The sequence below is a fragment of the Cricetulus griseus genome (assembly GCF_003668045.3).
Source record: "Cricetulus griseus strain 17A/GY chromosome 1 unlocalized genomic scaffold, alternate assembly CriGri-PICRH-1.0 chr1_1, whole genome shotgun sequence".
NCBI lineage: Eukaryota > Metazoa > Chordata > Mammalia > Rodentia > Cricetidae > Cricetulus > Cricetulus griseus.
The window spans coordinates 253,314,215-253,375,162 of NW_023276807.1; the positions used below are offsets into that span (position 1 = coordinate 253,314,215).

The 60,948-nt window shown below is 39.6% G+C and overlaps 2 protein-coding genes across 3 annotated transcripts in view; one reads left to right on the plus strand and one right to left on the minus strand.

Annotated features, from left to right (window-relative positions):
* Positions 1–744, minus strand: part of Commd6 (COMM domain containing 6) — a 9,117-nt gene extending 8,373 nt beyond the window's left edge. Inside the window, exons 1-2 of the mRNA XM_027393997.2 lie at positions 599–744; positions 497–508 (exon numbers count right to left, since the gene is read on the minus strand). Of these exons, the coding sequence (XP_027249798.1) occupies positions 497–508; positions 599–646 (60 nt within the window). The 5' untranslated portion in view covers positions 647–744. The remainder of the gene's footprint in view (positions 1–496; positions 509–598) is intronic.
* A 19,935-nt stretch (positions 745–20,679) lies between these two features.
* Positions 20,680–52,819, plus strand: Uchl3 (ubiquitin C-terminal hydrolase L3). Of its 2 annotated transcripts, XM_035452792.1 has the most exons (8): positions 20,680–20,834; positions 22,553–22,709; positions 23,051–23,136; positions 24,627–24,674; positions 42,833–43,024; positions 47,851–47,926; positions 51,608–51,666; positions 52,599–52,819. In XM_035452792.1, the coding sequence occupies exons 1-8, from the start codon at positions 20,760–20,762 to the stop codon at positions 52,680–52,682; spliced, it is 777 nt and encodes a 258-aa protein (XP_035308683.1). In that variant the 5' UTR covers positions 20,680–20,759; the 3' UTR covers positions 52,683–52,819. The 2 variants fall into 2 exon arrangements, with proteins under 2 accessions (XP_035308683.1, XP_027249796.1); XM_027393995.2 differs by lacking the exon at positions 42,833–43,024.
* Positions 52,820–60,948: the final 8,129 nt, after the last annotated feature.

Genomic DNA, 60,948 nt, shown 5'->3' on the forward strand with positions numbered 1-60,948 from the left:
CCTTGGGATAGACAAAGAAGGCTAACTAAGCTGGAGCGAGGCTTGGTCCGCACTCTGGGCGGAGCAGCCTAGGTTACACGACTGCGGCTGTCCCGCTGTCCCCTCGGGTGCCAGAGGAAAGCATCCCCGGGGGAGGACCCACGGAGACGGGAGAGCATCCCCGGGGGAGGACCCACGGAGACGGGAGAGCATCCCGGGGGAGGACCCACGGAGACGGGAGAGCATCCCGGGGGAGGACCCACGGAGACGGGAGAGCATCCCGGGGGAGGACCCACGGAGACGGGAGAGCATCCCGGAGGGAGGACCCACGGAGACGGGAGAGCATCCCGGGGGAGAACCCACGGAGAGGGGAGAGCATCCCGGGGGAGGACCCACGGAGAGGGGAGAGCATCCCCGGGGGAGGACCCACGGAGAGGGGAGAGCATCCCGGGGGAGAACCCACGGAGACGGCCGGGACCGCACGCCGCACAGCCACAGCCACACGGCCGCCACTCACCTGGCAGGTGACCTGCAACAGAAGCAGAAACACAATTCAGAGACAAGAGCCTTCCCGGAGCCGCTGCCCGCCCAGCCCCTTCTCCTCCCAGGCCGAACGTACCTCTGATTTGGCGTCCAGCACCGGTTCCCGGAGCGGAGACTCCGCCATGGCCAGACAGGAACTCGCAGGCGCGGGCCAGCGCTTCCGCTTCCGGCCCGCGGCCCAGCCCACTCGCTCGAGGTACAGCGAGGAAAACACATTTTCAGGCAGTTCTGGATTCGCCTCCGTTAAACGCCGGTTCTAGGATGCACTGGGGAGCGGGAGAGTTCGGTGGGGAGGAGGCCGAGGACGCGGAGGGAACCCAGCGGAGGACTAACGACCTTCAGGGCGTCGGCTCCCCCCGCTGGAGGGAAAGCAGTGGGCTCCTCTCCGCGCAAGCGCAGAGTGGCCGTGCCAGGGCGGGAGCGAGCCCAGAGAAAGTGCTGGCAGAGGTGCGGCCACACCCCCTAGCGTGGATGCTGATGTGGGACCCCAACTGCCGGGGTCTGGGATGGGGTTCACTGGCTAGCCTGACGTTAGGAGGGTAGAGCGGAATGCCTTCAAACAAACAAACAAATTGTCTTTTTTTTTTTTTTTTTTGGTTTTTCAAGACAGGGTTTCTCTGTGTAGCTTTGGACCCTATCCTGGCACTCTCTTTTACTTTCATTCTCTGTTTTTAAGACCTCAAGTAATTCAATCAGAACAGCAGGGCGTTGGTGGCGCACCCCTTTAATCCCAGCACTCGGGAGGCAGAGGCAGGCAGATCTCTGTGAGTTCGAGACCAGCCTGGCCTACAAGAGCTAGTTCCAGGACAGCCTCCAAAGCCACAGCGAAACCCTGTCTCGAAAAACAAAACAATAAAAAGACATGCCCAAATAATCTAGACTAAGTCCCCTAGATTTTAAGGTATATGACTGCAACTATATTTTCTGAGTATGCCTGGGTTACAGCTTTGCTGAATAGAGATGAGACCCTTTGCAGGCTCAACACCGTTAGAGTTCTACCTATCACAAGACAGCTCTACAGGATTGCTGAATTGTAGTAGCTAATGTAAATACAACAAACACCTAGAGCTATGCCCTGCATGCTGTAGTAGAAACCTAAGAACAACAACAACAAAAATGTCTCTGGACAAAATTATTGGGTCTACTTAAATGTACTAATTATCTTGGGAAGAGAGTCCCTGAGTGAACCAAAGCAATGCCCCCACAAGGAAATAGGATGAAAAGATAGAACACTATGTATATCCAGCTGATCAATACATTAGTTCGAATTATCTCACTATGTAACCCTGGCTGGCCTGGGACTCACTATGTAGACCAAGCTGGTCTTTAACTCACAGAGATCTGCCTGCCTCTGCCTCTTGAATGCTAGAGTTAAAGGTGTGCACACACCCTGCCAATTTTCTTTTTCTCTTCAGTTCCCGGCTGCTGGGAACAGAGAGAACACAAATACACATATACCCCAACCTGAGTTTTATAAAAATGTTTCCCAAAGGAGAAAAGACAAACATATTAAGGTTAACTTATGTTAGTTTACTATGTTTTGCATGAATTCTTTTAATTTTATCTTAGTTGTTTTTTGAGGGAGGGTCTCACTTCATAGGCCTGACTGTCCTGGAACTCACTCTGTAGACCAGGCTGCCTCATACACCACCACACCAGGCCTATGAACTTTGATGATTGTTATTCAACGTGAGCGCCTCTTTCTGTGAATGAGACTCTTGAAAAGAAGTCGTGTCTGCAGAAACTGACTGGCTGATTAGAATTTCAGTGGAGAGATTTGTTGTGTGAATTAGGTCCAATAAGGCAATGATATTGGGGTGACTAAGTACTATGAGTATAGTCTTCTCTGAGTATGTGACTGAGGACGATGGTGGCATGCTGTCCCTGAGGGAACTGGCAGGGCTAGGGCTTGGTGTTCCCTTTGGCCCCTTGAGAAAGAAGTTAAGGTGCAGTGGCAAGGAGCTGGTGATGTCGAAACAGCTAGTGATGAAACCTGGACTCCTTCTGTCTTGTAATCGTTGCGCACAGATTTGAGAATTTGATTTAATGAAAGGTAAAACAGTCTTAGGGATTCCCACTTTGGAGATTAGCATGTTGCAGGTCCAGAGGCTAATTACCTTATTATCTTCGGCTAGTTCTAGTCCTCCAAAACAGCCATTCTTGCCCTCTTCTGTGTCAGAACTAACAACTTGTGACTTAATAGATAGAAATCTTTTGGAATCTATTAATTTAGCAAACTACTAGCTTCCACCAACCCAAAAGCTAAGAAATGCCATTAGATAGCATCTTGGACCTATGGAAAAGTTTCTCCCATCTTTATGTACCTGCCTCTCTGATGTGCCCATTGAGGTGTTTATATTTATTTATTATTTACTCGTTTTTTCAAGACAGGGTTTCTCTGTGTAGCCCTGGCTCCTAAAACTTCTTTGTAGACCAGTCTAGCCTCAAACTCACAGAGATCCCCTGCCTCAGGTGCTGAGATTAAAGCCATGTGTCATATCACAGCCACTGTCCATCAATGTATTTTATATTTTTGGTTGTGAACCTAGCCTTTAACGGCTGAGCCATCTCTCCAGCCCCCATCAATGTATTTTAAACTTGCCTTGATTTGTGGCTTGCTCTGTTCTGTAACACTATAAAAACTACTGCCATGTTAGAACATGGAATTTGGGTTAAGCAAATCTGTGTTCCCCAGATATGGTGGCTCAAAATGGTTCCAGAATAAACCATCTGTTATTCCCTTTAAGATGAGAGCTGTGTTTTTTTTGTGTGTGTGTGATCCAGAAACGCTGTTAGATCACAGACCCTCCTCTACCTTGATCTCTCTCTCTCTCTCTCTCTCTCTCTCTCTCTCTCTCTCTCTCTGGGAAATCAGGCCACACGTCCCTACAGGCTCCCTGCTGGCACATAGATCTGATAAAAAATTATCCTGTTTGGCCTTGAAGTTCTCTCCGTCTCCTTGTAGCTGTGCATTTGAGTTACACGTTTACTTTATCTGTTGCCTTACTGCCCTGTGACTCCTGGTACAAAGGTTAGGCCAGGCTTGGTCACACAGCAGGCCGGTTATATTCCCTCTGCCCCCTCCCAACCCACTCTTCTCCTGAAAACCTGTAAGACTCAGACATTCTCTTTGTCCTACTGGAAATGAGGGCCTTCAGGGCCCCATCATCACAGTATGATGACATCCATGTCAATTCTTTCCCATTTCAGGACCCCATCACAGCTGGCTCTGATGAACTTCTAAATCTCCTGACGCAGTCCTCCTGAAGGCCTCCTTTCTACAAATCCACTTTCTTCTCTAAGTCATAACAAACACATGGCAAATTGCTATTTCTCAGGCCTACAACTTTACAAGATAATAGAATTTACATAAGACTCCCACTTATAACATACAAATCTGGGGCCTGTGACATGACTCAGATGGTAAAAGAGCTTGCCACTGAGCCTGTCAACTTGAGTTTGATCTTTGGCACCCACGTAGAAGAAAAAGAGAACTGACTGTCACAAGTTGTCTTCTGACCTCCAAAAGCACACCCTCCTGGTACTATTACACACACACACACACACACACACACACACACACACACACACGTATAAATTAAAAATGTAAAAATACAATATTTGTATGAAGTTACAAAAATTGCCAAAATTATACACACATTGTTATAACTTTTAAAAATTTATTTTAATTCAACAACATCTAAGTAGGATATATAAGTCAGAAACGACTTTGGAAGCCTCCTCAGTCTCAGGAAAAAAGGAAGTTCACAGTGCTAGATACCATGAATTCTTGATGTAATGCAGGTACAGCAGAATGGAGAAAACAGAAAGACATTTCTTTCTATTTAAGCTCTTAGTTTTAGTTTTTTAGAAGCCCAGTGGCACAAATCTGAATCAAACTAGCCTAAGCAAAACAGCGGAAACTATTATCTCCCAGCTGTGGCCTCTGAAGCATAAGGGTGGAACACAGTGAGAGCCAAGAGAATTGTGAGACTTGCATAGCAAAAGAGCCCAGTCTCTTAGTTCTCAGCCCTGGTTGGGCCTCGGCCTGATTTCCCTTGTCTTTTGCGTTTGTTTTGCGGGGAGGAGAATGTATATATAGGTATGGGTGACCAGTGTCTTTGGAGCCACAGCCATATGACTAATAAAGCCCAAGGGGGAAGGGGAAGCTGGCCCTGAATTTCAATTCTGAAAGAAAGACTGATAAACCTACGGAGTCACAGACCCACTCCTTCTACTAGTGCTAGCTGACTTTTCATTACTTTTTGTCTGCTCCGTGACTCCATTGTGTCTATAAAGGGAATATTTATGTGATTGGTACAGTCACTAGTGTGCCAGAGATGAAAGATATCACCAACAGGAGAGATAAGGATGATTCAACCCAACTTAGATTAAAAGATTCTAGAGAAACAAAGACACTAGAGGTCTGTCCACTAAATGGTATTTCCTGTATCATACTGTACTATCCTGCACTATCGGTGTATGTGGTCAAAATCTTCCAAGATGTCTACTACCCAACCCACAGTCTGTGAATAAATTATCTCACACCACACATGGGAATTAAACTGCACATTAGCTGCTAACCAGATGATACTCAGGTGAGAACAATGTGATGACCAAGTGTCCTTCATTGGGGAAGGCGGAGGTGATGAGCTACAGTCACAGGCAATTTGTCAGAGTAAAACAATGTGAGAAAGACTCATCTAATTTGCTGGCTTCGTACACAGAAAAAGGGCTAAGAGGCAAAGAATGCTGATAGCTTCCAGAATCCAGAATAGGAAAGAAAATGGATTCTCCCATACAGATTCCATGTATAGAACTCTCTGGACACCTTGCAGGCCAGTAATATCGATTTCAGAATTCTTACCTTTAGACTGCAGAATAATAAATCCTTGATGTTATAACACTGCAGTTATGGGCTGCAGTGATGGCTCAATTGGTAAAGTCCATACTACAAAAGCAGTTAACCTGAGTCTGGATCCCCACACCTGTGTAAAATAGGCAGGTACCCTGGGACACATCTGTAAACCCAGCACTGGGAGGCAGAGACAAGAGGATCCAGAGGCACACCGCCCTGTGGGACAGTTTACTCAGATCTCTGAGGGCCAGGCCTGAGGATGAGATGCTATTTCAAAGATAGGGACAGTAACTGAGGAAGATATATGATGATCACCTCCGATTGACCTCTGACCTCTACAACACATGCACAGGATTGTACACAAACACAAATTCTTTAAAAAGCCACTCAAATGCTACAAATATTGGTTACCATAACAGTAGAAAACCAATGAAGTGTGATGTATTATTGATGTAATGACTTCTTAGATTTTTTTTGAGTGTTAGCTTTCTTGTCTGTAAATCGGGAGCTATTAATGTTCCTCACAATGTTTCTATTCATGTATGAAAATGAGATCATGTATGTAAGCACATAGCAAAGTTCCTCCATGCCACAGTACTGAATAAACACTTTTGTTTTGTGAGTCAGGGTTTTTCTGTGTAACAGTTTCGGCTGTCCTGGAACTATCTTCATAGACCAGGCTGGCCTCAAGCTCGAAGAGATCTTTCTGCCTCTGTCTCCTGAGTGCTGGGATTAAGGGTGTGTGCCAGCACCATCTAGCAAATACTAGCAATTCTTATCACCATGATATTCAAAGTTCCACAGTATGTCAGATATCTAAAACATACATCCTCTTTAGTTGAAACAGAAGGAAAACTGAAGTCCAGGTGTGTTAAACAGTTGGCTCCCAAGTAAATTTCCCAGTAGTGTATGTGGCTTACTTTACTGTCAACATGCTAATCTCAGAGGCCTCCAGAGAGATTCCAAACTCACAGAGTGTCTCGTGGAATCCTCCAGTGCTTCCTGGGGATTGAATGTTATGCTTCAGGCTATGCAGGAATATGAGTATGTATTGTGTAACCAGTGGGTAACAAGATGGACACCTTTGGCTAGACATGGTTAGTATCCCTAGATTCATAAGGGTTTTTACAGCTTACAGAAAGGCTTCAAATTCTTAGCTTTTGAGCCAAATATGACCAACCCACATATTAAAACAGCAATAAAGAAAACGAAATGAACTGTATTAGAAACAGAGAAGTTTCACCTGGCCAGCTCAACCATTCACCTGAAAATTGTAACATCCAAATGTCTGGTTTCACCTCTGTTGCTGTGGTAACTACTCAGACAAAAGCAGCCTTGGGAGAAAGGGTTTACTTTAGCTCACCATTCCAGGGTGCAGAGACCAACACAGCAGGTCACATTGCATTCATAGCCAAGCAGCAGAGAATAAATTCCAGCATCCATGCTAGTCCAGAAGACGATGTCTAAGGAAAGATGGCCCCCATAGTGGGTGGACCTTCCTGCCTTAATTAAGGTCATCAAAATAATCTCCCACAGACTTGGCTAGCAGTCTGCCTCCTAGGTGATTCTAAATTTTTTGTCATATTGACAATTAAAACTAACCATCACCGGTTTCAACCTTTGACTAAAGGGAACTTAGTTTGTTGCTTTGTTTTGAGTTTGATCTGTGCTTGTGTGTGTGTGTGTGTGTGTGTGTGTGTGTGTGTGTGTGTGTGTAGGTCAGAGGTCAGTGCTGGGTATCTTTCTCTATTTTGCACCAGTGGATTTTTTTTTTTTTGAGACAGGGTCTCTCACTGAGCATGAAGCTCACTGATTTAGTGAGATTATCTTGCCAACAAGCCCCAAGGATTGTCCTATATCTGGGATTACAAGTGCACACCACCACACCCTATTTTTATTTTGTTTTCTTTTGTTTGGAGTCAATGTCTCACTAGGTAGCCCAGGCTAGCCTGGAATTGGCTATGTAGACCAGGCTGGCCTCTTCATCTTATGTGCTAGAATTAAAGATGTGGCCCACCACATCAGGCTCACACCGTTTGTTTGTTTGTTTTGGTTTGGTTTTTTCTTGAGTACTGGGTATTTGAACTCTGATCCTCATGTTTTCACAGCAACGCTGTATGCACTTAGCTGTCTTTGTAGTTTCCTAGCTAGAGGCACTTTTAAAAGTGTGATATAAAGAGGTGAACTGCCTGGTTCACAGAAACACAGCCTTATTAGTGTAGTCATGATCTCTGATCAGGTGTTGAGAATTATTACTTCATATTAAGCACAGGTGTTGTTAGATTGTGTAATACCAACGTGCTTTTACTTGCAAGGCTGTGTTTAAAATTGACAGTTTGGCAGCACAGCACAGGATTAAGTTAGATGACAGGGTACTACAGGTGCATCAGAATGACAGCTGAGACCATTTCTTATTAATAAAAATAATATAAGATAATGAATAGTCAAGGTGGTGTGCCATGAATGGGCTGTAGCTAAATGGAGATGTTGATCCCCTTGGGACAACTGAGTGAGATTGAGTATGGGCTGATTACAACTGTTATGTTAAACTTATATCAGGTGTTGAAAAAGTACTCAATTTCATTCTTTCATTTTTTTTCTTCCCAAGGCAGAATGAATCTTACATGTTGCTGGTTTCAAACTTGTAGTTCTCTTGCTTTAGCCTCTAAGTTGCTGGGTTATAGATGCCACTGTGCCACTGGGCATGCCACTGGGCCCAGATATATTTATCAATTCTTAAAAGTTTTTAATTCTACATTTAAAATCTCAAAAAAATTGTTCTTGCTCATAAGATAAGTTGTGCTGACGGCTACCTACATCACATTGTGAGTCAGTTGTTTTTGCAGAAGCAAGCATGAACTCGCTTGTAGCTCTTCAACCTTACTCTTGAGTTATGGGAATCACAGACTCTGTAGGTATTAGGTTTAATTGCTACTTAAAGTGTCTTTTAAAAGATTATATTGTGACTTGGCATAACACAATGTTGTTGATGGTGGGAAAAGTATGTAGAGTAGGTTTTAGGATAATATAGATTACTAGATCACTCCCTGTCTTTTCTTCCCTTATCACCCCTCTCTTCTGCCTTTCTTTCTCTTTCCCCCTGTTTCTTCTCTCTCTCTCTCTCTCTCTCTCTCTCTCTCTCTCTCTCTCTCTCTCTCTCTCTCTCTCTCTCTCTTTCCTTTCCCTCCCCCTCTCCCTGACAGTATCTCACTACATAACCAGGAGTAACTTGGAACTCACTAAGGAGCCCCAGCTGGTCCTAAGTTCACAGTCCTCACCATGATTCTCCTATCTTGTCTCAAGTGCTGTGGTTGCAGGCATGCATCACCGTGCACAAGTGGGAACTCATTTGGGGAGGAGGAGGCCTGTGCATGTCTGTGACTGACTGCAAAAATACTGCAAGTGTTAATGTTAAATTTGCAAATAAAGTCTTTGGAAGAAGAAAAAAATCAAAACCCAGAATCCATAAATAAGGCATATGAACAGAACTTTGTTCCCTAGGAGAAAAAACAAATTCCAGAGCCATACTGTAACGGATTAGATAATGGGACTTTCAAACATTGGGAGAAATGGTATTAAATCTTGGGGTCCATCTTATCCTCAGTGAATCAAAATCTGTGCTTCAGATTCAGATATTCATATGTTTGGTCAAGTCTGAGGATTAAGGCTCTTGAAACCTGGAGGTACATCCATGCCAACACTGGAAGTTAACCTAATGAGCTGGAAGGTGAGAGATTAGATTACAGATGATATGTCTGTAAGGTTATTGGAGGGTGTCTGAAGTTCTATAGGGTGCTAGGACAACTTCTCTAAGGTGAAAGACAGATTGTTGCCATCATCCATGCTTGGTGAAGACTTTCCTGAGTGGATGCTTGGGGGTCACTATGCTCCTGCCAATAATTCCTCCTCCATTCTCTGTAGCTAAGCCCAGCCATCTCACTGTTTCCTAAGGTAAACGTTGGTGAGATTGTATTTGCTTTGCTGATGGGATCTCATAAGGAGGCAAACATGGTTCATGTCTACCTAGGAAGAAATTCTCATGGTAGGTGGATAAGGATGCTGTGTGGAGTGTTAGCCAAGCAGTAAGAGGAGAGACACAGTGTGGAAATTCAGGAGTCTGGAGCAAGACAGGTTGTCTGGAAATTCCCCTGACATGACAGCCAGCCCCAGCAGAGACTGAGAATATAGCAAGCACCATGAGAGATCACAAAACTGAATCTGCCGATCCTGAGCCAGACTTACCAAGTCACGATGTTGGGCAGACACTGAGCAGCCAGTCTTTGGATAGATAGGAAGGAGTCAAGGGAATGGCAAAGCCATCCAGGTATAAAAATAATAGCCAGAACATGTGTGGGAGAGTTGGATATTCCCCAAGAATCTCAGTATAATAACATTTTCCCCACTTCTTAACTAATCTCTCCCTGAATTCCTTCTCTTGGATACAGAATAGTAATATGTCAGGTCAAGATTCTGGAGTCATGACTTTTGACTCCTACATATCAAAAAGAATTACTCCTTGTAACAAACCTTTGTAATCTTCGTCCTCCTCTCTGTTTCCACGAATGCTACCTTAATTGTGTAAACATTTCTCTTTTGCATTTCCCGCAGAGTGGATAAATGGTATCTCTGCATACTTGATCGTGCTATTCCCTTCACCTTCGTGATACTGAGATGGAACCCAGGGCTTCATGCACACCAGACAAGTGCTCTGCCATTCCGTTACCTCTCCAGCACCATGCTTCAAACAGTCTTTGAGAATCTAGTATGCACTGGCTGTTGAGGTAAATCCTAAAAATGTGAAGAAAATGAAAATCTTATTACATCTGGCATCCTAGAATTTAGTGTGATGCTTAAAGTCTTTCCGTTTGTACCTATACTTAGTGCATTGTCTGGCTCATCTTTTGTAGTGGCTCCGTATTTTTCTTAAGCAAAACTGAGTATCTATCTACCTATCGCTTATAGCGATCACCTGCCTATTACCTGTATCTCCAGCAGTGCAATAGCAGATAAGGCCAACATATCATTTCAGTACCCTCACAAAGAAGCAAGAGGACCATGAATCCAAGGAGTCAACCTCTTGCTTGGCTGCATGCATTCAGAAGGCTAGCAAACCCGTCCCTCCCGCAGAGTGGGAATCCGTGACGCGCCCTCTAGAGTTTCTGGCTGGCATTGCAAGGAGGCGAGAGCGCCTGAGAGCACGCGGCCCAGGCCAGCTTGTGGCGCATGCGTAAAACTCGGGTGCTGCTGGGGCAGGGAGAGTCCAAGTGCGAGGGGGGCCCAGGGTGGGCTCTGGCTTTGTTTTTTTTCTCGTGAAACAAGAAATGGCTCGTATTACTCACGTTTCGTCTGCGTCTTGAGCCAGACTCTGGCATCTGCATGGCGGCTCCGTAGGACGAGGCTAAGAGTCCGGGGCGGTGGAACCGCGTTGGCCGACCTCCCCCCGCGGGGTGGCGCGTGGATGGTTGCTACTTAAAGTGTCTTTTAAAAGATTATATTGTGACTTGGCATAACACAATGTTGTTGATGGTGGGAAAAGTATGTAGAGTAGGTTTTAGGATAATATAGATTACTAGATCACTCCCTGTCTTTTCTTCCCTTATCACCCCTCTCTTCTGCCTTTCTTTCTCTTTCCCCCTGTTTCTTCTCTCTCTCTCTCTCTCTCTCTCTCTCTCTCTCTCTCTCTCTCTCTCTCTCTCTCTCTCTTTCCTTTCCCTCCCCCTCTCCTCTGAGGTTTGGTTGCCTGTCACTCGGGGTCCCCTTCCCTCGTCCCTCTTCGTCTGCCTCCTGGCTGTTGCGTTCCATGTCGTGTTCCCTGCCCCTGCCCCTGCCCCTTCTAGGTGACTAATTTGCCAACACTGCCTGACTCCCGGCTCTGTAAACTTGCCCACCCAGTTCTGGTAATGCCATCCACCAGCCCGCACAATGAAATCACCTCCCAGCAATCTTCTCTTGCCCCATCGAGCTGCTTCTCTTCCCTGCCACGCCCCCTTTCTCTTCCAGTCTTTAAAAAAGTGGACCGTGTGGTAGTTGCCTTTTGTACCTACCGTACAAAAGCGCCCAGTGTAATCGGTGTCAGGCAATTCTTAGTCACCTGCTCCTCTTAAAGTTTGTTCTGGATGCTGAAGATTGGGGCTGCGGATGGCAAGTGGGGATGGATGCCTTTCAGCTCCCGAATTAGGGGAAAAAAAAAAAAAGCTGTTTTTTATTTATTTATTTTGCACAGGTATGTATTGTCTCAGCCTGTTGTTTTTTTTTCTGCTCTCAACATTTAGTTCACCTTTGACCATGCTCTCAGTTTGTTATGTAATTTTCTTTCTTTCCTTCCATCTTCTTTCTAATCTCCAAAGGATAAAGATTTATCATCCACTTTTAAAAATGTTTTTTTGAGGCCAAACATCGTGGCACATGCCTGCAATATTAACGTGTGGGAGGCTGATGTAGGAGAATTTTTAGTTCTAGCCCAGCTTGGACTGAGACTGTGTCTCAAGCCTGCTCCCCACCTACAATTACTGGGCTTGTTTGTTTTGTGTTTTAATGGTTTTTCTTTTTCTTTTTCTTCTTTTTTTTCCTCAAAGCTTTTTAGCAAGCCCTTTATATAAAGCACGCAGATTTTTTTTGGTAATGGTGACATCCTTTGTCTTTTTTGAAAACATTTTTATTGATTTATTTTGTATGTGGATGGGTGACTTGGAGGTGGAGGTTCAGACTCCGTTCACTCCTTCCCTCGGGTGAGTCCTTGGGATTAAACACAAGTCCACAAGCTTGATGGTGGCAAGAGCCTTTACTCACTGGCTCAACTCCTTTTATCTTACTTGAGTTTATTGTATGTTTTTGTTACTGTCTCAGTTCTTACCTCCTTTGTAAGGTGTCTGTGCCCAGTTTAACACCCTGCACTTAACTGTTTGTATCACCACTCACAGTACCTTTTTCTGAGAATGTCAACTTTCTTTTGTTCTCACCCCTTTGCAATTTGTTCATTTCATTTCCTAACACATTTTATTTTCTTGAATTTGGGACTTCTGTGCATAGAAAGAAGTGTTTGTTTCAGCTGTAATCCACAGTTGTTTTTACACTTTCCTGATGGTAAATAACTTTTGTTCCTTTGGTCTGCCTTTTTACCACAGCCATCCTAATTATTGTGGCTTGCTAAGTCCTCAAATAGTATGAATCCAACATTGTACCTTTCAGAATTGTTTAGGCTCTTCTAATTACTTTACCTGTTAGATAAATCTTAGAATCCTTGTCAGTTTCTACAGAAGTTGATGGTGAATGTGGCATGTGCATAGATGTGTTTTGAGGAATTTATCTTTATTGCACTGGCTCTTGTAGTCTCTGAAGGAGGTGTTTGTCTCATTTACTTAGGCCTTGATTTCTTTCATCACTGTTTCAGTGTTTGAGCACATAGCTCTTGGAAACTCTTGTTAGGTACCTACAAATTTGATGGTTTGTGGGTGCTCTTGTAAATGGTATTGCTTTAAGTTTTAATTTTTGAGTTCTTTGCTATGTATAGAAATCTAATGTAAAAATATCCTTTACCTTGCTAAATCCACATGTTAGTTGCAGTGAGCCTCTCCCATTTTTTCTTTTTTCTTTTCTTTTTTTCTTTTTTTTTGGTTCTTTGACGATTTTCTACACAGACAATTGTGTTCTCTGCAGTCAGATGCTTATTCCTGTTTTAAACACCTCTATTTCTTTTTCTTGTCTTATTACACTTGGAAATATCTTACATATGAATCTGAGGCATCTTGTTTCCAATCTTAGTTGAGTAAGCATTTACTCTTTTATTCTAAATGGTGGCAGCTGTAGGTATTTCGTAGAGGCTTTTTCTCAAACTAAAGAAGTTCCCACTTTTTCCAAATTTGTAAAGATTTTTATTAGGAATTAATGTTCAATTTTCCCCAAGTGATTTTGTTTTTTCATTTCTTGAGATGATCATGTAAAGAAGTAATACAATTTATAAAAATAAAGAAACAGATATATGGCCAAACTGGGCAAATCATAAGAAAATTTGTATCTCTTGTGAATATGACTACAAAAGCCTTCAACAATAGATATATAAAAACAAAAGAACGAAACAAAGTGCAGCTTTTTATGTTGAAAAGCGATTTACCATTCAAAATCAATCAGTGTAATTAGCCTTATCATGTGATTAAGAAACTTTAAAGTGATACCATTTATTGTTTTAAGCAACCAGTAAATAAGTCTTATGACTGGACTCTTAAAGTTTACAATTCAGCTGATATAGGACCTCATTCCTAGATGACTTTGATAAATTATAAAATGTATTTACTAATATTAAATAATATTTTGAGGTTACATTTTGCATTACCAGTTGTCTGAACAGGAACTAGTTATGCTTTGATGCTTAAAATATTCTTGATTTTTCTGGGTTTTATTTTTTGTTTTTTTATTCAGTTGGAAGACAGACAGTAAAATGAGGCAAATATTTAGCAATGAAAAAATTAACAAGGCATTGGGGGTGAGAACCTAGTAGGTTACAGAGTGACAGGAGGCCCTTCTGAATTGACTTAACCAGAGATAGAATTGTATGCTGTCTCTGCTGTGCTTTTGGTGTGGCTTCATTTAGATTTTTTGTTTTGTTTTGTTTTTTTCCTTGCCATACTCACATGGTAGCCATGCACCTATAATCCTAGTACTGGGGAGACTGAGGTAGGAGAATCAGGAGCTTGAGACATCCTGGTCTACAGAATGAGATTGTCTCAATTTTTTTCATTATTAGATAATATGTTTTTATTTAGAGAATAGGTAAGTATCTTAGAAGTAGGTAGCTTTAACCAGAATTTTTGTGTTTCATCAGTGTCGGTGTTCTGTTCAGGACTGAGGATAGAAAATGAGTAAATTTGACTACCTGACTTGTGATTTGGAGGATTATCCCAGCAGGCCTTGGATTCATGGTCCTGCCTTGGCCTGCCTTGTTTAGGTTACAAGCACCACACCTGGCCCACACAAGAGTTCCTTATTTCTTTAGCTTAGCGGGATCACAGGAAGAACCTGATCTTGATTTCACTGTGTTACCATCTAGAAGCTACAGGCATTATTAGCTCTTAATTTAAGCAAGTGCTGTTTTATGCCATTTTGATGCCTGGTGCTACATTAGAATAGTCATTGTGTGTCTACAGCATGAAGGTTGGTGTTAACTGCTAGGCGCCATCTAGCATCCCTGTGTTGTACCAGATCTGGCAGACAGTGATTTTTTTTTTTTTTTTTTTCCGTTAGCATCCTGTCAACCCCTTTAAAGATATTTTGCCATGCTACAGATTGACTTAAAATAAAACCATTTAAAAAAAGAATTTAAGCTCTGCATTATTTCCATTTATATATTTAAATGGGTAAAAGTAGCTGTGGAAAGTTGCAGATAACTGAGCATTAAGAATTATAACTTTTAGTATAGTGGATGACCTGGATAACTATTAAACTAGACCTGGCATGTAATTTTTTTGTGTTTTGAGTATGGTCAATCTGTCTATGATCCATCCATCCATCCATCCATCCAAACATCCATGTATATCTATATCTATCTATAAATAGAGTTGTAATTTAGAAAACTTACGATTTTTTAAAACTAAGAAACCTCCCTAGAATTATTCTTAGCTGTGATGCTATTGAGGGAGTAACATTTTCTTGTTGCATATCTAAAGAAAACTTAAGCATACCTTGACATAGTTTTGCTATTTAATGTAAATGCTCAAAGTTAGAAATAGAGTTGGAGGCCATCTGATAGATTATTATCAAAAAATAATATAGCTATTCTCTTATCAGCAGATCCCACATTTGGGAAACAGACAAGCAGGTCTTGATTCCCTGTCTCTTGTAGTTCTGCCTCCCTTCCGTTTCCCTGCTTTGTAAACTTTCACCAAGGAACCATCCATCACTACTGTTGTAACCACCTTGTCTGTTTTCTTGTCTTACTTCCTTCTACACCATTTCATTGTGCCTTAGCTAGGGTTTCTATTGCTCTGAAGAGACACCATGACCACAACTCTTATAAGGAAATTATTTGATTGGGGTGGTGTGCTTACCCTTCAGAGGCTTAGTCCATCACTGTGGTGGGAAGCAAGACAGCATGCAGGCAGACATGGTGCTGGAGCTGAGCGTCCTTACATCTTGATCCAAAGGCAACAGGAAGTAAAGTGTCTCACTAGACATGGCTTCATCATGTATGAGACCCTAGAACCTGCCCCCACAGTGACACAGTGCCTATATGACCACATGTCCTAATAGTGCCACTCCCTTTGGGGGCCGTTTTCTTTCAAACCACCAGATGAAGTAACTACTGTTAATCAGTTTACTGTCGACCACGCTTCTGATGTACCCATGGGCTGCCTTTTTGTCATTGTGTCTCTGGGCCTTTTAGTGGCATTTGAAGAGCAACCTGTTCCATCCTTCTTGAAACATCATGCTTTCATTTTTATTTTCTATTAATTCTGGTTTTTCTACTTTCCCAGTTACTTCTTAGGTCATCTCCCTTCTCCTTTCTATGGAGTTCCTCAGGAATTCCTCTGTGAGGTTAACCGTGATTGTCAACTTGTTGGTCTATCTGTGAGGACTTTCTAGATTAGCTTTACTTTGGTTGTCGGAAGACCCACCCAAAAAGTGGGTACCATTTCATCTAGAGTCTAGGACTAAATGAAAAAGAAGAGTGATGGGTGGTAAGGTGGCTCAGCAGGTAAAGGTGCTTGCCACCAGTGTGATGCCCTGAGACTGACCCCTGGGACCCACAAGATAGAAGGGGAGCACCAACTCTTGCATATGTACACACACAATAATTGCTTTAAATAAAAAACAGAAGAGAAGCTGATGGCCAGTATTGTTCTCTCTCTGCCTCCTGACTGTACATAGTGACCAGGTGCTTCATGTCCTGTTGCCATGCTTTCCCCACCATGGTGGACTAAACTCTTTAACTGTGAGCCAAAGTAAAGTCTTCCTTCTTTAAGTTGTTTTGGACAGGCCTTTGGGCAGAGCATCAAGAAAAGTAATGCGGTTCCTTGTAGATTAGTAATCTTTTCCTTGTGCAGTCTTCCCCAGTGATGTTTCCTGTTAACGCTGCTTTTATACTGTGTGTGTTACATAGTTGGCCTGAAGGGACCAGCTCCCCATTTCGGCAGCCATAACAGCTGAACACGTGCCTGTCTGACTTTGCCTTGATCACTAGGAGTTCCTGCCTTGTGGCAAGGAACTAATCAGAAGTTAGCTGGTGGCGCTATGCTTTATGGCTCTGGGTGTGCTTTACTGACAAGTGCACAGCAATGACGCACAGAGCATAGCAACCACCCTGGGAGGGCCTATGGGCCATAACAACCAGTTGACCAATCAACACAGGGCAAGCCCTCCAAGCCTGGGGGCACACCAATCCTGAACCTGTGTGTACCCCTAGACACTCCCCTTACACTGCCTTATAAGATCTCTTGCAGACGCTTCTAGCTGTCTTTTCTAGCCATCTAGCCATCCGCCATGGTGGGTGGATGAAAGACCCGAGCTAACATGGGGTTAGCTCGTTAAACAACTATAGTAAAGCCTCGTGCAGTTTGCATCAAGCTTTCGACTCCACCTGATGTTTGGGATGACCATGGTCCTGGGCTGAGATTCTAGGGGCCTGAGCTTCCAGGGGTCTTAGAGGCCCAGTGTCCCTCTCAGCCCCTCCTTCACCATATTGAAAACATGTGTATTTTACTTTTTTGATATTTCCATCTGGATGCTTGTAATACCTCAAACTTAATATAATTGAAAGAGAAATGAGACTTTACACCCTCATACTTCTCTAACACAGTTTCCTCCTCTGTCTTCCCTCTATCCTTTGCTCAAGCCAGTGTTAGTGACTCTTCTGCCTGATCATGCCATTTTGAAGATGACATAGTGTATAGCTTTGCTTCTTTTAGTTAACATCTTTAGTTAACTTCTTCTACAGTGTATGTGCTCTGAGACCATGGCTGTCTAGCCCTTTTGTGGCCTTTTTTTTTTATATATAAAGAAACTATCTTATTTTACATATCAATCCCAGTTCCCTCTCCCTCCCATCCTCCTATGCCCCCGATCCCTCATCCCTGCCTCCATCCACTCCCCAGGGAGGGCGAGGCCTTCCAAAGTCTGTCTTTTAATCATGTAGATTGTCTTCACAGTGCAAGCCGCCATCATTGCCTTTGCCTGAGCTCATTTTTCTTCCCTACAATCTCTTCTTTGTGTGCTATCGTCTCTGCTTTTGGTTGGTCTTGGAAGAATGTACACTCAGAATTTTCTGCTTCAGACACTAATGGCCTTCACTGCTTGTTTTTAGAATACAATGCAAGTGCCTCCCTGAGGCCAGATAAGGAGGCCCTGCCCATCTCTGCCCAGGCTGTGCTGCATTCTTACTTCACAGTCTTCGCTTGCTTCTTATCCTTTCCTTGAGTTGCTTGCTTGAGATGTTTTATGGCAGCTTTTTTTTTTTTTTTCTCATTTATGGCTCAATTTCAAGATGAACCAGTTTTTCTTTGGTGACATTCTTTTCCTGTTTTCTTTTCCTCCTTCCCCACCTCTACTCTTTTCTCATTCCTGTTTTTCTTTTTCCATAGGGTTTTGTGATGTAGCTGAGGCTGGCTTTGAACTCAGTCTTCTTGCTTCAGTTAAGATTGTAAGCATGAGCCACCATATTCAGTTAATTTCTTTAAAATTTTTGCTACTTTGTGTAATTATCTTATTTGTTTACATTTCTTTTCTTTGTTGTTTTGTGTTTTTTTTGTTTGTTTTTGAGACAGAGTCTCTCTGTGTAGTTCTAGCTGCCCTGGAGCTCATTATGTAGACCAGGCTGGCCTTGAACTCAGAGACCCTCCTGCTTGTGCCTACTGAGTTCCAGGATTAAAGGTGTGTGACACCATGCCCAGCTCTATGTATATTTTCTTTGCCACTAAAACGTACGTTCTTTGAGAGTAGAGAGCTGGCGGGAATGCCATGAGTGCCCATGGCCTTCGGAAGCTGCCAGCATATGGTTATCAAGTAATGAGCAGAGGTTACAGAGCCACTTGCTTTCCTGCTCTGGGACATTGCCCTCAGAATTTAGTGTGGAAATGCATCCTTTCCCCGAATATGTCAGTGAACCAAAGCCTGTCTTCTAAGGCGCTTTAATTTTATTATATCAATGAGAATAACATTTAATTAGTAAAGTGATACTTATTTTTTATGGAACAAATTTTGCTTTCTTACAGCTTTTAATTGTTCATCAGTCCTTCCATTTAAAGCATCTAGAATAAATCTAATTGTTCTTCCTTGATATTACTAAGATTGAGGCCAAGGTTTAGTCATTTAAGTCCTATCTGAACATGCCCATATGTATTAGTTACCTTTCTGTTGCTATGATAAAATGGCATCACCAGGACAGCTAAGGAAAAGTTATAGTTCCAGAAGGGTAAGTCCATTTCATTGGGGAATGTGAGCTGCAAACGCCAGGCATGCAGGCTGGAGCGGCAAACTGAGAGCTCACATCTTAAACCATAAGCACAAGGTAGAGTACAAACACGTAGGGTCAGACTGTGAACACTCAAAGCCTACCTCCAGGGTACATTTGGACTGCGCTCCAGAATCGCCCCAAATGCCATTACCAGCCGTGGACCCAGTGTTCAGATATGTGAGCCTGTGCAAAACATTCTCATTGAAGCCATCACACCATATCTTCCACATTGATGTTTCTCTAACTCTTACCATCTTTGGGGTCCTCCTCTTGCTGTCAGAATGCTGTTCATAAACCATAATCTGTCTTCCATAATCTTCCACAATCCATGCTGTATCATCTTTGCCTGGTATGGTGGGCTGTTGCTGTATTGTCCTGAATGATGGATGCTTCTGAGGAGACTGGCATTGTGTCTCCTTTGATAATTTGTATTGAGTGCATATTGAGCCTGTAGTGAAGTAAATCTCTTTTTTCACATAAAATATTTTCTTTGACACAGTTTGCTTCATTTACCCCAAACCAGTTCAAACTGGATTGGCCTTTCCATTCTTTGGTGTTAGCTGTGCATGCTAACAGGTTGTTGGGTACATTGTTCAGAGAAAGGTATGTGTCCAATACACATAGTAAGGGTCTCAGGCTGCCAAGTTTGTTATCAGAAGAGGGTGTGGATAGCCCACACCAAGTCGAGTCCCCGGTTTGCTGAGCTCTCCATGCTTTGGCGATGTCAGTCTTATCAGGGTAATATGTGGAGTTGATTTAACGAACGAAAGAATGTAGATAAGGAGCTCAATGTCCCAATTTTCTCTAACTGGCAGGAAAGGATGTATGCAGTGAATGCTCAGCTTAAACAAGCTTAAGTCACATGCAGCAGACATATAGATGGCAAGGTTGTCTAATAAAGTGTACTCATTTCCGTTCAAGCAGTACCTGGTTTAGCCAGGTATAGCCCCTAGCAATGGGGAAAAGATGAGAATTTCTTCCCTTAAAGCTGAGCCTTTAAAAAAAAAAAACTTTGCTTTTTTTCTCTTTTCTTTTTTTTTTTTTTTTCTGTTTCTAAGTAGGATTTAATATTAAGACTGGCCTAGAACAGTAAATTTTGAAGAAATGAAGAAGAGAAAGGGAAATATTTCCAAATATGTCTGAACTTTATTAAACCCAAAGTCATTAGTAGTGTGGTCAAGAATGGGCACAGTGGAGAGGCCCTTGTTTCTGTAGTTGTGGTCATGCAGTTTGATGGAGAGGGGAATGTAATACATGCCATTCACTTTTTCCTGAAAGAGACCATTATCTGCATTTATTTATGTATTCATCTGTTTATTTTACAAGTGCTTTCTGCATGCATGTCTATGCACCATGTTACCTTTTGCTTGTTGATAAAATGCTTAGCTATCTGTCTTTAAACTCTGCTGTCTGTCTTAAAACTCAAGGAGTTATTTTTGGGTGTCAGGATAAACTGTTGTACTAAAATAAGTCATTGTTTAATTGATGTAAAGACTGGAAATAAGTTTTTAAGGTGATATATATTGTGACGTCCTGGCTAACATACTCAATGCCAGAGCAATAGATTTTGAGAACAGAATTGTTCAATATGTTATGATTTTTAACTGTTCTTGGCCTACCCTATTCATGGTAGACTTGCTTTGCGGTATTTTTTCACCTCTCAGACATGGTACACCTGAAAAATAAGGATTATATGTGTTTATGGTCTACATTCTGTGGGTTCACAGTGCTGCCTTCTTCCTTCTTACTGAACACCAGTAATGTTTGATCTCAGTCCTTTCTGTATACTAGATATGTGGCACACGCTCTTGTGGATCGTTTCCCTGTTAGCATTCCACTGGTTTTCCTTTACCACTTAACTTTTGCTGCTTTTTCTTTTACTAGTTTCTCAGACAGTTAGGCCTGCATCCTGACTGGCAGTTTGTTGACGTGTATGGAATGGAGCCTGAACTTCTCAACATGGTACCACGACCAGTGTGCGCAGTGTTACTCCTTTTCCCTATTACAGAAAAGGTAACTGTAAAGCGAGATGCGTAGCTTTCTGATGAATGCAGGGTTTGATACTGAGTGAAAATAGTCTTTGAGAATAGACAATGCCGTTGATGCACATAAACAGCAAACTAAGAAGTAAGGGAATCTTAATGTCCAATTAAAAATAAAAGATTTAGAATATAGATTGACAATAAAGCTCTGTGTTGGCCTGTTACCTTCAACTGTTTTTCTCTTAGAAGATATTGGTTAGATTGCCTCAGCTTTAGTTTAATGTAGCATTTAATAATGTTTGCATGAATATTCTTTAATTTTTTTTTTCCAAGATGGGGTTTCTCTGTGTAACAACTCTAGCTGTCCTGGAACACGCTTTGTAGACCAGGCTGTCCTCGAACTCACAGAGATCCATCTGCCATTGCCTCCCAAGTGCTGGGATTAAAGGTGTGTGCCACCACTGCCCAGCCTTAAAATTATTTTTAAGCATAGATACATTTGTTCTTATTTATCACTTCTAGCCTGTTTTTATTTTGTGTGTGCGCCACAACTGCCCAGCCTTAAAATTATTTTTAAGCATAGATACATTTGTTCTTATTTATCATTTCTAGGCCTGTTTTTATTTTGTGTGTATAAGTGTTTTGTCTGTATGCATGCATGTGCAGTGCACCAGGAAACCAGAAGAGGGCACTGGAACTTCTGGAACTGGAGTTACAAAACACTTGTGAGCCACCATGTGGACTTTCTGAATCAAACCCAGAACAGGAAGTGCTCTTAACTTCTGAGTCATCTCTCCAGAGCCTAAAATCACTTTGTAAACTCTGGGTTTTCTGCAGATATCATCAGTATCTTTTATTATTCAGATCAGAAAAAGACGCTGTAAAAGACTCCTGTAAAGACCCAATGTTAAAATTTTTGCCTGTACTGTAGACATCAGAGTGTCTCACTTCTCACTTGTAGACAGACAGCCATATCACTGCATTAATCAATTTTATTTAATGGAAACCGGAGAGGGCAGGTTTTGTGGTGTGGCCTGCAGTTTGCTTACCTCTACTCTCTTGGGCTCTCAGAATTGTAGAAGCTCAGTTAACAGAAGCACTGCTCTTTCTGCCTCCTTTCTCCTTCTCACTCAGTTTTTAACATAAAATATGTAGATAGTTTTCTGTTTTATTCAGTGTGTGTGTCTGTGTCTGTATTGCTGGGGTTTCATGCATGCCAGGCCAGCACTACTGTGGAATTACACTCCCATTGCTATTGTACATTTTAAGATTATATTTTAAACCAAGATATTGCAAAGGTAATCATAAGTGTTGTGAACACTGGAAGTGTTAATAGAGATGGCTGTGTGCCTTCTAGTGTGCCCAATGACTACTTTTTTAACAATGACACATGAAGCGAAGTGCCATGGAATATGCCTTCAGTCCATGCTCCTTGAAAGGCTGCAGCAGGAGAATCATTTGAGCGCAGAAGTTCCAGATCAACCTGGACAACACAGGGAGACTCTTGTCTCAAAGCAAGCAATGAGTAAAATAAATCACGCAAGGCTGTCCATTTTCTCATTGCTTTACCGGCACAGTTACTATTGTCAGTTTTTTGTCAGGCTGGTAGATGATAATGTGATGATCTTACTTTAAATCTTGTCTTATTTTAATCTAAGTCTCCTCATTTCATAGCCTTTCCTTTACAAACTTGAGTGCTCTTTTTAGTGTGTAGTTTTGCATGTGGACTGTTGACTTTTTTCCCAATAGTATGAAGTGTTCAGGACAGAAGAGGAAGAAAAAATAAAATCTCAAGGACAAGATGTTACATCGTCAGTGTATTTCATTAAGCAAACCATCAGCAATGCCTGTGGAACAATTGGACTGATCCACGCCATTGCAAACAACAGAGAGAAGATGCACTTTGGTAAGTCAGTCTCTGTTCCCGTGTTTCCTCCCAGTGTATTCAACAGTAGGGGGTGCTCTCACTCTCTCAAACTATAAAGTCCTGTATCTCTTCTTTTGTTATGGGATGTATGTGGAGCCAGTAGAGATGTTTATCCTTCCCTTTTTTTCATATTGTTGATGAACAGGCTCAGCAAAAAACATTTGACTTAGTTATTTATGCCAGGAGTCTTAGATTCTTAACTCTCTTATCAGTTAAAGGATTTTTACCTAAGAAGATACTGTACTGCTTGTGTTAGCTTTTTTTTTTTTTTTTTTTTCCTGTAATAAACTTAAATTTTTAATCATTTTTGACATTTTCAGAATCTGGATCAACACTGAAAAAATTCCTGGAGGAGTCTGTGTCAATGAGCCCTGAAGAAAGAGCCAAGTACTTGGAGAACTATGACGTCAGTACCTTGTTTCTGTCTTGACCTCATCCATGGGATGTGTTATAGGATTGTGGGTTCTGTTTAGTGGGTTGTCTTGAAACTGTAGTTTGGGGAAACATCATTTGTTAGATCCATTACAAGGGCTTTGTTTTTTCAGGTAACTGTACATGAAGTATCTATAATTTTGTTCAGTTGACAGTTCTGTGTCCAGGGCAAAATGAACAAATAGAGTTTGCAAATTAATAGCTGTACTCTCTAATCCAGTTTGAAATGATTGTCCTTAACATTTATTAGTTTTGAAATTTTTATTTTTATGAGGGCTTTTTGTCTTTTGTAATATCAATAGATGGTGTTCTTTGAAATTAGAAAAACAATATGATATACATGTATTATAGTGTTTATTGTTCCAAAATACTTTAGTAGCTTTAAGTTTTACAAACCTGGACATTTCATAAGAAATCTTTGTTTTTCATAAAAGTAAGATAACATGACAGTTGCCAGTGAAAGATAACTATCATTGATATTTTTATAGGGAACATGTATATATATATACACAATATTTTTTAAAATTTGATCACACTGTAATACTGTTTTATAACTTGCTTTTTTCACTTATCACAAACGTATTAACACCAGTAAGTATATATTTAACATTATTATTCTAATGGCTGAGTAGCTTTCTGTTGTATATTATATTTACCAGCAAAATGATGATAGAAATCTGTTTTCCCTCTTTTTTTCATGACTTAAAATGATTGAAATGTATATTACTGTGTCTGAGGTTTTAGAACCATCTTTAATTTCATATAACCACATACATTAAATATATCAACATAGTAATTCCTAGAGGAGAAATTGCTGATCAGTTTGCATGTCTTTACAGCTTTAATAATACTTAACCACCAAATTGCTGTACATAACAGTAACACTTTCATCCCTGATTTTCCATTGTGGCCATTTCTCTCTATCTTTGATAATGACGGATATGATTGGAGCATTTTGAAGTTCAGATAACTGAATTCTCTAGCTTCTCATAGCGCATGCCTTTTGCACCAAGTTTCTAAATTGCCTACTGAAATGCATGACTAAGCATAAATTGAGCCAGAACTGCAGGAGCATGCACCCCAGAGAGAGAGATGAGATGAGCTTCCTCAGCTTCTGTCTGTGAGCTGCTCACTTTATTCCAGTCTCAAGGGAATAAAGTGTTAAGTGTGGCCTCTAACAGTTAAGGAAGCTAAATGACCCTCTACTTGCACTGTGCAAATTAGAAACTGTCAGCTAGTCTGTTTCCTAAAGCTTAAGTGATTGTGGGTAGAGAGGACAGAGTCTCATTTGCTTACCTAGATACACTTTGGAAAGGTTCAGTGCTAAACTGCTCCTAAGTTCTTCCAGTTCCCACCTCATTACAGGATTTTAGATGGTAAAAACTGAGCTTTGTTGCTGCTTTCATTTAAAAGTTGGATATAGTTGTCTCTTTTTTTTGTAAATAGTATATGTTCTTATTACAGGCTATTCGAGTTACGCATGAGACCAGTGCACATGAAGGTCAGACTGAGGTATTTCACATTTCTTTTAAAAACATTGCTGTGTGTAAATTTGACCTTATATTGTAGGACAGGTGGCTTTGGAAAAGGTTTTGACTGTTTTGGAAATATGCAACCTCAGCAGTCAGAGTGATAGCAAAAGAAGCATTTTTCCCAGGCTGCCAATGGCTACACGAATGTCTGATTGACTTTGCCGAATCTGTTCCCAGTTTGCAGACTGCGTATTCTTTGCTTTACTTAACAGTTAGCCTGTTTCTTCTCTCTCATTTCCAGTGACTTCCACACACATCCAGATTTTAGCCTGTATGATTTTTCAGCATCACTTTCATGCCTAGCTTCCAGAAAGAAAAAAAGAAAAGAAAAGAAAAGAAAAGAAAACAGGTGTTGCTCAGTGGCCGTTTTTCTGGGCCATCAGATCGCTGCAGCATAAACTTGAAGATCAAATTCTGCTGGGTTTCTTCTGATCCTTCTCCTGCCTCTCTATTTACTTTAGCCATTTCTCTCATCCATCCCTTCTCTCCGCTTTTCTCAAGCCCTTACTCTCAAAGGGACTTTGTCAGAAAATATTCAGTCAGAATGAAGAGAATTTTATTAATTCGGTTGGTATATTTACAGCAGCAGGAAACTGTACATTTTTTCCATATGTGACTTGAAGTCACACCTTTCAGAAGGGCAATTATTTTAGAAGAAGAAGGGAACCAGTGGAAGGGAGAAGGTGTGGGGGCAAGGAGGGAGAGTGTGATAAAGTACATTATATGAAGTACTGTTGAGAAAATGTCATATTGAAACTCATTCTTTTATACATTAATTTAGATTAATAAAAACCAGGAAAAGTCACATTTTTACATATAGGATCATATTGCTTATTGGCTTTAAAATACATGGAAAAGTTGATTTTAGATTATTATTAAACCCTTTTAAGGGGAAAATACTTTGATATTATGACATAGCTGTAATTATTCTTCTTTCAAACTGTACAAACTGTGGGTGTTTAATTGAAACACTGAGTGTCCTTGTGATTGTCCCTTCCAAGCTACTCTCAGTCTCTTCTTTGTAAGTTGTAGACTTGATTTTTACATACAGCAGGTAGCTCTGAAAGTAGTTCAGTGCTCCTGTTGTTGTTATGCATGTTGTGATGCTAAGAAGTTTGGTTTGCAGTGTTGTTGCATTGAAGCTGGTGATGAGGTGGATCAGTATGCGGTGATTTCACTTCCAGAGTATTTGTCTTTGGGTGCCTTCTTTCGAGTCCTTTCTCATCTGAGTTATGGCTTTACTACTTGAGTGATAGTCACGTCTCTTTTTGTTCAGACTGAAACCTCATCATCCTTTGTGAACGTGGATGCCAGCTGGCTGTTACAGGAATGACCCTCTGCATTTTAGAATGCACTGTCCTTGTTTGAGGCTATTATCTGTGCCTTCATTTCTGCCCTTTGTTTTCCTACAGTTTTAATTCCATTCCATTTCCTGAAATCTAATTCAACTGGTGACTCAAACTTTTGTTTTCCTACAGCAGTGATTCTCAAAGTGGAATGGAAGAAATGTAGCATTTTTAGAGGGTGTTCACAGGCCTTACTCCTGATAAAGTGAATCTCTTTTACCAGTCTATCACCTCTCACAGTTGAGAATCACAGTTAGAGCCATGTCATTTATGTGCATTATGACTCTAAGACATGTTGTGTTGAAAAAAAGTTTGAGGGCCATTCCTCAAGTTTCTGTGTCTCTTCATTCGACCTCCTTTAAGCTTCTCCTAACCCTTACTGCTTTGCCTGTTTCTCTAAAAATATTTCTCTTGTTTTATTGCTATTTTTCTTATAATTTCTCTTTATAAAAATAGTCCTTCTCTTAGCATCTGCATTTCTGATTCTACTTAGCCTTCAAATAAGCTTCAACGTGACCCTCTATATGAAGCACTTCTTATAACCTGGATATATTTTATCTATTCTGTGCACTCTTTCATGTGACTTCAGTATTTGCATTTATTTATTGTCATATTCTTTTTAAGCTATTTAAAATGTACTTTTTTCCAAGCCAAATGTGGTGGTATAAGCTTCCAGTTTTAGCACTTAGAAGTCTGAGGCAGGAGGATCAGCTGTTTGAGATAACTTGATCAACACATTGAGTTGCAGGCTCACCTAGGCTGCATAGTGAGACCCTGTCCAAACAAACAAAAAAAGATGTGCATTTCCTACATTTTAATAATTCTAGAATTAACACCTGTTTGAACTGTTGTTATAATTTACTCGCTATCACTTCTATCTTAGTGGTATATAAAATGCCTCCTATAAATGGATGGTACCTTAGCTTATGAATTAGGGAATTTTATCTTTTGTTAGGGTTCTTAAGCCTAGGATTGATGTCTGGATTATTTGCACATTTTAAATTATTCAGAACTGCTTTTTACAAATAGGCTCAGTACATATTTACTGTTTACAGTATTAGGTTAGAAATGTCTTTAGTGGTATAAAAACTTAAAAATAACAGTTTTCACCAGCTAGGGCTATGACTCAGTAGTTAAGAGCACTTATTGTTCTTCAGTCTTCCAGACACAACACAACAGCTAGCTCACTGCTGCTTCTTACTACAGTTCCAGGTAGTTTGATGCCCCCTCTGCCCTTGTGGGTGCCTATGTGCATATGGTGCAGATACATACAGTCAGACACACACCTTTAATCTCAGCACTTAGAGGAGGTAGAAGCAGAGGAATCTCTGAGAGTTCTAACCCAGCCAGATCTATGTAGCAAGCTCCAGATTAGCCAGGGATACACAATGAAACAAAAACCAAAAGACAAAAGTCTTACTTGTTTTTGGAGTTCTACAGTAAATATTTTCACTAGAGCATAGTTAACATCTTTATATGAGTTCAGTTCCTTGTTTGTGGGGTTGATTTGTCCATTATAAGATGGTCATACTAGTAGCCCCTAGTAATTATGTAATAATGACCTCTTGTTACTTAAGAAAAAAAGCCTACACTGCATATTGGCAAATCCATTTCACAAGCAGTCTCAACCTCTACCAGGAACAATTTGCTTTCTTTATCTCATTTCAGAATCTGCCACCTGTGGGCTTAGGAGTCTTGATACATTATCTCTATTTCTGCTTATATTAAACTGTTTTGTTTTTGTTTTTGTTTTGTTTTTATCAGTTCCTACAGAAGACCTAGGTCTTTACCACCCAAAGTAGTTTGCTTGGGCTGCCACAAGATATAATTGAGTGGCTTAAACAACAGAGACTTTTCCCCTCACAGTTTTGGATGCTAGACGTCTAAGGTAACGGTGTCAGGCATCTCTCCTGGCTTGCTGATAACTGTTTTTGTGCATGTTGGGAGTGGGTGGAGGTTTAGGAAGTGACTGGGGGAGAATAGAGCAAGAGAGGATGAGAATGAATACGAATGTATGTGGTGTCTCTTTCCTTGTAAGGGTTCTAGTTCTACTATTCTATTTGTTTTAGTTTACTTTCTATTGCTATAGTAAAGACACCGATCAAAAGCAACTTGGAAGGAAAGGGGTTGTTTTATCCTCAGCTTACAGTTGAGCATGCAGGTAAGTTAGAGCAGGAAGTAGAGCAGCAGTCTGGAGACAGAGACTAAAACAGAGATCCCATGGCTTGCTCAGTCTGCTTTCTTTTACAACCCAAGACCACCTTCCCAGCGATAGATAGCACCATTCACAGTGGGCTGGGCCCTCACTCATTCCTCATGAGTGAAGAACACGCTGTATATACAGGCTTGATGACAAGCCCACAGATAGAGCCATTTTCTCAGTTGAAGTTCCTCTTCCCAGGTAATTCTATCTGTGGCAATTTGACAAATAAAATCTACTGAGGACACTATCAAATAAGAGAGATTAGGTAAGAGAACTTCAGTTTTAGTATGACGACCAACCTAATGCCATATTTGGACATTTTTATGACCTAGTAAACACAGGCGCCTTCTGGTACACTCTTCTTCTTCTTGCAGAGGTGGTGTGGCCCTTTTTCATCTTTCATATTTCATCTTGAAAGTCATTTTTTTCAGGGAGGTCTTAGTTCATCGTCTACCTGTCTTACTTTCTCTCATAAAAATGCCATTTTCTTCCTGGTCTTTTAAAGTAGTCTATAGCCAGTTTCTTTTTCCTTTGGTTTCTTCATTCTGCTCAGTTACAAAAATGTGAGTCCCATGAGGCCACACACCTTGTTTGCCATGCATACTGGCTGAAATAGGCGTCAATAAAAAATAATGTAGGTTACAACATAAGGTGTAGGTTTTCATGCTGACTCCTCTGCTTATTAGTGTGGGCAAGATATTTTCCTTGCGTAAACTACAGATCATACTGCCTACCACATGAGATTGCTATGAAGCTTAGTGAGTTGATCTCAAAAGCTGTTGTAGAATAATGCCTGGCATTTAATGGGCAGTCAGTAAATGTGAATGGTGAAGGTATTTTACTAGGCATTGAGAAAAACTATCTGAATGGCAATGAGAATGAAGCCAGATCACAGGAAGCTTGGACTTCATGGGCATTTTAGAGCTACCAGAGATGCTTTGTGTAGTGTTTATCAAATTGGGTTTATGAATTGGGTTCACATCATGAAATTGTGTTGACTTCGTAGAATAGTGTTTTTGACCTGTGAAAGGCATTGAGCCTTTATGTAGAAGTCTAAAGGTCATAGCAGATATTTTTAGTCTTTTATGTTTGGGTAGAAGCTTGTGAACTCTCAGGGGAGAATAAGGGTGAAGCAAAAAGAAGATCCAGGGTCACTTAGGTGTTGAAAGCAGTGAACAGGAAGAGGAGCCAGTAGTTACCAGTGTACGCTGAAGTTGACCACAAACACCAATGGCGTCCTCTCTACACTCAGAACATTTTGATGGGAACAGAGGGGCGGGGGAGGAGGGAATTATTGCATGCTGAGATTTACAAACTAGATGAGAAATCTGTTATATTGAGTCACTGTTATTCAGTGGTCTTTCCAGAAGATTGGCTGTGGTCTGTTGCCACAGTGGGATTGTTACTTCACTGTTTTTCACTGTCTCATCATTATTGTTGATCAGACATTAGCTAATTCAGAAGTTTGGATGGAAGGCCCACTTCATTAGTTTTGTTTACTGATTGAAAGATACTGCTTAAAACAAAACAAAACAAAACAAAAAAACCTAAACTTAAAAAAAGAGTGGGATAGGAGTAATTTTCAGTGGAGGAATCTCTATTCTTTGATTTTTAAAATTTGCTTCTTCCTCATTTTATATTCATCCTGGATAGAAAGAATAAAAGTGTTGTTAGGTGAATTTCCCTTAAACAATATTACAGAAGTGTGTGCTGTTTACTTGTAGGAGCTTTAGGGTTACAGGTATTATCTCCCTTTACAGATGAAGCAGCTGCCGCACAGTGAGGTTCACCTACTGTCCCCAAGGCTTAGCCAGAACTTGAACTCGGGCAGTCTCGCTACACGGTCCACTTGTAGCCCTGCCAGGCAAGTGCTGGGATTGCAGGTGTGTGCCCCCATGCCAGGCCACATAACACAGAAAACGGCGGTAGTTTACGATTAAAGTGATGATCATCCTACCTTGGTGGAAATGGACTGTGTGAGAAACAGTAAATTGATTGTCTTTAGTTGTACTTGAATTCCATCTCTCCAGTGAGTTTGACTTTTTTCTTTAAAATGCCATGTTAGAAAAATTAGTGAGATTATATTAAGCAAAGTTTCCATCAACAAATGTGTTGTTCTGTATGTATGCTACCGTAATATGTGGCCCAGTGCTACAAGCACTTAAATATTTTAATACTGATTTGAAGTGACTATAATTAGGCATAAGCACATTAACTTAATTTAAAAAGGACTCTAAGTCCCATCTAAGTCCTTTCAGAAGGTTGGCACAGGGTTCCAAGTTGATGTGGTCTGGGCATCTACCAGATTACCTGGTAGATTAAAGATTCTGTTCAGACATGATGATTTTGATAGCATGAATATTTTTAATTATTAATGAAGTACAATAATGGAAATCATACACGAAGGCAAGAAAGAAAACTCCAAGTGTTCTTTGCCTTCAAACTCTACTTTCATGTCATTTGCCAAACAACCTCCATGTAAATTACAATATTTTATTTTTTTAACTTACAAAAAGCATATTATTTTAGTATGCTTTTAACAACATGCCAAAATTGAAAGTATACAAAAAAATACATTTAGCATTTAGTTACATACTTAATTCCAGCCTTTTAGCATTATCTAAACAGTTGAGAAAAAGGAACTTTTCTTAATATTTTAGTATGAGTATTTTCTTATTCAAAACTTTCTTAGAAATAATTCTTGGCATACTTTCAGGTGAGTAAATCATAAAATTTACTTTCTAGTTCCTTAATTTTGATGTTTATATTTTTAGTTTTTTCAACTTAAAAATAGACTTTATTTAAATATCATTCCTTACCTAAGTGTTTATTGCAGATTCTCCCAAAGACATTTTCTTCTGTGTGATTGAAGGGATAGACATTGTTAAGGGTTTCAGTCCCTAGTGTAAATTGTCTTTCCTTCACTTGGTCAGCCATGCACTATAAATATGAATAAGAAATAGTTTTGGGGGGTCTGGAGAGATGACTCAAAGGTTAAGAGCATTGGCTGTTCTTCCAGAGGACCTGAGTTCAATTCCCAGCAACCACATCATGGCTCACAACCATCTGTAATGAGAGCTGGCACCGTCTTCTGGCCTGCTGGCAGCCTGTCTGTCTATAGACAGACGCTGTATACATAATCAATCAATAAATAAATCTAAAAAATGTTTTTAAAAAAAGAAATAGGTTTTGTTTTCAAAGGTCTTTTATTTCAGTCACTAATGTATTTGAGCATATCCAATGGTAGTATTAAATTCTTAAATGTTCCCTTTTAAAACTGATTTTTAAGCAGTTTCATACATGTAAACAGTGTATTTTGAAACCAGTGTTTAATTCTTTTTTGTTGCTTTTGTTATTTTAAGACAGGGTTTCTCTTTAGCTTTGGAGCCTGTCTCTCTGTAGACCAGGCTGGCTTTGAACTCACAGAGATCCACCTGCCTCTACCTCCCAAGTGCTGGAATTAAAGTTGTGCGCCACCACTACCTTGCACAGTATTAAATTCTATTTTTAAATTTTTGTTTTTTTGACAGAGGGAATGTTTCCTTTTTAATGACTCTTCAAAAATCTTTAGTAAGTTTGTGAAATAAATTTAAGTCACAAAATCAAATTTAATATTTAATGAAATTACAATATAATGTGGCCTGGTTTGTGTTGTTGATTTTTAAAAGCAAATCTAATCATTGGATTAGGTTCTGATTTCAAGTGTATAGTGACAGATGGGTATATACAATTAAGGATATACCACACACAGTTGTATCTCTCAGTATTTCTGGTGAACATGCATAGATAACAGATTCCTTGTGTAAAATGTTTATTTAGCTTTTACTCATTATTCATTATATGTTTTTTTAGTAGAATGGTTTAGTATTTGCATATAATATATGCATATTCTCTTGTATTCTTAAAATATGTAGATTACTTATTAATAGATATTAGATGCTAGGAAATACTAAGAAAAGAATATATAATAAAATTTTCAATCCTTGATTGGTTAAATCAACAGATGGAGTTCATAGCAACATAGCTCTGTGTGTGTGTGTGTGTGTGTGTGTGTGTGTGTGTTTGAGAGAGGCAGAGAGACAGACCCAATTGACTTAGCCAGTGCATATTGTCAATGTAGGAGACAAGTTTAAAGTTAGATTTTTATTAATTGTGTAGATAGAGCTTATGGCTTCATTAAAATCTGCTGAAGATGTTTATAGCTTTAAAATATCTTTTTTTTTTCTTTTGGATTTTTGAGACAGGGTTTCTCTGTAGCTTTGGAGCCTGTCCTGAAACTCGCTCTATCGACCAGGCTGGCCTCAAACTCACAGAGATCTGCCTGCCTTTGCCTCACAAGTGCTGGAATTAAAGGCATGTGCCACCACTGCCTGGCCGTTTTTAAAATATCTTATGACCTTTATTTTGTGTGCACTTGCATATATGTGAGTGAATACCGGGTCATGTGCATGGAGGTCAGAGGCCAACTTTTTGAAGTTAAGATGTATAAATTCAATGTTATCAACAGGTTTGAAATTATAGAGACTAATAAAAACTCAAAGTCAAATATTGGCGGTGTGGGGGGGGGGGTCTGAAAGATCAGAGAAGCAAAGCAGCCAGCCAATAGCTTTTACCTCTACCTCAGACCAAAGGGGCCATCCTGTCCTCAGACTGCATCCTGAGACTGACTGCTACTCAGACTGTCTTCTGACTGCTTTCATCCCCACGAATCCTCAGACTGCTCTGCGCTCCTGTCTCCTCCTCCTTATTCCTCTTTCCAGCCAGCCATATCACTTCTGCCTCCACTTCCCCAGTGCTGGGATTAAAGGCGTGTGGTCCCAAGAGCTGGTACCACCTTTGTGTGAGCTCTGTTTCTCTTTTAGACTGGGTCAGTTTTGTGTAGCCCAGGATGGCCTTGAACTAACAGAATCTGTCCACCTCTGTCTCCTGAGTGCTGGGATTAAAGGCATGCACCACCATTGCCTAGCCTCTATGACTTGTTAGTGGCTTAGCTCCACAGTCTGATCTTCAGGCAAGTTTTATTTGGTGTAGCATAAACAAAATATCACCAAGTCACAACTCCAGCATTTCTGAAACCCTCTTTTGGCCTCCTTGAGTATCTGTACTCAAAGGTACACACTCACACAGACATACACATACTAAAAATAAGTTCTTTTTAAAGTTTGAAACCAATTTTCTGCTCATTTTAAATTTTACTTTATTTTCCACAAGCTGTTTTCCTTATTTTGACAAGGCTTGAAGTAACGTTTTTAGAAGCAATTTCATTTCATTGTGCTCTTCACACCGAGAAACACTGCACTGCCAGCCTCGTCCTCATTCATGCCTTCATCGTGGTCTCTCTCCTGTCACTGTTTCTTGTCCACTTTGATCCCAGAATGGAGGCCTCATGCTCCTCTCGCCTCCCTTGGGCTTCGCTCTCCTTCTTTTCCAGTCTTAGAAATGGGAACACATAGCTGCTCCTTTAAGGGAAACATCTCTGCCGAAGTCAGCAGTTCCTCGTCTCAGATCTAACTAGGTGTGCTGCTTCCATCTAAAACTGCCTTAGGTATAAAAACAGATGGATATACTTGGAAATGGTAAGGATTACTCTTTCTGTATTCTGACTTTACAGAACACAGGGCCCATGGTAGGATAGAGGAATTTGCATATAAAAAGAGTTTCTGAAACTTAGTTTAGGTAGCTTGACAACCACAAGTGAAAATTTGTAACATTAAAAGCTACAAAAGGAAGTAAAAGCACAATTGTTTAACTTGCATGGGAGAGTAAGTGTCAAGAAGGAATGACTGGAGGCTGTGGGCATCTGCTGCTTGTGGTGAAGAAAGGGACACTGTGCACATTGCCTGTGGAGTCCCTAGTGCCAGCTGTGGATTTTGTTTCTAGCTGGGCTTCATTTCACGGCTTTGCCAACTGAACAGGGATAAGTTTTTATCTTTTGTGTGTATCTGACCTTACTTTGCTATTTTAAATTCCAACTTCAAATTTCCTCTAATCCAATGTATTGTGCTGAAATCTAACCTAAAATTTGCAGGAATTCATTTAGAATTAAATTGTGATTTTGATATTAAGGTTTAGAAGCTTTATATGGACATATTATCTCCACACAGACACATAAGTGTCTTTAGAGCATTATGTACTTATAAGCTTTTTTACTGTATTCAACATCCCTAAAGAGGATTTGGGTTTTCTTTCCATGTACTGTTTTTTAAGACTCAGTGATAGTTCCAATATTAAAAGAGGACCTCGTGACTCAGGTGGATCAGAGGTTAAGAGCACTTGCTACCCTCTCCGCAGACCAGCAATAGGTTTCCAGGACTCATACCTGTGCTAACTGCAGTTGCAGAGATTACTTACCTCCTTCTGGCCTCTGTGGGCATTGCACTCATGTGACATGCATTCATACAGACCAACACACACACACATGTAAATAAAAATAGCCAAAAAGAAAATCTTTCTTAAAAGTTACCAAAAAATAGCCTGTTATACTCAATTATGGGTTAATTAATGGTCTATTAATAAGCATGGTATAAGAAGCTGAAATTCTTTTTTAAAAAATTCATTATGCTTTGTTCAGCTTATGGTATTTATTTCCAACCTCCTTTCTGAAGATCCAATTAGTTTCTCTAAGACTTCTCTGTAAATCAAATGATAAAAACAAACAGTAATCAGTCAGTGTTGGTATGTAACATGATGGTAGAGCTTGCTAGTGAGGGTTTCAGTTCAGTCTCCAGTACCAAAAAGAAAAGCAAATAAGTAAATACAATAAAGGAGTAAAATTTGGTTCTTCTTTATGCTATTTTAATGTGGATGAGAGTTTGGTTTGCATGTGTGTGTGGGAAGCACATGCATGCTTGGTACCTGCAGAGGTCAGAAAAGGGCATTGGATGCCCAGAACTGGAGTTATGGATGGTTGCATGCTGCCATGTGAATATTGGGAATCAAGCCCAAGTCCTCTGTGGAGCAAATGCTCAGCACACAAGAGACTGAGACAGGAAGAGTTTGAGGCCAGCCCAGGCATGAACTGAGACCCCATTGCACACCCCTCTCCACTCCCACCTCCTGCCAAAGTTCCCATGAAATCTTTACCATAGTCCTTTGGTATTCATGTTATATATGTTTTGGAAAATTTAACTAACATTCATATTGAAGAAATAACATGTTATAATGTAATATAGACATAATGACAAGTTTAAATGAACAAAATGTTTTGGTTGTAAGCCAAATATGCTTATTATATTGTAGCATTTTATAATTTAGATGTCACCTATCAGACATTTTGTTTTTAACAAGGAAGTACTTTTAGGCAGGTCCTTTGCACCCTTTTTAAAGTTCTGGGTAATTTCAATTTCACCTTTATAGCAGTTCTAATTGCTTAGTTTTAAACCAATAGAAGAATACATTATAAAAAATGTATACAGTGTGTGCATTTCAACTGTTAAAGGAAAATTTCCCTTTAAGGTCCTGGGATTTATGCTTTTATTTACCTCCTCTCTGCAAATGGTTATAAATTTGACAATCAGGAAGGAAATTAGAATTATGTTTGGGAAATGCAGGTAGAAATGATAATAGATGCATCTGTGAATCAGTTAAATTATTGACATTAAGTGAGCTAGCTATCCATATTATGGAAAATATTGATATTGAAGCCAGGTGTTACAAATCCAGTTAGGGGATTTGCCCCAGATAGCTTTGGCCCCCATTTGATCATTGTTCTTAGATTACCCAGAATTAAGTAATTATAGTCATTGTAAGGCAAATCTTTGTTCCTAGATTAGCCAGAATTAGAGTCATTATAGCCATCATCATTACCCTCCTTCTCTTCTTTTTTACCTTAACTTTGAGTTTAAGGAAGAATCAGAATGTTTAGCTTTCTTTCTTTCTTTTTTTTTTTTTTTAAATCAGTGTCTTTAATGCAATTCTGTTGGAAAAGTAGAAGATTTTATCTTTATAATGTCTTTGGATTTCTAGAAAGTGTCTTCTGGAGAACTATAATTAAGACATAGGTTTACAGGTTATACCTTGTTTCTCTCACCTTAGTGGTTTTGTGTTTGTTTTTAACTAATTAAAGGTTTGTGTCTGACAGCATCACTTCTCAACAGTTCAGATTATCGTTAGCATTAAGATCTGTGTATACTTTTAGACATAATGCTATTGTATACTTAATAGACGTAGCTAGTAAAAGTATGACTTTACATGTACTGAACAATAACAAATTACATGATTTCTTATTTTCATTTTATTACAGTAACCTGGAATCAAACTCTAATATCCTTGAAGTATACAATATCCTTGCATGTTCTATGTAGAGTGGTATATGTAAAGTCTCATCACACCATTGAGACTCCAATGTAGTCTGCCAGTGGGACATAGAGTTCTGTTAATTCTTGGCAAACACTGGTGCTGTTAGTACTTTTAATTTGGTAGTTGCTTATAAGAGAGAGATTATTATGAGCTATAAGCAACTATTAATAGAGCCAAAATTTAGAGTTACTGCTTTAATATTTAAATTTTCAAACATTTATTTATTAGCCGAGCATAGTAATGCATACTTTTAATCCCCGCACTCAGAAGGCAGAGACAGGATTCCTGAGTTCAAAGCCATCCTAGTCTACAGAACAAGTTCCAGGACACTTGGGGCTACACAGAGAAACCAGTTTCATTTCCAAAAGCTCTGAAATTGGAAACACTTTTGGATAAGGGCTATATAACCTGTTGTTACATTATGGGTAATCAGGCAGTATAATAATATATAAGTTTTAATACTCTAGAACATTAGTCACACATACAAATATAGAATTCTTGATATTTGAAACATATTGTGTTGGGATTACAGCCTTCTCCCCCTCACCCCCACACTCCTTCCCCTGTCACATGTGCTTACACTGAAAAATATTATGTGCAGAAAGGGAGCTAAAGTCATACATTAATATGACAATGTTTAGGCAAAGAACACTATTACCTTTCTTCATGTTTAGAAATAATTGTAATTTCAATCTTGTGGGATTGTTGTGGGAATCCATAGCCTTTGTAACTTAGGACATTTCGTATGGGCTATTGAATGTTAACTGTGGCTACTGCTGCCTGACCATTGTATAGGGATATTTGTGTGTGTACAATCATTAGGACATGTTTACAGTTACCGAAAACTAGGACACTCTAAAAGTACAATGTCTTCAAAATACATCATCTCTATGATGGAGCTCTTTAAAGACTAGCATATTGTATTGGAAACGTTGAGATCCTCTACTACTTGGGGAATCCTGTGTACAGGAGCTAAACTACCAATGACGGATGTTGAACAAGAACAAAGAAAGACTACATCACCATCATTAGACAAGAAAGCGCCGTAAGTACTAATGTGAGGATGAGAGAGTAACATGAAGAAAAGACCTCAGGCACAAGCTCTGGGCAAAGGTGTAAAGCTTTTCGTGGAACAAGAACTGAAAAAGAAAGACTCCACTAACCCAGTACTCAGTCTCAGCACAATATGAATGCTGGATTTTAATCCACTGTTGTACTGAGGTAATTCTACCAAAAACAAAGCCAGACATCTCAACCTTTGGATGGATTAGAAGACTCATTCCTCGACACTGATGTCTTGATGGGACATGCCCATTCCTAAATGTAGATACTATTTATCTCTGTCTCTGATATGCTGTATAATTTGATCAAAACTTTCGTGGAAAAGAAAAGGTACATCAACACTCTGTTAGGAGCCAAAGCAATCAACAGAATGAAGCTTAGATAAAATGTAGATGTTGACGTGTAATAATGGCATTATAGGTTCACATGGACAAGATGGACAACATATATGAACAGATGGAGATTTTTTAGCAGAGTTGAAAACTGTAAGAAACAATTAAGTGGACATGCTAGTATCAAAAATCAGGGCCATAGGTGAAGAATGCCTTTAACAGTTTTCCAGTAGGGTCAGAAAAACTGAGGAAAAACAAAACAAAACAAGACTCATTGCATTTGGGCTGGGGAGATAGCTCAGTGGATAAAGGTGCTTGCTCTGCAAGCCTGAGCTCCACAGAACCCACAGAAAAGCCAGGCATGCATCACGAGTCTACAATTCCAGTGTTCTGTGGTGAGATGGAAGGCAGACACAAGAGAATCTCCCGAAGCTTGTGAGCCCCTGCCTGATGTATGGAACAGAAAAGAATAAGAGACCACTGCAAACAAGGTGAAAGATGTGGACCAATACCGAGGTTGTCTTCAGTCCTGCCCATAAGCATCCTGGCACACATGTGTGCAAATTCAGTGAACTTTATGGCAAATCACTAGAAGTTACTTGACTTCACCTATGAAAAGTCTATTGGACAAGAAAAAACAGAAGAGCATCTCGGAGCTGTGGGCAGTCTCAAATGGTTAATACGTGGGAGTGTTATCCTGGAGAGAGAGAGGCAGAGAGGAAAGAGGGAGACAGTGAGTGAGAAATTGGGATATAAAACATCGGAAGAATTTATGGTTAACTTTTTCTTTTTTACATAACTGAAGACATCAAACCACATCTTCAAGAACTTCAGAGACTGTAGAATAAATATTCCTGTCATGAGTCATCCTTCCAGATCCCAAATATTCATATGTGCATATTTAGGAAAACAAAAGTAAAAAATGTTCAGTCTTCTCAGAGGACCCAGGAGAAACAGGTATATTAGATGCCGATAAGCAAAGAATTATGGCAGACTTGTCATCAGAAAGTAAAGTGCTGAAGAATTTGGTGAAAACTTTTTAAATGGAGAAAAAATCCTTTATAACAAGCAAAAATGAAGAGAACTTATTCCCAGTTTATTTCCACTATAAGAAACGTAAAAGGATTCCTCCATGCAGAAATGTTGATAACAGGCAAAAATTTGGACCTATGCAGCAATTGGAGATGGGACAAGTAAAGGTAATTAAAAATGTATTTTTAAAGATTTATTTTTAACCCTGTGTGTGTGCGCACATACATGCGTGTGCATGCATGCATGATTGCAGCTGCCTGCAGAAGCCAAGGCATCAGGTCCCACTGGAACTAGACTTGCAGGTGGCTGTGAGCTGTCTGATGTGGGCGCTGGGAATGAACAAGAGCAAGTAGTTATTAACACCTGAGCCATCTCCAGTACAGGTTTTTCCCTTCCTTGTAATTGCACTAAAAGGTAATTGTGTACCTGGGCACAGTGGCCCTCACTGGTATCCCAGGAGTTAGGACCTGAGACAGGAAGATCTCAAGTATGATGCCATCTTGGGCTTCATAGTGAGACATTAGCTCCAAAAGCAAAAATGAAGCCCGGATTGTCTAAATAAACATAACCAAATACTGGAAATTTATACCATAGGTAAAAATATTTGATGACAGTACAAAGAATGGGAGGAAACACTTTGATAATATTGTGAGGTTCTAATACTGTGAATCAAGTTGTGTGCTACTATTTGAAGAGCACAGCAGCTGGGTGGTGGTGCCCACCTTTAATCACAGCATTAGGGAAGCAGAGGCAGGTGACTCTCATGTGAACTCAAGGCCAGGCTGGCCACAAAGCCAGCTCCAGAACAGCCAGGGCTACATGGAGAAACCCTGTCTTGAAAACCAGCAATAACAATAACACCAAAAAAAAAAAAGTACCATGACTAAAGAAACTTAATTGTAAATCATAAGACAATTGCTAAAATAGATTTTTTTTAAAGTATTAACATACCTATAGTAAAGATAAGTAGAATCACAAAAATAATTTTTTAAAGACACAGTGGGACAAAGAATAAATGGAAAAAATAAAATTAACAATTAGATTATAATCCAACCATAGGGGAAAAATGACATGCAATTAAAATGTAAGTCATTTAAATGTAGACCTATAAGTTGGAAGAAAGATTATCAACTTAGTTGAAAACCATGGCTCAACTATTTGATGTCTACAAGAGGGTCATTTTAAATAAAATGAATAGAAAAATGACAGTTAAAATATAGGAAAAGGCTGGAGAGATAATAGCCCCATAATTTAGAGTGATTAGCTTTCTTTTAAAGGATTCAAGTGGCTCTCAGTACCCACATCTAATTCTGGGTATCCAATACCCTCTTCTGGATTCTGTGGGAAACTGCACATGTGCTGTGTACACTTTTACATGCCCAATTTAAAATAATAAAAATATTTTTATAAAATGTTATGTCGTAAAGATAAAGACTCTGCCTCCTCCAAAGTGCCTGTACTAAAGATCTATAGACATGCTTTCATTATTCTTCAAGTGATACAGTATGATAACTTTCTGTGGGTTGATATTGTATTGGATGTAGTATATAAGAAGATACATGCAGATTATATGCAAGTACTGTTACAAGATTTTATATAAGACATTTGAGTACCCGAAGATTTCTCTATACCAGCATTTCTGGAGCCATTCCTTCATGGATATGAAGAGGCATTTGTGCTTATCGGTGAAAATATTGGATACCACACCCATATCTGGGTCTTCTTTACCCTCAGTCTCAGGAAGCAAAGTTATGAGGAAAGAGTGTGACTACAAATGATAAAGCCTGTGGAGCATCAAGGACATATCTGGGTATCCCTGTACCGTTTGTGGTTTTGTAACGTCAAAACTTGAAGTTACTAAAACGTTTTTAAAAACAGAAGAATGAGGCCATTAATAAATACTTCAAGGTGTGCCTGTGGTAAGCATCTTAAAGGATTGAGAGTGGCGGCCTCTAGGGCAGAGTGCTCATTTACCTACCGCCTGCTGTAAAACAGCGGCTTCCATTAACGTGCCGTTCCTCTTTGTGGTCCGTATATGACTGCACATAGACTGTCAATCTTCCTTGTGCCATGAATGGTAAAATTATATCTAACCTAGAAATCCCAGGTCTCTGTCAGCACCCATGGGGGGGGGGGATACTTGACTTACTAGATTGAAAGATAAAAATCAAATCCCAGACCTATTCTTGAACATGTTCTACTTGTTCCTATGTGTGTGTGTTTACCATGAATTCTTAGTCCAGAATATCTTTTTCCATTTCGTTTCTACCAAACTCCCATCATTATTTCAGTGTGTAACTGTGGTATGATACTGTTCTTCCCCAGATTCTTAGAAAATCGAGTTTCTCCACTATTCTTTAGTTTCTACCTTCATCCCACTCTTTACTCCCTTTCATTAATTTGCCTCTTCTCTTCTTCCCCTTGCCTCTCATTTGAATGAACTCAGATTGAATACACCAGTATGGCAGCAAACACGATTCTATTCACCTTTATTCCCATATGTAGTCAAGTATAGGATTCCTGTATATATTTCTGGTGGATGATGAATACTATGAATGCTGGCTAACCTGCTGAACTTTTCTTAAATGTCCAGGGTGGGAAAATGACAGTTTTGTTTTAGGTTAGTGTATAACTTACATAGATCAAGAGTACCAACAAAGATCATAGAATTTTAAGGGTCCGAAAAATTTTAAAGATCATTTCAAGCTAAAGTCACTTTCCTAATGTCATGGCTGGTGAAATGTATTATCACCAAAGAGCTGACAACTCTATTCTTTTTATTTATTCTCTCTGTAGTCATACTGGTAATGGCTTTGTTAGGCTAGAAATATAAATCTCATATACGGTTGCCATCTGTTGAAGGTGACAATTATATATGATTAGATTGCCACTGATAAGTTTTACATCCTGTATATTTTGTGAAACAACAGTATTTGGGAAGTTATCCCCCAGTATCTAGCCTTAGGACAATTAGACCTGGCTTGCTATGACCTAGTGTAATAAAAGCTGGCACCAGCCCCTGCTCTTGGCCACATGGGCTGTGTGCTGGTAACCACGACCACCGAGCTGTAGAACCCCATGTCTTGGGTTTATCTGCAGTCCTCCCCTGCAATATGCTGCCAGCGTGACCTAGGTTCTGTCACTTCACCCATTGGTGCTCTGCTTCCTCTGATTTGTAAAATGTGAATACAGTTGTAATGATCTCACAGGTTACTGGGAGATTAATGAACTGAGAGAAATGTGGCACTTCAGAGGGCACCTCAAGTGTACACAGTTAAATAATTTTACTGTTGACTCAAAAGATGAGCAAGAGGCTATAACGCCTTCCTTGTAACTTGTCGGCTAATGGCAAGCATTAATAGTTGGTTCAGGTCATAACCTTCAGAGGGGTTAGTTTTACTCTTGTTCATAGTTTTAAGGGTTTACTCCCTCCCATTAGAGTTTATACTCTCTAATTGTTCTTACCAATGCCTGTTATGATTTGGTTTTCTTTCCACTTTGTTCTTTATGTGACTTGTCTCTGTTACGTGGATTTTGTGTTACATTCTTAAAGCCAGATATTATATATAGTGATACTATTTTAGTGGCTTTTAAATCTTTAGTTTCATGAGTCTGTGCAATGAAAATGAGGATATGTAAATTTTCAGATGTGCACTTATAAAGTTATGTAACATAACCTTGTGCTTGATTATAAATTCCTACTTTACCCATTTTACGCAACATTCATATGTGATCTTTCACTAGAATACAATTATTAAAAGTACTCGACCATATGAATACAAGTATGACCATACGTTGCTTTTAAGGATAAATGATCACCCAGTAACGTGGTCTAAGTAAAATATTCTCTCTTTTAATTGTGTAGTCCTCCTCGCCATCCTCATCACAGCCTCATTCTAGCCACTGCAGAACGAAGGCCTCATCATTGTGTCACCATGCAACCCTGCCCTGGGTCAAACGTAACCATGTAGGCCCTGCAAAGGCTACCAGTCCATCTCTCCGTCTTCGTCGCTGGCGACCCTTCTTACGCCTACCATCTTTGGGTCTCCATTCTGTTGTAAGTGTAGTCAATCTTCCATCTCTTCTCCCAGTGACAAGGGCAGTCTTTTTGTTTGTGTGCTTGTTTTTCCTTATACGTCTTCAGTCTTTAAAGTGCTTTTCTCTTGGGTCACTTAACCATTAGCTTTTTCTATCCCAATAAGATTGCAAGCATACGTCAATGCTCTGCAGTCTAGCTTGACTTCTGCCTGTGCCTTGGTGAGCATCCATCTTTCCACTCCATAACCTGTGAATGTAAGGGTATGTGCCTGTTGGTGAACACTGATTGGCATTTGTGATAACACTAAGTTCCTATGAATTGTTAAAGTGAGTGTGTGTTTCCTTACCCTTCAGCTTTCTGACTTCACTTAGATAATTTAGGTCAACAAATGCTATGTGCCCACTGAGTTCTTTGTCATCTGTTCTTTTATTATTATTTTTCATGTTTCTGAGCATGAATAATCTCTTGCCATGCTCTGGGTCACTTTGCTTACTCTGTCCTCGATCTAAATCCTTCATGGTGTAGCATGTTGCATCTAAGCTATTTTATTCCTTGATGTGGCTCAGGTACTTGGTTTAATCTTGATCCAGTCTTTCCTGCCAATTTCAGTTTCTAAAGATCTTTTCCAAGTAGGAGGTGATTTTCTCCTTGTGTATTGATATAGGCGTCCTACAAATTTTATTTCTCTTGTAAGCTAAAAGTATCAGCCAACTATTATACATGCATATTCATATGGCCTTAAATATCCAAGTTGATAGAATTCCAGTAGTTCTCATACATTAAAACAAACTGCAGAATACAGCAACCATGCTCTTGTCTTTGTGATGTTCTAAGCTATTGAAGGCAATGACTGTGGTTTGACAGAGCCCATCTAGAAATGCAGTATCTGAAAGCTTTGGTGTGTGCCACATATCCATAGAAACTTGTTATTTCTATAAATCATTACAGCATTTGAAGCGAGAGGAAGTCAAAATATGCATGCATTTTAACATTTAAAACCAGCTAAATATCAAGCCCCCTTTATCCCCCTTATTTACCCTTTTAAAGCTGCCTGCCTTCAAACTATCAAGTCAACAGTTTTCTTTAAGCAGTTGCTTCTCCTGAATATCAGTATGGTCATCACATAGTTTCCATTTGTACTGAATATCAACAGACTGCTTATTAGTCTCTCTCTCTCTCTCTCTCTCTCTCTCTCTCTCTCTCTCTCCATCTCTCCCTCTCTCTCTCCCTCCCTCCCTCCCCTCACCAGATTACAGCATTCATTTGCCATTTTATTCATTCATCCATTTGATATTTGTGCTTCTCTGCTGTGCTATGTACTGTTTGACACAGTGAGAGATAAAGGTGAATTAGAAGAACAGAGTACAATCTAATATGTTCTGACTGAGGGGCAATAGTATGAATAATTTCTGTATTTAAAAATCATAAACATAAATGAGCATCTTATTTGGCATTTCCAGTTTTGTTTTTGTGTATTGTTGTTTGTTGCTACATATTAATTTCATTGCCTTATCACATAAGAACATGGACTGGAGCTGCATTGCATGAGTTGTGGTCCACGGGCCATCACTTGTTAGTCGTTCAAATGTGTTACTTAAGGCCTTTCTTCTCTGTGTTCTTGAGTGAACGATGTATATGAGAATATAAACCTACCTGACTGGATTTGTGGGATTAATTGGCCAATACAAATATAGCATTCCATCAGTACCTGGTATAGATTAAGTGCCCTATAGTTATACCTTAAACCTTTTTCCAATGTAAAATTTATGTTTAGTAATTATTAGATGCATTCATAATTTATTAATATCACTTTTTTAAAAGATTTTATTTATTATGTACACAACATTCTGCTTTCATGTATATCTGCACACTAGAAGAGGGCACCAGATCTCATAACAGATGGTTATGAGTCACCATGTGGTTGCTGGGAATTAAACTCAGGACCTCTGGAAGAGCAGTCAGTGCTCTTAACCTCTGAGCCATCTCTCCAGCCCATAATGCCACCTTTTAATTCATTGGGATTAATGAGAAGCCTTCTAAATTGAAGATTTAAAAGACAGAAAAACAGGCAAAACTTAACATCTATAGCTTGTTTTTCATATGGCCTACAGTTATTTGGTAACTATTTTTGGACAGGAAGACATGCTGTAACTTGCTGCTTGCTTTCTCTTGGGTTTCCTGGAGTACTTGTTGGGCAGTTGGATGATTGCAGATGTTAGACTCTCAAAACAATGGAATTGGTTAAAGGATAAAACTCACCAGAAATAATGAGGCTTTGAGGAAAGTCGAAACATCGACTTTTTGTGACAAGTTGGAAGGCTTTTCATACTGCTTTTTGTTTTAAGACAGGATCTCGCTGTGCATCTAAGGTTAACCTCAAAGTCTTGATTGTCCAGCCTTAGCCTGTCAAGTGCTGCGATTATAGGCATGTGCCAACACACCTGGCTTAAGATTTGTATTTTAATGTTCACTTTTACTTAAAAAGGACATTGGTGCATAATTTTGATACATTAGATTTGATACTTGCTTAGTTTGTGATGATGTATTAATATTATAACAATATGTAAGGTTTATATAGTATTAACAGTTCACAAATATTTTCATACGCTCATTTAAACTTCAAGGGGGTGGGGCTGGAGAAATGGCTTACTGGTTAACAGGTTGCTCTTTCAAAGGACTGGGGTTCAATTCTCAGTATCCACAAGGTGCTCACAACCTTGTGGAACTCCAGCCAGGGGATCAGACACTCCCTTCTGACCTCTACAGGTACTGCATACACATGGTACACAGATGTACTTGCAGGAAAAACAACCAGAAAGGTGAAAGACAAAGTTAAAAAGATGAAAATACACAACAAAATCCAGTTGCAGTCAACTTCAACTATAAGCTTAATACTCATTTAAACCTCAAAACAGATAAGAGACCTAAAGCTCCCAGGAATTGGGTACACATTCAAATCCCCAACTCCAGTTGAAGGCTTTTAACCTCTAGTGATCTTGCACCCTACTGGCAAATATGCAAAATGGAAGCTATATGATGTTTAGTCCTTTAAGGAAATTGTTCAGGTAATTCATTTATGAAAATAATAACTCAAAGGCTTCAGATACTTGATATTCCTTAAAAATTGTCATATTATCAGTACAATAAGATTCTCAGTGAAGGAATTCCTTGAAGCATTTCTGTTTTTTAATGAATTTATGATTTGCCTTGGCTCAGCCTGGAAAAGACCAAATTCTCTTTTAGTCACTGATAAAATGATACAAGATTGAGTAATCACAAATATTTTCTTGACAGGGAAGAAATTCATTATCATTGACTTTAAATATTTAAAGAACTATTAGATTCAAGAAGTATTAGTTTTTTGTACAACATAATGAAAAACATGAGAAATATTTTAGCCTCAGTGAGACATGACTCTACAAAACTGTCAAATTAGTGGGATATAGATTGTCGCAAAACTTAGTGGCAGTTCCCTGTCATTCGAGGGACTGTAGTAAAGGAGCACAGTAATGGAGTGGTGATAAAACTATGTGACTTTGAGTCACACCAGCTGTGGAATTCTTTAGCTCTAAACTCAAAGAATGAGAGTCTGTTTGCATATCAGTTTATGAAGACTTTCTTTCACTTATAACTCAAGAGAAATCATTTCAGAAGAATAAGATTAAATAAGTCATTATGTCAGTAAACATTTAGAGGCATTCTGCATGCCTTACAAAATAAAGTAGTAATGAATAAAAAAGTAATGGTTGTTCTATAGCTTTAATTTCTGCATCAAAGACATTTACGTTAAACTATTAAAAATGTATAATTATTTGAAGGTGAAAATAACCTTTGAATTATAGGATACTTGTTTCTTAAAATATCTTTGATAATATTAAACAGAAGTGATTTAAGCTACTTGGACATTTTTGCTTCACACAATTGAAGTTCCATTTGTATTTAGCTGTGGTTGCACTTCATTTCAATTTATTTAATAAGATTTGGTAAATAGCTAACACATTTAATATGTATCAAAAATGCCAGCTTATGGAGTAACTTTATCTGACTGATTCAAATGTCTAAGAAATGTGAATGTTGCTTGTTCATTAAGAGTTAAAGAAAAGAAGAAAGAATTGTAGGTTACAGTTTATTGTATGTTAATTTTTTCTTTTCTCCAGTTATAGTCTATCATTTATAAGCTGTTTGAATCTAGAGTGCTTCTTTACACTGCATTGTTCAAAACATGAGATTTTTAAGTTAAGGCAACTGGTGTCCTAAAATTTAACTTCAAAAGAGCACCTAACTTCAAGAATTAAGAAAAATGTCTTAACATTCATATTTTGAAGTTTTAAATCAGTTCAGTCATTCATTTCATTGACGAGCACATTGTGCATGTGCTATACACACATACAGTGTCTTATATGTTCAACACTGAGATTTCCAAGTTAAACAAAATCTTCAGTTTCAACAAAAACAAACAAAAAAAGCCGGGTGTTGGTGGCTCACGCCTTTAATCCCAGCACTTGGGAGGCAGAGGCAGGTGTGTGTCTGTGAGTTCAAGGCCAGCCTGGTCTACAGAGTGAGTGCCAGGACAGGCTCCAAAGCAATACAGAGAAACCCTGTCTGGAAAAGCAAAATCAAGCAAAATGTTCAGTTTCCAGATTAGGTGAGACTAAAAGATATGTTGATGGTGAACATGGTGTTACAAACATATATGGCTACTCTGTATCATATCAGTAATTGGCCTTGAATATATTGGGTAAATCTTGTTTTCTGTCATTTGATATTATTTAATACACTTATTTGTACTTGGTTGATTTGTTTAACTACTAATGTACATAATTTATTTTTCCCTCCTATTCCAGGCACCAAGTATAGATGAAAAAGTAGATCTTCATTTTATTGCGTTAGTTCATGTAGATGGGCATCTCTATGAATTAGGTAAGAACTATTTTAATTTATCCTGGGGAGAGAAATAACCAGGTTCTACTTGTTGTAAAAGGGATTGTGCCCACTTTGTTTACTGAAATTGATAGAGAAACAGTAAATGCAATGTATAACCAGAGATTATAAAGCTGATGTTTGCATTGAAAATGAGGGAATTTATAGAGAAGAGTAACAGCTAAGATGTTTGGAAAACAACAATGAAAAGGAGAGTTGTAGTAAAAACTCAATAGGACAGGGTATGCTGGAGAGAAGATTCAACAGTTAAGATCACTGGCTGCTTTCTAGAGCTCCCAGGTCCAATTCCTATCACCCCAATGGTGGCTCAAAGGGCTCTGTAATTCCTACTCCAGGGGATCTGACATGACACTGTCTTCTGGTTTCCACAGGCACCAGGCATGCATGTGGTGCACAGATGTATCTGTAGGCAAAAGACTCATATATAAAACAAAATAATAATCAAAACAAAACCCCTCAGTTTGGTTTCTAAAATTATTGTCTGAGCCCAAAGGCCAGTGGGGCAGTTGGAAGGAAAGACATACATTAAAGGTAAGCTCAGGCTGGAGAGGTGGCTCAGTGCTTAAGAGGACACACTGTTCTTGCATAAAAGTTAAGTTCAGGTCCCCAGCACCTAGACCAGGCAGCTCGCAACCTTCTATGACTCCAACTCCAAGGGATATTGTACCCAGTGTACACATGTGCATGCATGCGTTCACGCACACACATACACATTAACATTTTAAAAATATATAGAACTACATATATTAGCGACCTGTTGAGGTTAGCGTTTTAAAGTGAGTTTAAAGAAATATAGAAATGTAAAGAAAGCCACAGTGTCGGAAGTGTAGAGAATTGGAATAGGTACAAATAAATATGCACAGTTGCTGGTTCCTTCAGCAGAAATTGACTGTTCCCCAATGTGAGTGACATTAATAGTCCTAATAAATTCAAAAGGAATGTTGAGCAAGCTTAATAATTCATACTGAATTCGTGAATAAAAATAGAGATCAAGAGAATACAGTTTTTAAGAAAACAGCTATTTAAAAATCACTATTTATTGATTGTTGGTATTGAACCTAGGCAAGCAGTCTGCCACTGAGTTCTGTCCATCCTGTATAATCTTGTTTTTAAGACCATCTGATTGTAGGATGATGCCGGTGATTGCTACAGGACAGTTGCTTGGCATTGTTACTTATTTACTCTTTACTAAGTTGTGAGGTTAACTGATGAAAAGGACAAGTTATTTCTGGTTTTCAATGATCATTTCTTTTCCTTGAGGCCTCATGAAGTTCCTAGCATATTTAAAGATGAATCATTCCTTTTGGATAAATTTGCAAATTGGAGTTCAGTGGTGAATTCCAAGTAGACAGAATAAGCATACTTTTAAAATGTTAACTGATAAATTACTGCCTTTTAAAAGTAAAGTTGAAAAATTGTATTTTGGAATAATTTTGGATATTTGTGGAAATAAGAAGAATAGTATATTGAGCTTCCATTTACCTTTCTCCTTGGTTTGTCAGATCCTGTTGGTATTTCTGGAACATTTGAGAATATGTTACAGACATGATGCTGATGCTGTAGTATCCTTTAATACCTCCTTATGTATTTCCTTAAAAGAGGTGGATACATTACTACCTAAGGAGCTGGTTATTCGTTTATCACAGTAATGCCACTTCGAGGTTCAGAAGTCAACCCAGGATTATGCCCTGTTCTGTATCTTTGCTCCCTGAACTCAAAAGTTCTTCAACCTTTTATTGTCTTCCCTGCCAATGACATTTATTTTTAAGAGGATAGGACAGGTACTTTTAGGTTTTTCTTCGATCTGGGTTGTCTGCTCTTTGCTCATGATGTATGCATTTGGAGGCAAGAAAATAACAGCAGTGATGCTATATTCTTTCTAGTGCATTGGATCAGAAGCCATTTGCCCATTCCTGTCATTTTTGATGATGTTAACTTTTATCACTTTGGTTTAGTTAGTATCTGTCTGGTTTTTCTACTACAATGTGAATGAATAATTATTCTATGCTTACTAATAAGCAATATTAGATATTTTAGGAACTCCTTTGAGACTATATAAATATGTAATTTCTCATCATGTTATCCCCTCTCTTCATTTTAGATAGGGTCTAACTCTGTATCCCTGGCTGTCTTCAAACTCACAGAAATGTGCCTGCCTGTACCTCCCAAGTGTTAGGATTAAAGATGTGTGTCACTGTGCCTGGCCAATGATTACCATTCTTAACAGATATATAAAAATAAAGCCAAGCCTGGTGGTGCAGGCCTGAGATCCTAATACCTGGGGAGGCTGAGGCAGGAGGATCATGGATCATAAGTTCAAGTCTTACCTGGGTTACAGAGTGAACTCAAGGCCAGTCTGGTCATTGTAGTGAGTTTTCCTTGATTTAAAAGAGGATCATGGATAGAGCTCAGTGAGAGAGTTTTCTAGCATATTTAGTGCACTTGGGTCAGTCTCCAGCACCTCCTAACATCAATAACAAAATCCATCTGAAGGCTATCTGTCTAGCCCCTGGGCTACCTTTGCTCTAAACTGATATTAGAATAAGTGTATAGTTTCATTTTGCTTATTTTCAACACTTCTTTAATATTTACCTTAATATAACGATTCTTTAATGTTTAATATTTAAACTTTTGCATATGAAAGAAAATTATTCACAAGACTAAAATAATATGTTTGTGTGGAGTAGATCATCATGTATGTAATCTGTTGTGACGACAGTAGGATGAGAGGGAGGGGCTGTTGAGGAATGAGCATCTGTCGTAAGACTTTTATTATTGTGTTGTTTTTCTTTGTATATTTTTAAAACAAGATCTCATTGTGTGGGAGGCTGTTGATTTGGATATGGATCAGTTCACTTGATTAGCAGTAGCTTCTGTCATTATGGACATTTTCATAATATTAAAAACTACTAGCCTATTGAAAGTGATCATGATTTGCATAAATACTTTAGTCAGTAAATAGCTCTAGGTTGTTTTAATTATTGCTTTATGGTAGTTTCCTAGATAGTGCTCAGTTAAGCCAGAGTAGTATAGCTTTTTTCATTGATAAAATCATGCCATTCTTACTTAAAACCTGATTTAGCTTTAAAGGTTAAAAAAAAAAGTGTATCTTTAAGAGTAAAAATGATTGCTGGGTGGTGGAGGCACACATCTTTAATTCCAGCACTCAGGAGGCAGAGGCAGGTACATCACTGAGTTTCAGGATGGCCAGGGCTACAAAGAAAAATCCTGTCTTGGAAAAAAAAAAAAAAAAAAGGCTTATTACGGCCAATTGGGAATTCTCTTTTTGTAGGGACCTATACATAAAGCAGAAAATTGGTATTTGAAGGTATATGGGCATACCTTAGTTAAAATGTGTACTATAAATACCAGGGAAACATCAAGCAGTAACCCAGAGAAGCCCCCACTTTCCATTAAGGAAAGAAAGTGCAGCCGTGTAAAGTACGTGATTGAAATAAGAAGCCCAGAAAGAGAAGCCTCTGCCTGGGGTTGCTGTTAATCCAAAGGCATAATTACTTTAAATGTGAATGGTATAAATATACTAATTGTGATATTTGGGGGAAGCCCATAGGTTACATATTTGAAAATCCTTGTTTTAAGATATATTACTTAAGCAATAGCTTAATAGGAAGAATTTACCTATTTGTCTATTTTCCACAGATGGACGGAAACCGTTTCCAATTAACCATGGGAAAACTAGTGACGAGACGTTGTTAGAGGTAACAGTGAAAGAACTGGCCTGTTTGACCTCTCCTGACCTTCCTGTCCTCTGTACACTTCTGTACAGAAGACGGGATTTTCTCTCTGTGGATGCTTCTTGCTCCTTGATCTTTTCAGAAAATCCCCAAGCAAAATTCTGAATTAGTCTTGAAACTATGCAAGCAAGAGGCTTCCAGAGCTCTGTGTGAACAAGTTTAAGTTTGAAAAGGATAAAAAATGAGTTGCTTATTTATAGGTCATATTCTACTGAATCGAAGATACCATCAGTTGTGACTTGATCCAATTATAGAGATCCTTTAAATGAAACAAGTTGTGTGGCTTAGATTCAAGGAATTATGTGATTTTCAGGTTAAAAGTTGTTTTTTAAATTTTGTTTAGTTCTGAGACAGAGTCTTATTATGTAGACAAAACTGGCTGGCCTGGAAGCTGGCTGTGTGGACCAGGCTAGCCTCAAACTGGCAGAATTCTGCCTCCTGAGGATTGAGACTAAAGGTTGTAATACCCACCTCATGGGTGAAGAGGTTTTGAAAATCACCCAAGGAAGAGTATTAATCTGGGTTTCATAGCAGAGATTAATAACCACAACTACATGGAAAAATTAGAAAAGAGGAATGGAAATTGACCTGCCTGACTACAGAGTGAGTGTAAGATCAGCTTGGACCACTTGTGAGACCCTGAAAATGGGGAGGGAACAGGACTTGAGTAAAGTGCTTGCCAAGACTCTGAGTTTGATCTTCAGTCCTGGAAACAGGCAGGGTGAGGTGGTATTCGCTGTATTTTATGCTAGGCAAATTAGTTTACTACCTGTTTATTCCTTGATATTTGTAGTTTTCATTTCATATTGGAAAAAAGCAGTGTTCAGTATAGTATTAGTGTGACTTAGAAAAATGCAGAATTTATAAACTGAAAACTTACACTTTCCCTCCCATAGGATGCCATAGAAGTTTGCAAGAAGTTCATGGAACGTGACCCCGATGAGTTAAGATTTAATGCAATTGCTCTCTCGGCAGCATAGCTTCTTGACAGAAACACCAAATACTGTATTATTCGCAAGAAAAAAAAATCTGCTGCCATAACTAACTCAAAACTTTTGATATTTTCGTTAACTTGACTGTTTAAACTTTATGTGAATAAACTTTGACATTACCTGCATTTTGTGTTGTTTCCTTTCCCCAAAATGGGTTTATCTTGGTGCAGTGCTGGCAGTGGCCTTCTTACTCTATTAGGACAGCGGGCACGCTACCCACCCCCAGCGTGAATGTGCACTACGTTTTCTGTATTTCCTTAGTTATGTGGAAAACAGTTAGTTGTTGAGCATTTACTTGTAACAAATGGTAACTGTTCTAGGCACAGGACTTAGCAGCTGGGAGCACTGTTGCCTGATGCCAAACTCATGAGATCGTATTCTTGTGATCAGAGATAGGTAGCAAACACGTAAAGAACAGGCAAAGCAGTGATGGGGGCGGGATGGTTAAAGTAGGGTTCGTGTGGAGAGTGACTGAATGACCTTGGGGCTTCTCAACAAGGGAGGCTTCTGTGAAGAGTTGACCAAAGCTGAGACCTGAGTGACAGAAAATTATTGTGTGGGTGAGCAGGAACAGGAAGTAATCATGGCAGCATCTTAAAATTATGATCAGACCTGACAGAAGGATCATATGAGCTGCACATAGGAAATGAGGAAAGTAGCAAGAAATGGGGTCAGGAAAGCATTTGGATTTATTGCTATTGTGATGTTAAGTCATGGAGGTTTAGGTGGGAGAGAATGAACTGATTTGATTTATGACTCTGAAGATAATTCTGATAACTATAGATGAATAATTGGGGCAGAAGGGCTTCAGAATAGTCAGAAGGACTTGTAAGACGCCCACTGTGGTAGTTGAGTGAGAGGTGTGAGTATATTTGGGGTGTGCTTTGAAAAGGACTGGCTTCAGAAAGTGTTGAAAGACAACACTTTCCACCTTCTGAAAAGGTGGAAGAGTGTTTACAGAGTTAGATTAAGGCCCAGGGTTGCTGAGATGGAGTGTTTCAGATCTTTGTTGGGGAAGGGCTACTCGGGTGTATGTATCTACCAAAGCTCATTGAATTCCACACTTAGCATCTGTATTTCACAGTATGTACATTTCATCTCAGATACGAGTCGCCAAAAGCAGATTTTGGTTGGACTGGGTATAATAGGAGAAAGGCAAGCCTGTCCTGAAATTCTGGACCAGTGACCTAGTGTAGTTTATAGAGGGTTCCTGAAGCAATTACATGACAAAAGTGTCTTTTAGCAAGTGTAACATGGCAGTGGCTTGCGGAATGGTTTGGATCTTTGTAACTTAAGGTCTAGTCACATCAGTACCTGGGAACTTCTAAATGATGAGTTTCAGACTCTGCCTCACAACCTGCATTTTAAACTAGGTCCCAAGTGATTTGTATGAATATTTGGGGAACCTCTAGATTAGGAAAAAAATATAGTTTAATTGGGAAGTCCCCTTTGGAGGATAAGTTTCCCAGTTTTCCATCATTGTAAGGAGAGTATAGATAAGTTGATGACAGTTGGAATGAAATAATCTGAAATGCATTCTATTCTGTGGCAGCATATGTGCATGATGCTTTTGCCATGCCAGTAATGAGCCAAGTGTGTGTGTGCATGTGTCATGCAGTCCAGTCTGGCCTCACTGGCTTCTTCCCACTATACGTAACTTAGTTCTAAAGTAATGACACAGGATCCAGAATTACTCTTCCTCAAAGTTCAAAGTTCACTATGGAGAACACAAGGAGCTGGGCGGTGGTGGCACACTCCTTTAATTCTAGCACTTTGTGAGTTCAAGACCAGCCTGATCTACAAGAGCTAGTTCCAGGACAGCCTCCAAAACCACAGAGAAACCCTGTGTTGAAAAAAACCAAAAAACAAAAACAAAAACAAAAAAAACTAATTGGTTGACATGTTACTTTATTAAAAAAAAATTGTGTAAGGGCAAAAATAGAGGATATGTGCTTATCATGTTTCAATCATGTTGAACCGGAACCTTTAGTTTTCAGGAAAAACTCTTTTGAGGATCTTTTTGCTTCTTTAAAGGTTTCTGTTTGATTATGTGACATTTGGCATAAGTGACTTCATTTTGGTATGGCCTCTTGGGGCTTAGGGCAGGAGAAGCTCAGTCTAAACAATGGCCTCCTATAATATTCAACAATCCCTTACAAGCTAACTTGAAATTTTTCCCTTGCTTCCTTTTACTAAGTATGGCCGCACCTGCTGCTTTGTGCCTTTCAGTACTGTGCTTAGTCACTTTCTTAAGAATTGGCACCTGTGGGACAGATTAATAGTTTGCTGTAGAAATCTGTAGAGACTAAGGCCAAGCAACTTGTGGCCCTTTTCTGTATAATGTGAGCCACTGTGTTATATCTAGGGAGAACCTGGACTGACATAGGGACTAAATGTATTTGAAGGGCTTTGAGAGTTGACTAATCATCTTTTATTTGGAGTAATTGTTTACTTTGAACTCCTAACACCACAAGAAAATAATTATTTGAAACACACACAGAGGCACTTTAATGAACACCAAAGTTAATCTGTTACACTTTCCATGTTTTGTGACTTAAGACAAATTCCACATATTCCATTGCAAATCAAACTTTAATGATACCTTTAAAAATGCCTTTAATTACTTATAACAGTACTTAAGCAAATTTATTTTTATTTCCATTTAGATTTGTATACAGTGCTTATTAGGTAAGTCTTATCATCTGCCATGTGTAACATATAATTCCCTTATTTGCTGACAATAAATTTTTGATGTGGGTTGTCCTTCTTATATGCTGTTAATACATGTTTCTCTTATTGGTTGATGAATAAAGCTGTTTTGGCCAATGGACAGGCAGGATGTAGCCAGGCAGGAAGTATAGGCAGGGCGACCAGACTAGGAGATGGATCACCATTTCCTTCCTTTATTTCCATACAAAAATTTGATCTTAAAATACATAAATATTATGATCTCAAAAATTGAATACAATAAAGGCATTGGGGGACAGAGCCAGTGGGTCATACCTATTTTGACTTCATCTCTTATGTATTCTTACTTGCTTTTCCTTTTAAATAAAAGTTACTCTAAATCTGTGTCTTTTGGTAATTCTAAACCTGTTATAGCTGTATGGTAAGTGAAGGTCATCAGTGTGACATTTTGATAGTCTATAACTACATATTTTAAAGGAGTCCACCGAGTCTGTGGAGGCAGACTGATGTCCATAGTTCCTTGTCTAATGGACAGTGTAGTTGGGGACCCCTCACTGCATAAAATCTATACTGGAAACTATTATAAAATGAATTAAAAATACCTAGAAAATTATAAATTCTTTAAAGTTTTTTTTTTTAAAAAGTCTCTAGTGTTACACATTCACCTAAGAGGTGATAATAAAAATTTAAAGATATTTGTATCTTGAATGTGAAGGATTTGAAGGACATATGAATGTTGTAAAATCAGCCATTTTTGTTTGTTTTATTTGTTTTGTTTTTAATGTAATAGTGATGAATTTTCTGGTTGTGTTCACTGCCCTTCTAAGCCCTCTTAGTAAGATTTCAGATGTCATTGGTTGGGAGAGAAAGCTGTTAGTTGTTCTTTTAAACCACAGAAAGACCCTATTTTGTGAAGCCTTTAGAAAAGAGAGGACATGTGCAGAACTTGGGTCCATGATTTCTGCAACATACAGTGACTAGGTCGGAGTGCAACCCTCTGTCATGGTAGCCATCTCAGGAGTACGCTGGGTCGCCAATGTTTGGGGATTCTTGAAGTCTCCAAGTTGATAATCAGAGTTTTATTTCTTTGTTAAATGTATCTGATATGTTCTTAATTACATTCCAAATTTTATTTCATGGGGTTTGGAAAATTTTAAGTTGTGCTGCCATTGGCAAAAGCAACCTGTTCAGGACCTCTGTACCCTGGAACTCATTCTTTGGGAGAAAGGCTCATGGTTCTTCAGGGTGGTGGCACCCTGTGGGCTCTGACTCTGGCTGAAGCGAAGAGGCATGAGTGGGCAGAAGAACATCCACTTCCTCATTCAACAGCTGTCTGCAGCAGAGTGGTTCCTTCTGGACCCGTAACTGGTAAGAGGTTTCAGACATAGGAGTTGAGTAGAACCAAGAAACTACTTCCCTTTTCTTGTCATCTTAAGGAGATATTCCCCCAAATCTAAGGTCATATTTCAATATACCTTGGAGTGTCACCTGTATGGTACAGGAGCTTTCTGTCCATAAATGAGCATTATAAGATAATTGCACAAGACAAGAAATAAGCTTCCAACAGATGGCATCCTTGTGCCAAGCTCATGAGCCCTTTTCCAGTAAACAGAATCCAGTAGGGGTTCACCTCTGGGTGTTCAGAGGGCCTCACAGCTGGAGCCCTACTTGGAGAATGTGTGATGCTCACCTGCCAGCCTCCCACCTGAATGAGGCAGTAACCATCTCTGCTGTTGTTACAAAGGACCATGCTTCTGCACTTGTGGGGACAATCAGCTTTCATGAAGAAGACCCTCCCACCAGCCCAGCAGGACACACAGTCATCAATAGTCCTCCTTCTCAGTTCCCAGCCCTCATGTTCTGCTGAAATAGGCACAGAAGTGGGAAAGCTGGCTTCTAGGCAACCGTTCTGTCTTCCTGTTACAATTAAAGACCTTCAAAATTATACAATAGGGTCTCAGTTTGTAGCTCTGACTGGCCTAGAACTCCCAGTATAGCCCAGGATGATGTCAAACTCCCAGAGATCCCTCTGTTTCTTTCTCCTGAGTGCTGGGATTGAAGCTCTTCCACCGCACATGGCTTTATCAATACTATTCAATACTCTAATAAGGCCACACTTCCTAATCCTTCTAAAATAGTGCAACTCCCTAGTAACTAAGCATTCAAACCTATGAGCCCATGGAGCCCATTCTTATTCAACCCCCCTTCCATTTTTTATATAAAAATAACTTTCTTTTAAAAGAGTGGTATTATAATGTCTCACTTAGAGATGACAACTATATCTATAATGAAATATATTGGGATTAGAAATTTAGGATATCACCATCAATCTCTGAGAGACCAGTTTCAGTGATCAGCACTTGAGGACAAGACCCACAAAAGTTCTTCAGAATTTAGTGCCGTGCTTGACCTGCGGTCACAGCCAGATCCTTCTCTCTGTGCTTGGTTGAGAGGTGAATGGGAGAAGACTAGCTTTAGGGAGTATGGAACCCTTCCAAGGACTTAGTTGAGAAAGGAAGAAAAATTAAGTCAGAGCTGGGGTGACCCCCCAGAGTGACTTGAGTGTGCTTTAAGAAAGAGAGAACAGAGACCCAGGGTATGCAGGGACATAGTTCAGCTGAGCATTTTAAGCTTCAGTGAGAACATGAAATCCTAGATCTTGTTAAAAATCCAAATTCTGACTCAGCTGGTAGGTGCCAGAGACTGTGCTGTTTTAGTCAGTACCCCGATGATTCTAGGACTGTTGTAGGTCCCAGGACCACACTCTTGAGTGGTGATTTTTTTCTGGAGCCCAGTTGAAGAATTGAGCTTTGGAGAGCAAGAAGAGCTTTGTCTCCCATACACTTTGGAGATCCTAGTTGATGTGCTTCATAAGAGAGAAAAAGGTTTCCTAATACCCAATAAGGACTATTTCTCACTGTAGTAATCTGTCCTACATTGTCAACAACACATTACCATGGTCTGCTTAAGCTTTGAGGAGAGATTTCAGTTCATGGCTCTGGAGTGCAAGGTTAAGTAATTGCTAATGACCCTCATGCTGGCAGAGTCGGTAGACAAGTAGGGAATGACATGGTATCAGGGTTCTCTAGAGCAGCAGACATTAGAGAATGAATCGCTTTCTATAATATGTAATATATTCTACTCTATAATATATGTGCATAATAGTCTAATAAAATTACACACACACACACACACACACACACACACACACACACAAATCACAGGCCAACTAATCAAACAATGGCACGCTTTGAACAGAAAGTCCAAGAATCCTGAAGTTGCTCAGTCTACAAGACTAGATTTCTTCGTGAATGCTGGACTTCCAAAGAAGTAGGCTCTAATGCCAGCGAAGGAATAGACTTGCTAGAATGGAGAGCAAGCAGGCAAAGAGCAGAAGTTTCCTTCTTCCGTAGGCTTCCAGCAGATGTGGCCCAGATTAAAGATGTGTCTTCCAGCCTCGAGATCCAGATCAAAGGTGTATGTCTTTCTGCCTCAAAGGTCAGGACTAGAACTGGATTCACCCAAGCAAAAATAATATCTCACAGGTGTGCCCTCCATTTCTGGATTGTAGTTCATTCCAGATATAGTTAGGTTGATAACCGAGAATAACCACCACACAGGGCAAGCAGTGCTGACCAAGTGTGACTAGTTTCTCTTCTTGTCTCTCTCTTGCATATAAAGATACCAGGATCCAGTCATGGGGACGCCACGCTAAGGACTTTAATTTTAGTCACCTCATAAAGTCTGTACATCTGGACAGGATATTCAGATAGCAATTTGCATTTCACAATGGAGTTAAATTCAACACGTGAAGCCTGGGGGCGGGGCAGGCCTTGGCACTGAAAGGATATCCAAACCATAGCTCCCCCTAAGCATTATGGGAACTTCTTCATTCTAAAACTCTGACCTTCATCAACAGAATTCTAGTCTTGACTGAAGGGTTGGTGCAAAGTATGGTTTTTTAGCATCTTCAGCAATGATCAAAAGCCCCATCATGAACAGACCTCATGCTTTCTTTCCTTGCCCTATTTCTCCCCCAGTTGTATTTGTTTATGCGATGAGGAGGCGCACACCTACCGAAGGTAAGAGGACAGCTTGTGGAAACCTGATGTCTCCTTTAAGCCTGTGGGCCATAGAGACTTTAGGCTTGGGGACTTTTACCTCCTGAGCCACCTCACCAGCCCAGAGCTCAGATTTTTGGGGAGAGATCTCATACTTGGCATTAAGTAGTCTAGGTATAATCAATATCTTGTGCAAAAGTACTTTTGTGCAGGTTATGTAAGAGAAATATAAATGAAGCCCCAAAAGGCTGGCATTTTTATCTGGCATTTATTATTATTCCCCTCACACATACTACAATAGTTACATTGAAGGCAGTTTCAAAGTTTATCTCCTGAATCATCAGATTTGCCTTTTAAAAGAGAATTTAATTAGGAGATGGAATAAATAGAGCACCTTTCATTCCCATGCACAAAGAAGCCCTGCACAACTTCTTTTGGTTCTTAGAAATGGTTTAACTTAAAAAACAGAATAAAAAAAAAATCTCAAATAGCTGAAGTTAGCAGACATGCAATTTAGCAAGGATGATTGGAATTTTGGGCTTTCCTATAATAATACTATACCTAAGCACACTGTTCATTAGGAAAGAATTTTTCTTTGAATCTTATACTTTTGTAGGCCAAGGATTTTCTTCTTCTTTCTGGTAGCTACATTTATAGTATTGAAATCAACCTGAGCCATTTTTTAAAAACTTCCTTTTATCTATCTTTGTGTCTTTCCCATCATGCATCTCCATCCCATTCATTTCCCTGTCCCTTTGTATCTGCCCTCTGCCTTTGCCAATTACCCTCACAAAAGAAAATGTAAGAGGCACAAACAGGGAGAAAAGAAAAACATAACCCGAAAAGGAAAACTCAGTCTGGCCATGGGGGCTGTACTGTGGCACAGTGTGTCATGCAGTAAACCCCATTGTCCATATATCTTTACTTACAAGTGTGCATGGCACACAGTTATAGGTCTGGGTTGAAGCCTTTGGTTTCTGCTACACTATTGATGCTCTTGGTTATCCTGCTGTTGCCTTGTGTTGTGGAGATCCTGCAGCTTTGGCTCTGCAGGACTGACTCCTTCACGTGCTCCAGCGGATAGCAGAGGGGGTGGATGTTGGTGGGCCAACTCCTAACCCTGCTTCTACCTGGGTAGTTGCAGGCTTGGTCAGCTCACCAGCTCGCCCCTGTCTTCACCGTCAGGGTGAGATTTCCTGCCTTGCCCAGGCTACTTTAGCTATTGCAGCAATGAGCAAGGGGTGGGGCCAGTTCTCCTGCTGTCACACCCTCAGGGTTCCTTGTCTCACACCTAACCCTTCAGGGTCATCTCTACTGTGTTGCCCAGACTGGAGGAGGGTCCACTCTTTCTAGTGCTGCAGCTAATGAGGAACAGAGACAGCTCTCCCACTCTTACGACTTAGGGCCAACTCTCTCACCTGCCTCGGGTGTTGATGGGCACAGGGTGTAGGGAGAGGGTGTCTCTCCCCTGCCCATGCTGCCATATGGCAGATGAGTAATGCAGA

Excerpts from the sequence above, each read along its gene's own strand:
- Uchl3 (XM_035452792.1), top strand. The coding sequence starts at position 20,760 with ATGGAGCCTGAACTTCTCAACATGGTACCACGACCAGTGTGCGCAGTG. Across the intron at positions 24,675-42,832 it reads CACATGAAGGTCAGACTGAG|TCCTCCTCGCCATCCTCATC; the intron begins GTATTTCACATT and ends TTAATTGTGTAG. Across the intron at positions 43,025-47,850 it reads CTTTGGGTCTCCATTCTGTT|GCACCAAGTATAGATGAAAA; the intron begins GTAAGTGTAGTC and ends CTCCTATTCCAG.